At 42.3% G+C, this 71,762-nt stretch overlaps 4 protein-coding genes across 8 annotated transcripts in view; 1 reads left to right on the top strand and 3 right to left on the bottom strand.

Moving 5' to 3' along the window:
• LOC117465244 (alpha-N-acetylgalactosaminide alpha-2,6-sialyltransferase 1-like) overlaps positions 1–10,286 on the bottom strand; it is a 20,515-nt gene extending 10,229 nt beyond the window's left edge. The window contains exon 1 of the mRNA XM_034108179.1: positions 10,132–10,286. Within this exon, the coding sequence (XP_033964070.1) occupies positions 10,132–10,286 (155 nt within the window). The remainder of the gene's footprint in view (positions 1–10,131) is intronic.
• A 12,858-nt stretch (positions 10,287–23,144) lies between these two features.
• mxra7 (matrix-remodelling associated 7) lies at positions 23,145–31,505 on the bottom strand. The gene is made up of 4 exons (XM_034106689.2): positions 31,056–31,505; positions 29,498–29,735; positions 29,305–29,407; positions 23,145–23,670 (listed from the first exon to the last, which is right to left on the bottom strand). Exons 1-4 carry the CDS (start codon positions 31,311–31,313, stop codon positions 23,556–23,558), a joined length of 714 nt encoding a protein of 237 aa, XP_033962580.1. The 5' UTR covers positions 31,314–31,505; the 3' UTR covers positions 23,145–23,555.
• A 1,159-nt stretch (positions 31,506–32,664) lies between these two features.
• On the bottom strand, positions 32,665–35,671 carry srsf2a (serine and arginine rich splicing factor 2a). The gene is made up of 3 exons (XM_034108052.2): positions 35,150–35,671; positions 34,237–34,552; positions 32,665–33,291 (listed from the first exon to the last, which is right to left on the bottom strand). The coding sequence occupies exons 1-2, from the start codon at positions 35,503–35,505 to the stop codon at positions 34,261–34,263; spliced, it is 648 nt and encodes a 215-aa protein (XP_033963943.1). The 5' UTR covers positions 35,506–35,671; the 3' UTR covers positions 32,665–33,291; positions 34,237–34,260.
• Positions 35,672–36,113: 442 nt separating this feature from the next.
• Positions 36,114–66,055, top strand: rnf157 (ring finger protein 157). 5 transcript variants are annotated; one of them, XM_034108050.2, is made up of 20 exons: positions 36,115–36,747; positions 40,928–41,046; positions 44,964–45,052; positions 45,501–45,650; positions 47,228–47,345; positions 47,436–47,502; positions 47,600–47,643; positions 48,318–48,365; positions 48,501–48,572; positions 48,685–48,844; positions 49,335–49,447; positions 49,526–49,755; positions 50,602–50,704; positions 50,827–50,935; positions 54,336–54,550; positions 55,056–55,118; positions 56,159–56,207; positions 62,089–62,199; positions 63,149–63,183; positions 64,175–64,262. In XM_034108050.2, the coding sequence occupies exons 1-19, from the start codon at positions 36,660–36,662 to the stop codon at positions 63,181–63,183; spliced, it is 1,983 nt and encodes a 660-aa protein (XP_033963941.1). In that variant the 5' UTR covers positions 36,115–36,659; the 3' UTR covers positions 64,175–64,262. The 5 variants fall into 5 exon arrangements, with proteins under 5 accessions (XP_033963939.1, XP_033963941.1, XP_033963942.1 ...); XM_034108048.2 differs by lacking the exon at positions 63,149–63,183 and having other exon boundaries at positions 36,114–36,747; positions 54,435–54,550; positions 64,175–66,055; XM_034108051.2 differs by lacking the exon at positions 62,089–62,199 and having other exon boundaries at positions 36,118–36,747.
• Positions 66,056–71,762: the final 5,707 nt, after the last annotated feature.

Below are 71,762 nucleotides of genomic sequence, written 5' to 3'. Positions count from 1 at the left end.
AGTGGGAGAGCCGTTGCTTAGTAACAGGCTTGCCCTTGTGAGGGTTAGCCCAGGACACAAAGAGTTGGTCATTAAGATGACGCTCCTTTGATCTGTCCATATATGTGCGTGAAGCACGGACTGGACACAACAGATCCTGCTGCTGTTCCCCGGAGGAAACCAGCGGCGGAGGAAATGCCTCAATGTCAATTGGGGTACACGAACCAACCACCTTTGGTGTAAAGGCAGGGTTGGGCTTCAACAACACTCTTGTTTGCCCTAGGGCGAACTGAGTGCATGAAGGATGTACAGACAGCGCATGAATATCACTGACCCGCTTGGCGGATGCCAGGGCCAGTATCAGCACTGTCTTGAGTGACAGATGTTTCATGTCAGCTCCTTCCAGGGGTTCAAATGGGGTCATTCTGAGCCCATTTAAAACCACTGCCAGGTCCCATAAGGGCACCAGTGACCTGGAAACAGGGAGGAGCCTGCGAGCTCCCTTCATAAAACGGCAGACCAAAGAATGTTGGCTAGCCATCTTACCCTCAAAGCCCACATGGCATGCAGCAATAGCAGCCAGGTACACCTTGATCGTGGAGAAAGCTCTGTGTTTATCGATCAAGTCCTGTAGAAATGATAAAATCACCCCGACAGGACATTGAAAAGAGATGTGTCCTTCTTGAAGGCACCACTCCTCAAACACCCTCCACTTACAGTCATAAAGAGACCTGGTGGAGGAAGCTCTCGCACTCTGAATAGTGTTTATCACCTTCTGAACTCACGGGTCAGGCCCATAGTGCCCCGCGCTCTGGGCGTGGGAGAAGGATCGCCCCCCCCCCCCGTCTGAGACAATCTGTCTCTGCGTGGTGGGGGCTGCTATGGCTGCCCGCACAACAGCTGATATATCTCGCCAGCCCGTACGTTGCGGGCTAGGGCGGAGCCATCAGGATAAGTGTGTGGCATTGCTCCCTCACTCTGGCCAGAGTTGGGGGTATCAGAGCCGGGGGTGGGAACGCGTACAGAAGACCCGGAGGTCAATCGTGTACGAGTGCGTCCCCGCCTAACAGTGCGTTTAAATCGTGCATTAAAGAGAACAGCTGTCATTGAGCATTTTCTCTTTATGCGAACAGATTTAACGCGGCTCTGCCGTAACGCACCCACAGCGGACTCACGATCCTTGGATGTGGAGTCCAGTCTGCATAGAGTGGTGTACAGTAGTACACCACAGTAGTTCTGTCCCGAGGTACATCACTCCTGGTACATGCGTCGCTCTCAGAGAGAGGAGACGTCTGCCGCTCCAAGGGATCAGTTTGTGTGCCAGTGTGTGTGACTGGAGACAACGCAACCTCCCTTGGCGGTTCATACACGATACTGTGGTCGTGTTGTCTGTCCTCACGAGGACATGGTGTCCTCTGAGAGAAGGCAGAAAGCGTTTTAGGGTGGGGAACACCGCTAAAAGCTCCGGGTGATTTACGTGCGCCCGCTGGAGGTCTCTGCTCCAGAGACCCCTCACCGGGCGACCTTCGTAAATACCCTATCAGCCTGTCAGACATGCGTCCGTGGTGACCACCTTCCGTGAAAGGACAGCACCCGTAGGCGCGCCCCGTACTAGAAAAGTCGGGTGCGGCCAGTGGCGTAGTGCCACCAGGGCCGTATCCAGGATTTCCTAAATACCGAAGTCCAAACATGCTAGGGGGGTTCGGGGGATACCCCCCGAGATTTTTGGGATTTTAATGATTTAGGTGCTTTTTAAGTCCTGTGGGGGGTCACAAATTGGATAATATATTGATTTCAACCCATGTCAGTGGGCTGACAATGTCAGCATAAATAATTTTTAAAGTGTAATACATAATAATCAGTTGAGTGTTACTATTAATGATCTGGACATGCAGAAGAGGCTAAAATGATCACAACACATTGTAACATTCATTTTCCATGTCTCTCTCCTTTCCATAACCTGCAGCCTCTCTTCCATCGTCTTTAGTCTCTCTGTCTTCTTCCTGTTCATTACTCTCTCTGTCCTCTACTCTTTCTTTTTGTTCAATCTCTCCCTCGTTGTTCACTGTTTGCTCCTCCTCACTTGTCGCTCCTGCCAGTGAATTAAAAGCAATTCAGCTATTTAGTTCATTTCACTTGTTTGTTTGCATTCTTTTTTAATTTAAATCTGTTTTGTTTGATTCTCAAAAGAGAACAAAGATGTAAGCAAATTGTGTTTTATACTATTGTATGTTATTATGACATCATAAAGATGTATGTTTTAAAATTATGCCTATTGTAAATGAAGACTATTGTTATAGATACATAGATAGATAAATAGATGGGCTTATTAAGCCTACATTATTTTTGTGTGACTCCAGTTCCTCCCTGACTTCCATCTCTCTCTCTCTCTCTCTCTCTCTCTCTCTCTCTCTCTCTCTCTCTCTCTCTCTCTCTCTCTCTCTCTCTCTCTCTCTCTCTCTCTCTCTCTCTCTCTCTCTCTCTCTCTCTCCTCTTCCTTACCAAAGCTGAGCTTCGACTGACGTAGTCTTTTCATTATATCTGAGTCAGTGTAAAAAGAAAACAATACAATGTTATATCTTCAATGTTTTACTCAAATTGAAATGAAAGAAAAGCATTACAACGTTTGTTAAAAGGTAATCCTTCTGACATTGGATGAACGTAATTAAATGTAGCTCTCTAGCTAGTTTATTCACGCAATTTAAACCAAAGTATAGCCTATAGCTGCAATATAAGTTAGTGTGTGCATGTTGTCGGACGTCCACTGACTAACGTACAGCGTTCACACAGGATCTGCTGGTCATATGATGTCCTGATGAACAGAAACACAAGCAGCCCGCTGGACTCAGATCTCTAGATACCTCATCACTCCTTCGCTGCTCCGATACAAGTCCGGGCTGCGGTGGTTTGTTGATACATGTCGTCTTCTTCTGTTTGCTTTCACAGAGGCTACGTAGTTATGCAGCGCCCCCATCGTCAGTAAATGGAAGTACTACAAAGAACCCCGTTTAGTGCAATTATTTCACAAGTTTTGTTATACACAGCTCGGAAAATATTACCGAGGTCCGGACCTCGGTGACCTCAATGGTAGATACGGCCATGAGTGCCACTACGCATTTCATAATAACCAATATTTAGTTTTATTATGAGACCCATGTTGAGCAGGTGCTTTACGAGGACATGTGTCTGCGTAATCTGACTCGGCGGGCATTATAGATAAAACCCTCCTTTCTAGGAGAGAGAGAATCTCTCTCTCCAGAATATGGGTTGACTCTCTCCGGGCTTGTGAATACAGATAGCCCGAGAAGCGAGGGGGGGTGATGGTGACTTGGAGTCTGTAGCTCCGTGTAACTGTCTTGAGAAACCCAAGCAGATGTCGTGAGCATCTCCCGCTGTATGCTCCTTAGAGCCAGCTGAGATGTCACGTCTCTTCCCCTCTGAGTCTCTATTTGTTGTGTTATGGGGCCCTCCAGTGTCTGAGCACTGTGGTGCCCCATTTCGAAAATCCCCACCGACACAGCGCATGCGTGTGGCGGTGGTGCCCCTACGGCTCCAGCCGGCACTGCGCATGCGCGTGACGGTGGTGCCTTCACGACCCCAGCCGGCACTGCGCATGCGCGTCAGCCACAGCCGGCACTGCGCATGCGCGTGACGGTGGTACCTTCACAGACCGTCAATTGTCCGCCCTTTGAGAGAGGCCGTAGCTGCTCTCAGAAGGGGAACAGTTGACGGACTGTTTATTATTTTTATTGTTTTTCTTTTCATTTTTCCGAGCTGCGCCCTTGGCTCGAAGCCTGGATGCGTCAGCGGAAAATGTTTTATGACAGAAAAATCAATAAGTGTGTGACATGTGTTTATGCGGACTTGAGGATGGTGTTGAGGCATCTCTCGAGGCGGCGGGAACACATTTAGAGCTGGGGAACCGTAGACTTCCAGCTCTGTCACAGAGGGGAGAAGGAGGGGCTGTCACGCCGCTCGCTTCTTCTTCCTCGACTGCTGGCCGAAATTCTGGGTCGGCTGTGCCTGGGCTGCAGCCGGAACCGGAGATTTTCTAGGCCAGCTCGCCCTCGACCCCTGCCTGGGCTGGGGACTCGGGGCGGACTGCGACCTCTGCGTTTTCGGTATTTTGAACCGAGCAGGGTTCGGGGCAGCTTGGTCGAAGGGCTGCCGCTGCGAAGGCAGCGGCTGGGCCCTTCGAGGGAGGCAGAGGTGGAGGGCCTCGTCCTCCTTCTTTTTCGACTCGCATCTCCTCTGCATGGAGGCAAGAGCGGAGCCGAAAATCCCCTCGGGAACGATGGGCATGTCAAGCACATCCTCCTTTTCCCGGTCTGGGAGGTTGGTGAGGTTGAGCCATCTAGCTCTTTCCTGCACCACCATGATCCCCATTGTTTTGCCCGTGGCCTGGACGGCGCAGCGTTGGACACGGAGACAAATGTCTGTGACCACGGCCAACTCGTCCAGAACGGCCGGTCCAGGATTACTCGACATATCCTCACAGAGCTCCGCTTCGTATGCGGTTAGCAGTGAGGAAACGTTCAGAGCCCTGGCGGACAACGCTGCGGCTCTGTAGGACCGTTCAGTCATGCAGTGTGAGAAAAAGTTTTTAGAGAGTACTTGTCCATGGACAAGTACTCTACTCTCTACTTGTCCGAATACATTTTTCACTTTTCCAGAATGGACAAGAATTGGGGCCACTGGAATCTTCTTCTTCGTCATCGTATTTTACATTTTCCCACGGTTTTTATGACACCGCTAAAGTAAGTGAGCGGTAAGATTTTACTGCATCACACAAAGGGTTGGGTATCGTTTGGATTTTAACGATTCCGGTTCTGCTTTTCGATTCCGGTTATTTTCGGTTCTCGGTTCCAGTTCTTTGAGAGGGTCAAAATAAGTCCCATGACAAACTGGGAGAAAAATATATTTATGAAAACATTAAGTCCAATCTGTATTCCTATTTACAAATCACTTCATACTGTTGAATTTCTTACGGTTATTGAATACAATTATATAAAAATAATCTCTGCATTGTTTAGTTAGTTCTAAGTGGTGCAGTTTGAGAATGTACAATTGGCCCAGTGTCCTCTGATGTTACACTGCAACCTGCCTGTGAGACACAGTCCAACCACACATGTCCAACACATAGGACATACATAACCTAATAATAATAATAATAATAATAATAATAATACATTATATTTATAGCCTATAGGCCTAGCGCTTTTCTACAACTCAAAGACGCTTGCACGCATTTATTTAGCAGCTGGGCAGCTGCTCACTGTTTGTAAAAGTAAATAAATAGAATTTTCATTTCAATAATGTACTTTCTATACCCTGCTTCATAAACAATACTGACATCCCTGTGCTCCTCCGAGTCTGTGGGTCCGGGGATGTGAGGACAGCGCGAGGACACAGACAGGGAGGCTGCTTCACTTCATAAAGGAAATGGCGGTCAATATTAACAACACAGGAGCTAAAACGCTTAATAACCTTCATTACGTGTTAGAGAAAGAACATAAGAAAGTTTGACAAAGATGCGGCTGTTAAACGGGCAGCGGATCCGCTGTGTGTAGAAAGAGAGAGAGACGCTGAGCTGCACCGTGCAACGATCAGCTGATACGGAGCATATGAGAGAGCTGCAGTCCGCGGGGCTCGGCTCGCTTCCTGTCCTCACAACTCTTATTAATCCCGGTACCGGACAATTGTTATTTGTTCCTACTCGGAACCGAGTTTTGCTTTCCAACCCTGCCACTGTGCTACACTTCCTGCCCCGCCCCGCCCCCGTCTGTACAGAAAGTGGCGAGATGCATTTCCTTAGGAATCGATAAGCAGAACCGAAACTACATTTCTAAACGAACAATGGCGGACACGTACAATTTGCGAATGAGTTCTGCCTTTTGTCAACTGAATTTATCAATAATTTGTCAATAAATCAGGGCGAAAAACGTCACTTGTCCGCCGGACAAGTCAATTGAAAGATCTACTTGTCCGATATTGTAAATAACACGTCCCGGACGGTGGGACGTGTACTTTTTCGCACACTGGTCATGGTCGACTGGAAACGGTCCACCTTCGCTGGCAGCGTGGGGTTCCTGCTTGGTGACGGGCCGATCCTCGGTAGGAGGTGGGCTGCCACCAGCAGTTCCATCGGCGGTATGCGGAGCAGGCCGAGCCTCTCCATACCGTCGCAGGGAGGAGGCACCCTGGATTGGGGCCTTGTTGCTAAAGGGTCGGTCCCTCCACGAGACCGACACCTCATACAACATCTCCGGGAAGACCGGGAGGAGTTGCCTCCTTGTCCTTGTTGCTTGGGGAGAATGTTTCCCCTCGTAACGGGACCTGGCGATCTCCTTGGCCATTTCGGGCCACGGGATGTCTAGCCTGGACGCAGTGCGCTGCCACGCGGCCTGCAGGTCCATGCTCAGACAGGGCGAAGCTGGTGTGCTATCGCCCGGGAGAGCAGCCATCGCTCCCGGCTTTGCCGTTTGAGCCGATGACATGAAGATATCTTCTTCTTGCTCATTCGAATCAGACAGGAGGGACTCAGAGGTGTCCTCTTCGTCCTCCATATAGTCTAATTCCAGGACATCCTCCGTGGGTGAGACCATGGTGAGGTCTCGCCGGGAGCTCCCGCCTGGTGAGGCGTGGGGCTCCGTTCCCGCGTCTCTTGCCGCCACCGGGTCCCGGCCTGACACGGCGTGGGATCCCGGTTCCGCAGCTGCCGCTGTTAGTGAGCCCCAGACCGACACAGTGAGGGGCTCAGTCTCTGCGACGCCCCCGTGTCTTGATTGCCAAACGGCGAATCAGTGGACATGAGGGAATCCTGTTCCAACAAGCTAGCTTGGTGTGCTAGCCGTCGGTGGAGGCTCTTTCGGGTGAAACGGGCACAATGCCCGCACGAGCCGGGGTTGTCGATAGCCTCCTGGGCGTGTTCCAGCCCGAGGCAGGACGAGCAGACCTGGTGTGAGTCTGTGCCTGCTATCTTCAACCCGCAGCCGCATGACCGAGCCTCCGAGTCCCTGACTCCTCTGGTGTGAGGGGGAGAGGCGTCCATCTTGTTCGCCTCGTGGCGTGGAGAGGACCCGCTCGTAACAGGTACGTCGTTGAGAGAAAAGTGTTACCAACCCGTCCTTAATCCGGAGAAAAAGGGACGGTGTGGGTCCTTTGTTCTCAAAGAATATTGACTGGTGTGTCAATATACTTCTAATCCTTTTCTCCTCCGTGAGAGAGAAAAAGAAAAGCGTCCTCGCTACCGTGGTGTCGGTAGTAAGGGGAAGCTAGAAAAAATCAGACCTACCTTACTTTCCGGGGAAGAGAAGGGCCGGAGGTTCCCCACCCCTGGTGTAAATGCACAAACAATATTGTGATAACTGCACAGTAATCCAAGGGTTGTGCCACCACCCTAACACAGCTGAGGTAATAGTGTGTCGAAGGCCTATGGAAGGGGTTCATTTATCTCATAATCACCTACCTGTACTGCCTGCTAGGCCAGATAAGTCTAGTTCTTTAAAATGTGGTGTGTCTGGGCTAGGGCTGTGCAATTAATCGTATTTTAATCGCGATTACGATTATGGCTTGCGACAATTATGAAAACAGCATAATTGACAAAATACGATTATTTTGCTGGGTGCGCTTTCGCCCCTCCCTAAAAGCCCACTCGGCCACGTGGGAGTGACATGTGTTGTAAGTGTTCAGCGTGAGCGAAGATGTCAGAACAAGAGCAGCAACTCGTTAAAAAGAAGGGTAAAACTATTTCCACTATTTGCAAGTACTTTGCCATTACATTTCACATCGCTAAAGATATGTGCCCAGTTAGCACTGTTAGCAACCAGGGCTTCAAGCAACTTGTCAACACGTTGGACAAGCGTTACGCGATGCCGTCTCGGTATTATTTCAGCAGGTCTGCGCTGCCTGCACTATATGACAAATGCCATGGGGAAGTTGAGAGAGATGTGGCGTCAGCTGACTACTTTGCCACCACAACAGACCTATGGTCTAGCCCAGGGGTGCACAACCAGTCGATCGCGAGATGTGTCTAAAAATATAACAACAATATTCTGCTTTATCGTTAATGTCCTGTAACATAATCTTCCTGTGACAGAATAATGCACTTGAACGCATCAAAGCTTTGTGATTGGCCGGCGTCACCCATGTGTCGGGGCGTGGCTTTGGGTCTTCAGTACAGGTGGCAATATTGTCACCTGCCTGCGCTCATCTCTGAAACCAGACCATGTCAACAGGCTGGTGTTTCTTGCAAAACATCTTTAAGAGATGACATGAGCAGCCCTCTCAGCATTTGCCATGATGGCCTAAACATTTTTATTTGATCTTAAATTGTAGTTCAACATTTATTTCCTATTACTTCTGGACCATGACGGTTGGCCAGCCTTCAACGTTTAACTGAGTGGAATATGTTGAATATGTTATACCAAAATGTTGGCTATATGTTAAGGAGTTTTCAGTAGGTTGTGACAGTGCACTGCAACATATTTGATTTAATTTATTTTTATTTATCATATTAATAATATATGTTTAGTATGGTTTTGGAAGTGCGCTCCAACATATTTGTTGATCTTGTTTATTGGTAAAATATTATTTGTTTTAAAGTTCAATAAATGGTCAATGAATAATCGTCAAAATAATCGTGATCTCAATTATTGACCCAAATAATCGTGATTATGATTTTAGCCATAATCGCACAGCCCCTAGTCTGGGCCTTATGGGAAACTCCTACGCTTACAAACCAGTGGTGCAACAATCCGACTTAATTTTAGGCGTATAACATGTCCTTACAGCCTTTAATCATGCAGAAACTTCCCTCAAAGGTCTCCTTGTAACTGGAATCTATGTTGCTTTGCAATTCATGTGTTTTGCAGCTGAACTGTTTTAACATTTACAGTCTGGCTGTGTCTACTTGCAACAACAATGTATTTACAGTACAAACAGACAATTTGAGGTTAAGTTATTACACTTGACCCTTTTTTGGGTTGAAGTCAAAGTTAAGGGAAACTTAAAGGGAATATATAATGCTCAATACAGAGACAGAACCAACTTTTTCGCGGAAAAGCACTGCTGTTCAATTATCAAATATGGTTAGTTGGTTATGTTTGCTTAGAATCACACCGGGTGCAACCTGACTGTACCCTTCATTTCATTTCATTTCAAACCTTTATTTAACCAGATTGGTCCCATTGAGATCATAGATCTCTTTTTCAAGGGAGACCTGCAGCATATAGGTTCCACATGAAACATAAAACAATAAAGGACATTATACATTATATTTACAGGATAGGACCCTTGAAAGTCGGCACAACAGAAAGCACCGTGCAGCGTACTGGCACACCTTGCCTAATTGTCATACAAATGAAAGCACTACAATGGAGTATGTTTGTCATGTTATTTTACAATGACTTACTTTCTATCCTTTCTGTCTGTGGTCAAATAAAAAAGATTAAGCAGTATAATAAAGACAAACAGGGGCTTTTCCCAACAAGTGGGAAATGCAGCAACCAGGCTGCAGTAGGAACTCCCTTCATGCAATGCATCTTGTTTAGTGGTCCGTGCACCATAATGGGATGTGCGTAGTGAAGCAGGACAAAAACTGCTGAAATGTGTCTTGTACTATATATGTCCTGGCCACCTTTCAAAGAGAGCCTGCCCAGGTAAGTCAATATGGTACAGTCAACATAATCATCAAGAAATCGTTCACCAAGACTGTTGACACACGCCGAACAAACTCAACACTGCCATCCATCCACATTCGTGACTGATATCGTTTTTTGCTTCTTGAGAGTTTCTGTCTGAAGATTAAAGCCAATAATAGTATGACATTCACTTTGCTTTCCAGTTTTGTAAATAACTAACTTTTTTTTTTTTTTTAAAGATAACTAAAAATATTTGGCTTCATTACAGTTTAGACGGTCTACAAATATTCCTGTGATCCCCGCTTTAACTAAATATTGCCAAACACAGTCTCATATTGTTAATAAATTGTGATCCTGTTGTCTGGTAAAAAGGGAACGTTTAAAGAAAGAACATTGTTGTTGACCCAGGGATGTACGATCTTCTTCATGAATGAACTGCCAACATTTTTCTAATACGTCATTTGCCACCATTTTGGGCCTGACAACAACATCCACATGTTTTCTTCCTTACCGGAAAACGTAATCGTGAGCATCGATCTCTTTTCCATTTTTTGAGCCATTGAGTATTCCCGCACCAGCAACCACAGCACAGGTCACACACCCACCGCCTGGCTTTGGAAGGAGAAGTGGCTCCTTGGGCTTTGGGATTAACTTCACTGAAGTCATTACATCTAAAAAAACACATGAAATAAATAATGTGAGATCAGATCAGTGGAGGAATGTACTGTACCTAAGTACCACGTTCTACTTCTACTGCATTTCTCTTAAGAGGGACATCTTGAACTTTTTACTCCACTATACTTATTTAACGTCTTTTGTCACTAGTTACTTTGCAGATTCAGATTTGTGTACACAAAACATATGGATACAGCTGTAAAAACATGCATACTTGTAAATTAATTGACAGAATTAACTAGCAACTATTTTGATAATAGTGGTTCCAGCTTCTAAAATATGAGTATTTGGTGCTTTTCCCTTTTAATTATACATAATCTGCTTAATAAAATTAATCATCAGTCAAATAGTTCAAAATGAGCTTCCCCTCAACCAACTGAAACTGCAAAATCCTGCTTTTGAATGAATTGGTAATAATAATCTAATGATATAGTTATATTGCTCCTTATCACTGGATGTGCTTTATACCAGGGTGGAAAATGTATTGTACTTATATACTGCGGTGTCACAGTTAATAAAGTGAGGTCAGCCTATAGCAACATAATTATTTTTTCAATTATTTTACTCAATTCTCACTTTTGGGACTTCTTAATAGCATTTAATTAGGAGGAGACACCAGGTATTTGCCTTATTTACTCCACTGTTCATATCAGAAGATTCATATTATTATAATATTTATCACCCTTAGCCAACCCTGTCTCCTAAAAATTACGTTCCCACAGAACTAAACTGCATTCTCAATTACGTTTAGCTAGAAACGTATTTTCTCCCACGTTACGTTTGTTATGAACGTATCTCAAATACGTTTATTTTCTACATATCTTCTAGAAGCATATTTTCTTCCACGTTACGTTAGTTATGAATGTAACTTAAATACGTTTATTTTCTACATATCTTTGCCATTTATTGTCTTGCTTATAATAATGATAATTAGTTATTTATAAATATCATTTTAGAGCACACCTTTGAAATCGACAATCGGGCTCGATATAATTATGGTTAAATTAAAATCAGTAGGCGAGGCTGTAATTTCGCCAGCTGTTACTCTCATGAGCGAGGCAGAACATAATAGTTTTAACATGCCAAAAAGCTGCTGTGTCGTTTATTGCACCTCAAACATTAAATAAAATCCAGAGTTACGTGTTTCTGTACTTCCTCTAAGAAGAAAGGACAGTATCAGAAGAGCTCTGTGACTTCAGGCTTGATCGCCGTTCAAATGACAGCGCTGGTTTCCCCAAAAGTGGGCGGGGCTGTAAAGTGAAGTAGATTTACTCTCATCTATTATTCAAAACCATTATATTTATTCTAACGTAAATTACATGTGTTTTATCTTTTATTTATTTGTTTTTATTTTAAATCGTATAATGTCGGACTTTTTTTCCGTCTGTGAGGAAAAGAAATGGGGCTCAGAGCCTCAAAATACTGAAATCTGTATTTTTTAAAATCTTTTCCTTCTAATTTATTATTCTTTTCTAAATAACACACTGTTATTTACTCAACAATAACACACAATTATCCTTGTTTTTATTTATTCATTTAATTCTATAATCTTGGGCTTTTTAGCCGTAAATAAAGTCACCGGAAACAGACGGGACATTTTGAGCGATACACACCACAAACCCACTAAACTGATTACCCAAGATCCTCAGCTTGAAGCTTGTTGATTGGATGTTTTAGCCGCAATGCACGCTGGGATATGGTGTTGATATGATAAGGAGATATGATATCCGACAACGAAAAATAAAATAATACCTAATTCAGAGTGTGCTTGCTTTTCTCTTTGGAAGTCATCACATAACGGCATTGTAATACACGGTTCGGCTGCATTAAATATTACACATCTGTCGTAATTCTTTATTTATAGAGAGAGACAAACAGGAGAACTGCTGCCAAAACTGAATACTTGACGTGGATCATAAATATATCAACAATTAAACAACATCTTCAATTTCTTTTCACAAAATACGTCTCCTTGCAGTATCAATAGTAATTCGGCTGACTTTTATATTTGATCCAATTGGTATATAGGTTATATTTACACCATAACGGTGCACAGCTGATAAAAAAGGACTTGTAGTTTTTAAAGATATTACTGATTTTCTTTGAATATAAGAATCTAAATACTGAGTTGAGAGAATAGTCAGGGGATTTGGGTGATGGGAGACACATCTATGGAATCACAATTTCAATAGCTTACTATTAAATGAAGGATAGCCTATGCCTTTCTGTCTGTGATGTTTTACAAATCAGATATTAATGTGTAGAAGTAAAACAAGAGAAATAGTATAGCAATATCCTGTAAAATTATGTAAAAACATGAATAAAATTACACATCTTCAGATGTTATACATAAGTGTCTACACTAATAATACAAAGTTATTATTAGTATGCTGTGTACCTTGTGTGCACCGCCTAGTGGTTAAAGCATGTTATTGAATTATTTTTGTTGAATAATCTTATTTGATCAAAACAATATTAAGAGTACATACTTTCATAGGGGGAAAGTAGAAGGTCAATGATAGAAATATAGAATATAAAAAGTCAAGAAGATACTAAGTGATCTCTACAATAAAACAGTTTAGTGCTGGATGTTCAAAGATATTAATAGGAGGATGTGCAAAACAGAAAAACGAATTAACCTTTATTAACACATTAAAAAATACTTTAGGTTAAGGTCTTCTTTTAAACAAGAAAAAAGCTCTGGGGGTATCTATCTACAGATGAATATTAAGCCTGACAAAGTACTTAACGTCTAAAATATTGCTTTCCTGCAATGTTAACTATGTTGAAACACTTATTTTAAATGATATTATACACATTAATTATACTCTTATGTATGTAGATAGAATAAGAAATGTGCAGAATATGACAGTTTAATGGTGGAGGTATACAGTACACACATATTGATAGATGTCTGTTGAGGAACCTGCGACCCAAGTTGTGTATAAGATCAATACACCTTAGAAAACCTTGAAATCTTGAAAGGGATATGCAAAATAGCCATTATACAGTTTTTAATTAACTATTAGTAGAGAATAACGAGTAATGAATATACTTTATAAAGATCTGCAGATAAATGTTTAGTCTTCTCAAGCACCAACTATCAAATATCTCTCCTGATTGTTGGCACTTGACAATCACCTTCCCTGAATTGTATTCAGGTGTAACTAAAGTCTGCTTTAAGGGTTGTTTATTCCACATCATTAATCAGAATCTGCAAAGTAGCTAAACTAAATGTAGTGGAGTAAAAATACCAGGTTAACCTCTGAATTGTAGTGGAGTAGAATAACAAAGTAACAATGAGCTGTCGTGTGGGTATATATTAATGCTGCCCATTATGGATACAAGCGATTTTCACCCATTTAGTAATTAGATGTTTTAAATGTGTACACACCAATGTGTTTCCTATCGCCTAAACCTCCAGGGCTGTACACAGTTTAATACTGTCAACAGGGGCGGACTGGCCATCGGGACGTTCGGGAATCCCGATGGGCCGGTACTGAAGTGGGCCGGTCGGACGATGTGGGCCGGCCGGTAACCGGCAGGGCTCGACATTAAATGGCCCGCTGGCCCGGAAGCACTATTTAGACACCCCGGGCCAGCATAACGTACTTTCCACTTGCCCGCTCAGGCCACTAAAAATATAAAAATTGTCCTGTGGTATTGGTATTTTGACTAGCAATTTAGTTAAATTGTTTCGTTTATCAACGCTACAACATAGCGTTCCGTGAGTCGGTTGTCGTTGTTGTTGGGTGAAAACTAAGCAAACAGCTGTTTGCTCCGGAGCGCAGCGGGAGCAGGCTCCGGTGAGCGGGAGCGCGCTGCTTCACTACAGACTATCGCGCCACCTAACCATTCGCCAAATGTTTTTAATACCAGCGGTAACCGGCCAAGCGTCGGGCAAAAAACAATCTTCAAATAAAAGAAAGTCACCGGAGGAGTTAAAGGAGAGTGACAGGGAGTATGAGAAGAAGAGGGAGAGAAAGTTTCAGCCAGCTTGATCGATGGAGTTGGCTGCAGTGACGCGTCCTAAAACCCTTTTATAATCTATCGATTAGATTTATGATTCGAAAATTATAAAAGTAGGGTAGACATGTGGAAATTATCCGGCTGAACAAAACGTGCATTTATCAAACGGGTTTGTTTTCCACAGACCTTATTTCCAGCTATTTTCCAAAACCCTTGTCGAGGGAACCAGCAGCTTACTTCCTGGTTTCAGGACGCGTCACTGCACCTCTCAATATGATGCCAATATAGAGAACCGCAGTGACGCGTCCTGAAACCCGGATGTAAACTTCTTCCGGTTCCTTCATCAAAAACGCAATGCAATTTCTCCATAGGATTTTGGAAAATAGCTCGAAATAAGGTCTGTGGTTGACACACATTTAAGAGAAGGATCACGTTTTGTTCAGCCGGATAATCTCCACATGTCTCTCCTACTTTTATAATTTTTGAATCATAAATCTAGTCGCCAAAAGCGAAATGCTAACGTTATGCTATAAACGAACTACAAGCCAGTACAGCAGCGTCGCACGACTTCAACGTCACGCCAACTTAAGATCGTTTCAACTGACTTGCACTGAAACTGCACTTTGAACACTTTAAATATATTAACATTTTAAACTGTATACCCCGTTTATCTAGGCCCTTTTTGTTTTATGTATAGGCTACATGTCACACTGTGGGAAACGATATTTCTGGATGTATAACACATGTAGAATTTGTTTACAATAAAGCTGACTTTGACTTCCGCGTGCTTGCATATTTTAACAAAGCTTTTCATTTTAGCCACACTGAATTTAACTAGATGTCATGGCTGTGTCAATTACCAGTCTGATATCGTTTTACAAAGATGACAAGAAGAATGGAGATAGAGGAGAGAACCACTACAAGTCAGGACACGGGCAGCCTAGATGAAGGTGTGCTTACCGGTGTTGTCAGGGCTAGCATGAGGGACAAGGTTTATAGAGTGTCGGTGAGTAGTTATAGCAAGAGTACCGTTAACCTAGAGTTAATTTATTCACATTAATTCCCATCAACAAATCCATTTTATGTGTCACATGAAATCTTTATTAGGCAAGGCAAGTTTATTTATATAGCACTTTTCAACACATGGCAATTCAAAGTGCTTTACAAAAAATGAAAGACATTAAGAAATGGCATTTAAAATCAGTCATTAAAAAGCAAAGCTAATAAAATAAACATTAAAAGAAAAAATACATGGATAAAAGTTACAGTGCAGTTTAAGATGTGAATAGTTCAATTAAAAGCAGCGGCAAAAAGAAAAGTCTTCTTGCTGGATTTAAAAGTAGTCAGCGTTGCAGCGGACCTGCAGGTTTCTGGGAGTTTGTTCCAGATGTTTGGAGCATAATAACTGAATGCTGCTTTACCATGTTTAGTTCTGACTCTGGGGACAGAAAGCTGACCAGTCCCTGAAGACCTGAGAGATCGGGATGGTTAATCATTTAGCAGGAGGTCAGAAATGTATTTTGGGCCTAAACCATTCAGTGCTTTATAAACCAGCAGCAGTATTTTGAAATCTATTCTTTGACACACAGGAAGCCAGTGTAAAGACTTCAGAACAGGAGTGATGTGATCCACTTTCTTAGTGTTAGTGAGGACTGCAGCTTCCTAATATATGTTTTAGTGAGACCTGTGAAGACACCATTGCAGTAGTCCAGTCTACTGAAGATAACGGGACAAGTTTTTCCAAATCCTGCTGTGACATTAGTCTTTTAATCCTAGATATGTTCTTTAGGTGATAGTAGGCTGATTTAGTAACTGTTTTAATGTGACTGTTGAAACTCAGGTCAGAGTCCATGACTACACCTAGATTTATGGCTTTATCTGTTGGTTTGAACATTGCAGACTGAGGCTCAGCGCTAACTTTTATACGTTCCACCTTGGCTCCAAACACCATTACCTCAGTTTTATCTTTGTTTAATTGGAGAAAGTTCTGACACATCCAGTCATTGATTTGTTCAATGCACTTACTCAGTGTTTGAAATGGAGCATAGTCTCCTGGTGAAATGGTTAGGTAAATGTGTGTGTCATCTGCATAGCTATGCTAACCTATTTTGTTGTTCTTCATTATCTGAGCCAGTGGTAGCATGTAGACGTTAAAGAGAAGAGGCCCCAAGATTACACATTTTACACACCAGAAAACACAGAAATATCCATGAAATAAACATACAGTAGGCTATAATTGGGAAGGCATTATAAATGTAAATATATTTTAAATAATAAAACAATCCCACCACCACAGGTATCTACAGGAGAAGAGGGAATTCTCTCCACAAAATGTGAATGCCCATGTGGAGAATGGAAATGCAGTCATGCGGCTGCATTAGCCATCTTTGCCATCCACACTTTCAGCTGCACTGACACCCCCTGTCAGTGGAAGAAGCCAAAGGCAGCTAAACGTACGCATTCAGTGGAGGAGCTATTTCCTCCAACCAATAACTCATTCAACCCGCTGACAAGAGAGCCCACCTCCGAAGATCGTGACTGGCTGAGGGACAGACTCGGGGGCAGGTTCTCAGGAATGTCTTGGCTTCTCTCCCCCGAGCCAGAAGAGGAACACTACAGCTTGGAAACACTTACTGTTCCTAAAATTCTCAAATCTGTTGGGCATCAGGGACCTGAGGCAATTGTGGCAAGCATGGCATTGTCTGAGGAGCAACAGAGGGCAATTCAGGTGGCTACACTGGTCAGCGAACCAACCCAAACTGGCATTTGTTCAGGAAAGGAAGGTTGACTGCCAGCAACGTTGGAGCTGTCCTGAGGTCAAAGCGTGTGACTGCTTCCCTTATTGCCAGGGTGCTAGGGCAACAACAGGCCCTTGGTGGTGTTTTGTCTGTACAGTGGGGGACTATGAATGAATGTGAGGGCGTCAGGGCATTCACCACTGCAACCCAGATGCAGGTCCATGAGTCAGGTTTGTGGCTCTCCCAATCAGGAGTGTTGGGGGCATCTCCAGATGGTCTGGAAGGGTCTCCCGCTGTGCTGGAGGTAAAGTGTCCCTACGGAGCCAGGGAAATGACAATTAGTGAAGCATTGCAAGTCAAGGGCTTCTGTGTCACTAAGGAAGAGAAACATTCAGCCTGCGTGAGGAGCATCCTTACTGGCACCAAGTGCAAGGTCAGCTTCACCTCACTGCAAGAAAGAAGAAGAAATTGTGAATCGTTTTTAATTTACATTTACTCGCCTTTGCAATGTTGTGGTTGTTAGAGTGTTACCCCCTAAACGCACCAGGAGCGTCTGCGCCGCGTTACGTTGCGGCTGCGCCACGCTGCGACCTCCTCCTGCGACCTAACACACCAGGCGCGTTTCAAAACGTTGCGGAAGCGGAGCGTCGTGTGTGCAGCCTCGCAGTTCTTAATTAACTTTAAAACATTAATATGTAGTTGTTACCTTCCACTCCACAAACTGCAGCGACTAAAAACCAGGCCTTGTCCTTTCTGATGTTGTCCTTGTAAAAAGCATTGGTTACATCGTATACAATGGTGTGTTTCTCCACTTCCATTATGAACTCCTCGTCGTCCATTGTGCGTATCGTAGTGGAGGTGTTGTGATGAAGGAGGGGGGTCTGCTAAATTAGTATATACGCGGGATGGGCCTGGCCCGGATGCTCACCTTTCCACTTCCTGCGAGGGGGGGGCTGCCTGTCCGACATTACGGCTGCGCCGCGGCAAAAATAGGATTCATCCTAATTTTAGAGAAGCGCTGCGCCGAGCCGCTGCGCCGAGCCGCTTCTGGGACGCGTCTGAGACGTAACGCGGCGCGTGTGGTGGAATAGCACCCATTGACTAGAGTGGCCGCGATCCTTACGACCGCCGCGGCGCAGCCGTAACGCGGCGCAGCCGTAACGCGGCGCAGCGCAGACGCTCCTGGTGCGTTTAGAGGGTTAGGCTTCCTGTCAGCTCGTCTGTTGGGAAGATATAAAATATTAGTTTCATGGAAGTCACATCGTCACAAATAAGAGCATTAAGACATACAGTACATAGGCTAAAACATAACATCTAAAGATATAACCTTGCACTTTGTCTCGTGAACATTTTCACTATTTTGACATTTTTATAGATCAAAATTGAACTAAAGAAATAAAGGTAGATTAATCCATATTGAAAATAGGTGTCAGCTGCTACACTAATTATAATAGTTATATTTCTTAATTAATTAAGATATTACTGTATTGATCCCAATTGGGGAAATGTTTGTGTTGCAGCAGCATAACAAGAAAAACAAAATATAAGTTATTATATATACAAAAGTATGTGAGGGATGGAATATTAAATTGAATATAAATGTAAAATGTACATGTGATGTTACGTCCAAGAGAAGCTATGGAGCAGAGAGTTCTCTGCCAGCCAGAGGTGATTTGTTATTAGTTCAATATGTCAAACTGATTTCCCTGACTACAATCTTTAGTTACATGGTGAAACGTTATGCTGCTTGTACTAATTAGACTTATCATATAAGCCACACAGGTTTTAATAGGATGTATTCATTATCTTTACTTATTTTGCGGTCTTTTCAGCAGTGCCATCTCTAAAACGGCGATACACTACCCATCATTTACATTTCACCGTGACATGGACAACAATGTAACGTCAGCTTACCTCATGGCACGAATCCAGACTCTCCTTTGGAAAACATTGGCCGGGAAACGATAGAACGAGCACGTTTCATGCGAAGACCTGTGGCTGCAACCCGGAGCAAAGCAACAAACCATTGCGTAGCTAACTAGTAGCGCTAGCTTTAGCTAACGTTAGCCAATGAAACGAACTGCCGAGTAAAATTGGAAAACACTGGCAATTAATTGTTCTATAATTTATAAAACTACGGTGTTAAAAATGACCATTTCAAAAATAGAGATTCTAATGGTAAGATATAGATATACAGATACTAAAGAGACTACAGATAGGCTACTAAAGATAGGCAGGTACTTGCTTTCAAGCAGAACACAGGGGAAAACAAATTTAGCGGGAGTGTTTACGTGTGTAGGCGTAATGACGTACAACGGACTCGACCATTTCTGTAGTCCTATTCAGCCACTCGGTAACAACCATCGTTTTTCAGACACGTAAACTCTTCACAAATCACCAGTGGGGTCACTGCTGATGTATCTACTGTCGTAGAACAAAACGTGATTTATCTCTTAAATTTGTGTCAACCACAGACCTTATTTCGAGCTATTTTCCAAAACCCTATGGAGAAAATACATTGCTTTTTTGACGAAGGAACCGGAAGTGCTAAAAATGCTAACTTACTTCCGGGTTTTAGGACGCGTCACTGCGGTTCTCTATAAACAAGGTCTTCTGTCGGCTCTGTACATCAATGCCGACCTATGCTGACATGTAAGTGAAGAGTAGACAATATAAAGGTATTGGCAAAATGTCCCAGCAGTTTAGGATAATGAAGGTTCTAATCAAATCTATTACATAGCCATTACATGTCTAACTCCTAATGACAGGAAGGCAGAAAGTGCATTATACAAATAATAATAATAATAGCAGACATTTTTTAACAATGACCACAATATCATTATTTTAATAAACCAAATATGAACAATTGAGGAAAATGAGGAAGAACTGATGATTAAAATGTTGTAGTACAAGTAGTAATGTAGTTAGTGCATACATTACTATTGCAAGAAATGTGTTAATTTTCTTCATTATTAGTCGATTATTTTTTTGGACGAATGCTCCGGGCCAGTGGTTACAATGGTGGGGCCAGTGATAATACAAGTCCACCGGCCCGGAGGTAGACATTATTTACCCTTAATGTCTACCGCTATTAAATTGTCTACCCCCCCCAGTCCCCCCGAAAATGTACTAGCGGTATTTACTAGCGGTATTTACTTGCGGTACCGCGGTGGGCCGGCGGTACCGAAGTGGGCCGGTCGAGAGTCCCGGGCTGATTTGTAGTCCCAGTCCGCCCCTGACTGTCAACGTCTACATTTGGGAAAAACGTCTTTTAAAACTACAATTCCCAGTAGAGACGTGCCATAGAGAACATGTTGCGAAACACAATAGCCAGCATGTGTAGTTCTGGTGGGGCGTTCGAGTCCAGTTTTGAATAGTCTGCCGTGGTTTCGTTCCATTTCAAAGAGCTTGACGCTCGGCGTAACCTTGGCGCAACATCACGGGGTTTGTCAACAGGACTGTAGTCCCAAACGATAGCTGGGGATTATGGGTAGTGTAGTGTCTTGGGCCATCCTAAATCTCGAAATGTCCCGTCTGTTTCTGGTGACTTTATTTACGGCTAAAAAGCATGCTAAAATGCCCAAGATTATAGAATTAAACAAATAAATAAAAACAAGGATAATTGTGTGCTATTGTTGAGTAAATAACAGTGTGTTATTTAGAAAAGAATAACAAATTAGAAGGAAGAGATTTTAAAAAATACAGATTTCAGTATTTTGAATCTCTAAACCCCATTTCTTTTCCTCAAAGACGACAAAAAAAGTCCGACATTATACGATTTAAAATAAAAACAAATAAATAAAAAGATAAAACACTGGCATGTAATACGTTAGAATAAATAGAATGTTTTTGAATAATAGATGACAGTAAAATCTACTTCACTTTACAGCCCCGCCCACTTTTGGGGAAACCAACGCTGTCATTTGAACGGCGATCAAGCCTGAAGCCACAGAGCTCTTCTGTTACTGTCCTTTCTTCTTAGAGGAAGTACAGAAACACGTAACTCTGGATTTGTTTTAATGTTTGAGGTGCAATGAACGACACAGCAGCTTTTTGGCATGTTAAAACTATTATGTTCTGCCTCGCACATGAGAGTAACAGCTGGCGAAATTACAGCCTCGCCTACTGATTTTAATTTAACCATATATCGAGCCCGATTGTCGATTTCAAAGGTGTGCTCTAAAATAATATTTATAAATGACTATTATCATTATTATAAGCAAGACAATAAATGGCAAAGATATGTAGAAAATAAACGTATTTCAGATACGTTCATAAGGAACGTAACCTGGGAGAAAACATGTTTCTAGAAGATATGTAGAAAATACACGTATTTGAGATACGTTCATAACAAACGTAACGTGGGAGTAAATACGTTTCTAGCTAAACGTAATTGAGAATGCAGTTTAGTTCTGTGGGAACGTAATTTTTAGGAGACAGGGTTGCCTTAGCACAGAAGTTTCCTTATACCCAGGAGAAATAGTAAGTATCCAACAGTCCCTTGCCTAGCAACATTACACCTTAGTAATTGAAACACATTGTTGACACTGAGTCTCCTATGGTCAGATAGAAAAACACCTACCATCATGCTTAAACCCCATAAAACCAAAGGGATTGTTAAAATGCGACAGCCGGTTCCACTCGCTCATGTTGACGTTGTCTTTGTGCATATACAGCCGTATGTTGGGAAGGAAATTTTTCTTAAAGCTCTCATCCTCAGAGTTTCGCAAAGAATTGGCACACGTCTGAGAATAAAGCATAATATACTCATTTTGATTGTTACAAAAACGTATTGTCTCTCTAAATGCCCCCTTACAGCTCAAGAAACAGCAGGCAAGAAGCCAAGCAGGTAGAAATATTATAAATAAAATGTAAGAAACTGCAGTAGTCCCTTCAAGAGAAAAGCCAACAGAAATCCGGATCACACAGGCAGACAGCTGAACACCCGGACGCGCAGTTTACCCTATCCCACAAATGTGATGATTTTATATTGTTTGTGTCTTCTCCTGACATGCTTACTGTCTGTCTGGGTGGAGCATCCTGGTTATAAATATCCTCAAAATCCCACTCAGGAAGCTTCTTGAAGGAGCTTTTGATGAGGACGGGCATGGGAGTCTCAGCCACAACGCCTCGTATCGGTCCATTTTGATCATTCTTTAGCTCCTTCCCTGGATTTGTTTGTATGTAATCAGGAAGTTTTGTTTTCTGTGCCAACACATCAGCTGAAGTGGAGTTTCCTTTTTCCATTCCCAAGTCGAAAAACAACTTGTGAGCTCTGTGTCTTACTTTTCCTGACAAAGATAGCCATCTGATGTCGAAATGTAACAAAAGGAGCCATTGACAGCATACATTATCAGAATACATTTTTGTAGTAACTTTAATTAAAATGTTGTACCTGGAAATCAGATGTTGGACATATATATGAATGATCAGGAACAAAATTGACCAGTCCATATAAATTCCTTCTTAATAATCTCAAAATAACTTACCTGATTCTGCTCAATGAATGTTCCCATGGTAAAAACAAAAGTACACTGCAAACTGAGAGCAGAAGCAGCACATAACAAATCTGAAAGTGTTTGTCTGCCATCCCTGACACTGAGAACTGGAGGGCTTAAGGCTCAATCAAACACTAACCGCTGAGATACCTGTCACCAACTATATTGGGAGGGGCTACATACAAGTTTACTTCGAGAGACACACAGGAATACAGCGCTCTCCCTCTCTCTTGCAGCACACACTCACGCGGGCTCTCACACCCACTTTTTCACAGTTTGATATGATCTTGTTTCTTACACAACAGAGGGGAAGTTATGCACTACTAACTTAATAGGATTGGTTACATATTTAAGGATAAAAAGATTATGTAAAAAATGTACCTATCATTAAAAATCATAATATAAAACTAATACAAACAATAGGATTTGATTTATCCAGCTAATTATATTTAGCATTTCTATCATGGGGCGTGTGGATGACAGGTGGTGGGACAGTATTCAAAGAACACAAAGTATGTCATATTAAAGCACAGAGAGAGGGGTTGTTCTGTGGATTGTACTGCTTGTGTTGAATACTGTGTGTAAGGGAAACTTCTATAGCAATGGAGAGTCAGGACTCAGAGAGACACGAGGAGAGTTGGAGCTTTGATGTCAAACACTGATGGTTTATTTGGAGCTTCGGCCGGAGAATTCACATCACAAATCCAAGAGCCAGAGGTTCTGACTTCACGGTAGAGTTGCCACGTCAATTCTGAAGAACTCTACCCCACACCCATGTATTTAGCTAGTTCAGAGAGAATAATCAACATTGTGCATAACAAGATATAATCATAACACCTCTATCAGCTGACGCCAACAGGCAGGAACAGGGAGACAGAACACTGAGAGCACAGCAGGTTACAGGTGCGTGTGCTCAGTCAGGACAGTATAAGTTATGGACCTTGGAAAATATTTCCCCAACACTGTGAACATGTTTATTAAAGTATGTGGTGCACTGCAGTAGTCCTGAAAGTAAAGAGGCAATCATATGGTGGATCCCAAAAGGTTAAGAAGTCTCAGATGGAGTAGAGTCTGATCTGCTCCTCCATGTCCACATCTGAAACCTCCCCAAACGTCTCCTGGTTGTCTTTCAGCAGCTTGAAGATGGCGGCTAGCTGCTCTCGTTGCACCCTGAAGTGTATCAGAGAATAATATATAGTTGGGAAAGAACCAAGAAAAAAAGTCTACAAACTGTGGAACTTTTATCAGGTGGAATTCATAATAACAAACAAAACCCATTCTGTAAATGTACATTAAGAAAGCAGCGAAAGAACACTGAAACCAGTTCTGCCAAGTGTCAATATTGATAAAAGTAAATACGCTCTTCTAGTAAGTAGTAAGCTGCAGGGATTTGTCATTTCTATAGTGGGTTAGAAGCCTGAAACAATGTCTGTGGTTTACCCACGATTTTCGGGCTTTTTCCCATGCCATAAAACATGTAAGCAAATACCGTACTCATGTTGTTTTTAGTGCTATTTCTTGCCATAAAGAATATGGTTGTGAGCAACTGAGTAAATGAGTCGTTGGGGACATTAAACGTCATCTGGCCGCACACCAGTCCCCAAACTCATTGCTATTGCATTAAAAAATTATTTGTGAAGATGACCTTTTTTAATAAAATATGTATCAAGTATCATTTACTTTTTATTTTCTGAAATAATGCAAAATCCAATGGCAAATGACCTTGGACTTTTTCAGAGGGAAGGGCAATCAATGCAAACTTTCGGGGTGACATATACAAATATTTCTTCCCTGCAGCACTCGGATGCTAATAAATACTGTAAAGACGAAAAATATGTTAAATGTCAAGAGATAAACTATAAAGACACATATACAAGGAAAAACCAAATAAATACATAACACAGTAGAGAATTTAAAGGATTATATTGCAGAGCAACGCAGCGTATTTGTTAACTGATGGACATTTTACAGACCAAAACATGTTTTATGAAATGAATCAAAAGAGTTGCATGAATCACCCTCTTTACTGTCACAATACTACGGAAAGACAAGGGAAACACAACAGGAACAGACATGCCAAAGGGTGAATACTGGTAGAAGTTGCATCAGAAACCCTGCTATCTGCTGTTTACCAAGTAGAGGAAGCCATCCTCATCCAATGTTTGTTAAAGTATTGAAACCTTGAGTTAGACATTAAATTGAGAGCTAGGGTCATTTTCTTCAGACAATCAGATTTCCTTTTGGCACCAGTGCGCCCCCCGCTGGCAGGTGGCCCGCTACAAGATCTAACACAGTAATAAGCATTGTCAACTTACTAGCCTGTCCTCCTACAAAAAACGACCATATAGGTCGATTGTTCAGCAGCTAAATACGACCCAGAGTCACGTTTTAAAGTGTAGCACCTCTAGTGGTCGTGGAAGAAACAACATGCTCCTGTCGATTGCAAACGCTCTGTGGAATAGTTTGGCCATTAAAATGTTTTTTATTAGATTTCTAGCGAGACGTGTATATTGTACTTTTATAATCTACGTCCAGTGGATGTGTAGGATCTACAGTTTGATAGATATACGAAGATGATTTGAGGTCTCGCCAGGAGAACGTGTACTGTATATGGGGCAGCTTCCATGTAAAGTTAGCGTGGGTGAACACAGTATTTCCGGTCTCGAAGTTTTCATAATAAAACCGGAAGTATTCCCCACACTGTCAAATGATTACACAGTGATATCTCCATTACTTACCCACTAAAAAACATCAGTTTATCCTTGTTAATTACACAATATTGATTGGCTTAAATTGTGTACAATGCTTTTGTCTTTTTAACCTTCGATTTGGAGAAACAAATTGTTTTTTCGGAGTTTGGACACTACAGAGTTTCCGAAGACACTACACTACCCAGAATCCCCAGCTATCGTTTGGGACTACAACATCCGCCTTGCTTTACAAACCCCGTGATTAGCCCTCAAGCTCTGTGATTGGATGTTGGAGTGGCAGTGCGACAAGGTTACGCTGAGCGTCAAACAGCTCTTTGAAATGGAATGGAACCACGCCAGACTATCCAAAACTGGACTTGGACGGGTCCAGCCCAGCCCTCCCCCCCAGAATTACACTTGCTGGCTATTGTGTGTTTCGCAACATGTTCTATGGCACGTCTCTACTGGGAATTGTAGTTTTAAAAGACGTTTTCGTATTTCCCACAATTAGAAGTTGCCAGTATTAAACTGTATACATCCCTGGAGGTTTAGGGGATACAAAACACATTGGTGTTATCAAATTTAAAACATATAATTAATACATGGGTGAAAATTGCTTGTGTCCATAATGGGCAGCATTAATATACCCACATGACAGCTAAGGTCAGAAGAGCTTTATTTAACAGCTGGTCTTATGTCTGTGACCCCTCCTGTTGTTAATTGATAAGCCTGAAACATGCACTTGTCAAGGTTCAGATGCACATTTAGAAAATATGGCAGTAGCCATCGATCATCTTAAGATAAGATATACTTTATTGATCCCAAGTTGGGAAATGTTTTTGTTACAGCAGCATGTACTACTTTGTTCTACTCCACTACAATTCAGAGGTTAACCTGGTATTTTTACTCTACTACATTTATTTTTGTTACTTTGCAGATTCTGATTAATGATGTGAAATATAAACAACCATTAAATCAGACTTTAGTTACACCTGAGTAAAATTCAGCCTTATCAGTTTGTCTGTTTTGCACATCCTCCTGTTAATATCTTTGGACATCCTGCACTAAACGGTTTTATTGTAGAGATCACTACAGTATCTTCTAGATATTTTCTATTCTATATTTCTATCATTGACCCCTATTTTGTATGTAGGCTACTCTTAATATTTAAATGTTTTCATCAAATATAACTTATTCAACAACTAAATTCAATAACGTGCTTTAACCACTAGGAGGTGCGGTTTAAAAAACCAGTGGTCTAGTTAATAAAACATAATAATATCAAACATAATATGACTATTCACTTTATTGTGAAATTAAAACAGAACGGTAAAGGAAAATACAGTTTCAGTCTCTCGATGTGAAGCTTATGCATTGAACCCACACATAACACACAATTGTATTATGCATTGTTTATATATACAGTCTATGATTGTACCATGAACTTGTATAGACCTGTAACAGTCAACTGCATGAGGAGTTGGAAAGGTAGTTCAGAAAATCAGAAATTGTACACAATTTAAACCAATTAATGTCGTATAATTAACTAGGATAAACTGATGTTTTTTAGTGGATGAGTAGTGCAGATATCACTGTTAAATCATTTGATCATTGGTTTTATTATGAAAACGTCGAGACCGGAAATACTGTTTTCAACCCGTAACTTTACATGGAAGCTTGCCACGTTCTCCTGACGAAACCTCAAATCATCTTCGTAATATCTATCAAACTATAGATCCTACATATCGACTGGACGTGGATTCTAAAAGTACAATATATACTTCTCGCTAGAAATCTAATCATAAAGCGTTTTAATGGCCAAACTATCCTACAATTTAGGATTTTACAGAGAGGGTTATTTGTGAATAAACAACCCTCTGTAACGTTTGAAGATGGACGGTGTGGCGCAGTGTGCTGTGCAATGATCTTCAGATCAAGGGGTGAAACCCGCCGCTGCTGCGTCTGTAAAGCCGTTGTGTCCTTGGGCAAGACACTTCACCTGAACTTGCTCCTGTGGGTATTGTCCACAGTACATGACCATTGCATGTATGTGTAATGTGTATTTGTGAAGCGCTTTGAGCATCTGGAAAAGCGCTATAATAAATATAAGGAATTATTATTATTATTACAATTTAGGATTTTACAGAGAGGGTTATTTGTGAATAAACAACCCTCTGTAACGTTTGCATTCAACGGGAGCACTAGAGGCCGACAATTTTAAAACGTAATTATAGGTCGTATTAAGCGCTTGAACAAACGACATATTTGGTCGTAATAAGGGCTTAAACAATCGACCCATTTGGTCGTATGAGTTGGAGCACTTGTTGCAATTTACCGGATTGTAGTCATTACATTTGACCAACTGTCGAGCTGAATATGCAAAATATTTATTATATTATAACATGCAATTTCTATATCCTGTTTTATAGAAAAGAATAGTTATAACGGTGTTACTGTTTTATTACATGATATACTAAGTTATGTTTCTATGAATTTACATATTTACACAGCTGAACGCAAATCATATTATAGGTAATCACTCATATCAAACAAATGCAACTTATTTTATATGCTCTTGTATATTTTACATTTTAAATTCAATTTACAGTACTGCTGCTACAACAGAATTCCCCCAGCTGTCTGTTATCTTGACGTCACATTTTCGAAATATACTGTATGACTCATAAGCGTCAAATGAAATGTCCTTTTATCTTTTCTTTATCAGAAGTTATCATTTATCAGAAGTTATCATTCTATCATTTTATTGTCACTTACTCAACATGATGAAGCACATTGCATTAAATAGGAGCCTTTACATTGAACTCTTGTAATAAAGTTAGATGTAGAAAGTACATGTAATGGGATAACAGGTGGAAACTAGGTGTTAGCTACATCTAGAAAAAAGCTTTTTTTCTCTTTTTGTGAGATATTTTGTGGTCTTTAACATTTAATAAACCAACTTTATCAAAGCCTATCCCTCAAATGTCCCCCTCACCCTCACTATTCCAGTGTGACACAATCACTTTAGAGGCGGTTTCCGTGTCAGCCCGAGTCCCAGTGCTGCGTTACACCGAGTCCTCCTTGTGGCAGAACAGAGGAGAGTCCTGAGAGGATTAACTAACACTTCTCTGTGAGTGGACGACTGGAGACACAATCAACACCTGCTGTCACAGCTGAGAATCACATGTCTAATGTGGCACAACGGTACAGTGGGGGTAGGGGTGTGTATCGGTCGCTTCATGGCCATCTGAAGTAAAGAGCTGATGAGGCCAAAATCACTTCTGAGGTTAAGAAATGCAAAATGGTTTTGGAGTAGTTTTCAAATAATGGCCAGAAAGTGACTCCTCTGAGATAAACGGGTGAAAATAATAATACTTTACCACATAACTGCTCCTTTTTCAGGCCTACAGACAGTTACAGACTGTGGTGGAGTGTATCCTGTAATGATAAGAGCAACATCTTGTATCCTATGTGTCCTTGTTTTGTTGTGCTTTCTTCACAGTCTTGTGTCATTCATCCTTCAGCTAATGCCTGGCAGAGACTCAATCTCGCCTTACTCAGTCTAGCCTGAACAGGAAAACTGACACAGCAGCTAAACAGGGAGTGAACAGCAACAACACAGACAGCGTAGGGAGATTAGAGGGAGAAAGAAAAGGAGTCAACACTGAACAGGATGGGCAATTTATATGGCTCTGTTTGTCCTTAAACTGCAATTAATGTTTATTCCTGGTTAATACATTGCTAACTGCGCCAATAGGTTTAGGTTTTGAATTAAAAAGCTGGATTTTTTTTTTGGTATTTTACTGTGTTATAACAAGGCCAAGTAGGATATGTTTTCTGTCTGATAGTAGAATTAGGGAAAAATTAGTGAACCCATTTTCATGAAATTTCTAAGAGGGTTTTAACAGGGGCAATTCGTAAAAAAAATGTAAACATAGCGAGGCAGGGCATTATATCTGTTACAAGCCATAAGTAAGAAGAAGTTTTGGGTTGCCAGGTTGTGGAAAATCCTGCTTTAATTCATCAGGGATGCTCCCCAATTAATTGTTCTTAAACTCATATAAAGAGAACCATTACCGGAAAACCGGTACTCATATTGTTCCTTTTCACTGACCTCTGCTCCTCTTCCAGCTCCTCTGACGACATCATCTTCTCCAAGTGATGGGATCGTGCCTTTCCAGGGACGTACTTCAAGGAATCGTTTATCTCCTCTTTATCTGATGAAGCAGATCATCCTTGATAAGAAATCTTACACCAAACATTTATTTAAAAATAAATAGTTGCATATATTTGAAAATGTATCTCACCATCTATCCCTGGGCTCTCTGTGGCTCCTTCAGTCTGAGGGATTGAGAAAGCACACTTTAGGAGTTGCTTTTCAGAGAGCCCAATGTATGACCTACGACACGACGAGGCCTCGGACGACCAGTCCACCTTTAAGCTCTCGTGTCTACACCCAGAACTGGGCACGGACAGGCTGGTTGTCGAGTGGTGCTTAACTGGTGTTGCCACTTCTTTTGTGAGAGGGTGAGGATGTGCCTCCTCCTGTCAAAGAATTAAGGGGTAAAAAGAGGGGCATTTTTTTCTCCCTTAAACTTTATCAATTCATGTTTTCTTAGGTAGCCCCGGATTAGAAACTGGTTTACAGATATTGAACTCCAAACAAATACCCCCTTGTGTTACCTGTATTTCTCACCTCTCCTGAATGCTGATCTGGCCTACACATGGCGCAGGTGTCAGGTTAGCTTTTCACACCTTTCTCCCTTGGGTGCTGATTTGACCTCTTTACATGCAGACATCCAGTTTAAAAAAAACAGGCCAGTGAGGGTCTTGAACATTGCTGATATGTGTGGAGGAGGCTCTATTGCCATATTTCTATTAGTGAAACCAACATATATCAAAAGAAGACTAAAGTTGTGTTGCCCTTTTCTTATTATTGATACCAATGTATGCTAAAAGACAGAAAAATACTGTCATGGTCAGTCCGTGTTGCCCTCACCCACGTTTATTTTGTGGGATGTTTTCTACTAGAAATATCCCAATAGTTGGAAATCAACTACTTTTAAAGTACTTTGCTTTGGTACAATTTTTAATATTTACTTGAGTTTTCCATTATATTTTAATTAACATTGTTATGCTTTCATTTACAAGCCCATTTGTTCTATTATTGAATAATAAGTTGATTATTTCCCTGATTGATAAAACAATATTTAGTCTAAATTATAATTAAATTACAGTTTCTCTTAACGAAATATGACCTCTTCAAATGTCTTCTTTATTCAGTTAACTAACTTTATTTTTGCGGTAGAATTTCAGAAAAATATCATCGGCTAATAAAATGTAAAGAAAAGTTACATACTAAACTACCCACCAGTCTATATAAGAAATTAGCCTCATAGACTTGCTACAATGTTAAGATCTTTCTAACATATTAATGAATCAGTAATAATAATCCAATAATAATAAAGCAAACGTATCTCTATTCATTTTTCTACCCCACCTGAAGTAAAATTTCAAAGGAACAGCTACATATACATCACTTGTATATTTCCATACTTCCACCAGTGTACTTTTTACTCCACTAAATGCAACATATTTAAAAAAAATAATCCTTTAAACTACACGTATTTCATGTCTCCTATCTTGCCTTTTACTTTTATAGGCGATACATTATTACGTTACACTTTAGTGAATTCAATTTATAATGCAGCTAAGGAGTGTTTGGTAGCATTGCTGCTTCGTCCACCTCTGACTGGACATGCACACTGTACTTGAGTAGGAGGTGAAGTCAGTAAAACAGATGATGCAATATAAAACAAACAATCACAACTCTCTCATAACGGTATTGGACTACAGATTACTTACTGAAAGCACAGACTTCACTACATCCCAGTGATCATGCGAGCTTGCGCTGATCTCACACCAGTCGTCCGCCGCCTTCTTCTTCTTGTCCGGCAGATGGCCGTTCTGCCTCGGCCCCGCTTCATCTAATCCTCTGGCTGCACTGTGTCCGAAATAACTTGCAAATTCGGCGCTAGGCGATGAGCCGCTAAATAAAGACGTAGCGACCACAATAGCGAGCAGCGTGAAGATAACAGCGGATATTACAAAAGTTAGATCCATTTCTGTGGAGCCTGGTGGTGTTAACAGGCCTGTGTTGTGACCGTCGACCCCGCTTTCTGTTCACCTGAGTCGGCCGCATTCAATTACAGTCGGCCATCCCGCTGCTTGTATTAATCCTCCCCAGACATCAACGTTAACGAGCAGCGTTTACGGGATATGCTACAATCTCCTCTCGGAGCAGGACGTCACATCCTCCGGCCCCGCCCCCACGTCAGCAGAGTGCCCCAGCTTTATTACCCCGCTCCGCCCCCACCCACCACGTCCAGGTGCAACGTGCCCTGCTCCTCTTCTGCTGGTAATCGCCTCAGAGGTGAGAGTAGCGCACACCGGGAGATGGTGATGGTTTGTGACAGCACCAGGTTGATGGAGTCAGGCTCGGTTTACAGTCTGCACCAGGGATTAATCGACACCTTCAAAACTACATTACCCCCAGAGTAATCTACAGTCATAATGGTTGAACCCAATATAATATTGCATATTCCGATTTGTATTTTAAAACAATTTATTGTGCATGTTTCTTTAATTGAACTCATTAAATAACAGTAAACATATCCCACATTAACTTATCCTGGTGCTCAATTCTTGTTGAAATACACGGCTTCAACAATCAAGTTCAGTTTAAATATCTTTACATCCAAAATATTTGCTTGGAATAATTAGTTAATTATTAAATCTATATACTTTCTTCTTAAATAATTTATAAAATGTAATCTACTCCTACGAAAAATGTGTGATTAAAAACTACAAAAGCTTAGAACACTTTTTCCCAAACAGTAGTCACTGTGGCCGTATTAGAACTATGAGACAATGATAAATGTTATTATATAGTGTGACAGTGGCACGATTGGAAAAGTCACATTAATGCAAAGTTTAACAGAGAACAATCATTTCATTGTCAATGCAAACCATTCTGATAGTTGTGCGTATGACAAATAAATACTTGAAACTTGATTTGGAACGACAGATGTTTATTGACATTCACCTAAAGCAATTACAAGACGTTTGAGGTTCACAGAGGAATGAAATACACAAATAATTTCTTTAAGCAGCCTGGACTGCCCATTACACCCTTCACTAGGAGTCATACTGGATTCAATTAAAAAAAAAAAGCAAGCAAAACCAGTTATTAACAGTGGATAAACCACAGAGGAGGGGAGGAGAGGGGGAATAGAGAAAAGGAAGGAGAGAATCTGTACAGCACATGGGGAGGGGGGGGAGATCACAGGAGAGGAGAGGAGAGGAGAGGATAGATGATCTGCCACACTTCTGAGCTTACAAACCGGCAAACAGCAGCGGAGGGTCGAGCCCCGGAACAGCGCCGGGCACTCAGCACCGCAACACGCCACACCATGTCACCACCGCACTGCACCGCATCTTAACAGCTAACCAGCATTACTCAACTGCTACACAACTGCGCCTAGTGCACAAAGGATACACAAGAAAGAGGGTTAGAGTCATAGGAAAGCAACTTTAACCAGACAGAAAATAGAGATTTGACAGAAAATAAAAACATGTAGTCTGCAGAATAAGCAAATTAAAATATTAAGTGCCTTTTTCACTGTACAGAAAAGAAAAAAAATCTCCATAAGAGTGGTAAAACAGATGTAAAAGCTCTGAACATTCAACATTACACCCTGCAAATAAAACGTTCATATTCATTTAGAAAGAGTATTATACAAGGGGTTAAATTAAAGGAAATGTAAGTTCATAAAAAAGTGCAAGGGTAATCAAAATGCAATAAACCCAATTTAAATCAGCAAGAGAAGAACTTATTTTAAATCCCTTTCAAATTGCTCAACTTCGCAAACAATGATCACATCAATGTTACAAAATTGTTTTTGTAAATAAAGTCAAATCTAAACATTTTAGACCAAGCTCCAATAACCTTTCAGTCTGCTTTCAGTGGTAATAGTAGAGTCCACTTGCTCAATGTGAGACTCTTCCTGATGTCCTCAGCAAAGGCTCAGCCATCTGAGATCTGCAAAGAAAGACAAAACAGAATTAGGAAATGCCAAAAATATTTTATTTCTAAAAACTCCTGAAGCTGACCTAGACATTTAATCACAGTGCTTGTCTGATCTGCTCACAATAACATTAATGCATTAGTGCATTTTCCCTCTGGGCATCTTCATGTATACCCAACATTTCTAGTAACTTTCACATTTGTTTACACACCTTACCCGGCCCCCCTTTACAATAGTACTAGCTCTAACAAGTCTTACACCCGGGCGAATTGGAAAAACAAACCTCGGGGGTCCGTTCCCTTTGTGAGACAGAGGAGCCCACAGGAACAGGTGGGCACTGACTGCTCAGTGTATCTGCCTGTGATCCCCGCCAACGTACCTCACCACACCACCTCACACACCAACTGACAGCCCGAACCACTGCCATGACGACCTGCTCCATAGCAACCACCGTTGCCTTGGTGACCTGCTCCTTAGCAACTGCCATAGTTCTCAGCAATCAGGCAGGTCACAAGGGCGGGTCACACACTAACTGCTCTCACACTGCCACACCCCCATCTCCTCCTCCTCTCTTTGCAAACAGGACTCCGCAGCTTGGAGGAAAGAATTCCACATTTAGGTGAACGTTTTTGAGTGAAGCACCCCACGTCCCTCCCATACAGCCCATTTTGAAATATAGGTTACACTAGGTCCAATCAACCCAAATCTCCTGTTGTCTGTGGGTGCATAGATTGGCAATGCAAAGTACAGCACACACAGAACTAGGACTGTAGACAACATCAGTCCAAATCTTATTTTTACCATTTAAAAAAAAATGATTCTGCCGACTTTGTTGCTTTTGTGCAAATGCATGACATGTAGCACCAAGACTGCAGAATAATAACCCAACTGATGACAAATAGCCATTTTAGGAATACTATTTGAAGCAAATAATATATTACACCCTTCCCCCTTAATACCGTCATGCTGTGTCCAAGACTGGATTAAGTCTCTGCTCCGTTGTCCTCTGGAGATTTTGGCCTACTCTTGGATTTGGAGCGGGACCTTGATTTGGACCCTCTGTTTGAAGGCGGGGTTCGACTCCTTGACCTAGAAGACCGGAACTTTGAGGGAGATTTTGTCTTGCTTCGTCTTGGGGACTTGGACTTAGACTTTGACCTGGAGTCGGAGTGAGACCTGGAGCGGCTGTAGTGGTGGCGGCTCCTGGAGCGGGATCGGCTCCTGCTCCTGGAGCGGCTGCGGCTACGTCTGCGACGTCGAGGGCTGGCTGAACGACTGGGAATACAGAGAGAAGAACAAACCAAGATAAGATGGAAACTGACAAGACTTATTGTCAGAGAAAAAGAACACTCACAATCAGGATAATCGTGAATATCCTCACACCAAGTCTTAGACAATTTTGCTGTTTTAAAGTGTATTTTAGTTATGCAGGTGCTCCTATCTGTAATACAATGCTTAGTATTTGTATTCAATTTTTAGGTTTTAAAGTCTATTTTGAAGATAATCAGAATAATTTCGTCAATGGCAGAATCTTAGTCAGTATAATATTGTCCCATGCCTACAAAATCAAGGATTGATGATGAATGACTCCTAATACTTGCAGATTACTAGATATTAAAACAATGGTTAGATGCAGACTTACTATATTATATCCACAGCAACTATATGTAAGTAAAGCTACAACAAAGAATAGTAACTACATAATGATAAATGAACTGTCCTGTTAAACTGAAAGGGTTGCTTCAACTTGAGAAACACTAACAGACATGGAAAACAGAAGATGACAAGGTTAGTTATGTTTTGCACAATTTTGACCCCCTCCTATAGCAACAATACGCCACAGCTAAACCTAGTATCCACAACAGTATTTACCTCCTGCGTCCGCCGTACCCCCCTCCGGATCTGCGCGGCGGAGCCCCTCTCCGGCTGTACATGGAGTCCGGGGGTCTCCCGTAGCGGGCCATCTGCACCCGGAGCTCCCGCCCGTCCAGCAGCGCGCCGTCCATAGCATCCATTGCGTCCTCGGCGTCGCGCTTGTCAAGGAATCGCACGAAGGCGAACCCGCGGCTCTCCTTAGTGTACCTGTCCCGGGGGATGTAAACATCTCCCACACGGCCGTACTTCTCAAAAACTCGGCGCAGAGTCTCCGGTGAAGTACGGTACGTCAGGTTGTCCACTTTCAGGGAGGTCATCCCCTCAACGTCTGGCGGCGCCCTTCCGTAGCTCATTGTGTCCGTCTCCAGTCAACACAGCAGCCCAGTCCAACCCGTTAGGCCCAACCGTTATCCTTGTCTGTTAATCTCCAATTTGTGTAATTATTACAGATTTATGGGATATTATGACACTGGCTGTCGTCTCTGCCGCACTGGTTTCACCTGAAATGGCGGCAATAAAGCTTCCTTTTCCTCTTTCATTCTTGCGCCCGTGTTGGCCTCTTCTGATTGGCTGCTCGACTTCTGCCACCTCTGCCCCAGCACTGCCCTCTGTCGACAGGGAGTAGCTTTAAACGATAATATTGGACAAACTGCTGCCTTTGTTCTCTTTAGTTTCATTCATATAAGCTAGTTGTCATGAGTTAAGTGTTTTTTTTGTAGTTTATCAAGGCCGGACAGTGTTGCTGTGAATCCAGGGTCGCTTAGAGTTTGGTTCCTGTGGCACTACTTGTTGCGGTACAAAAAAAGCACAGCAACAACCTTTCCCGTTTTGTACGCTGAATTGAGTTTTCTACTGCCAATTTCCACCCATGTTTAGAGGGTAATGTGGTTTTTGCTCGGTGTGTATACCATAGTCCCGTCCTCTGCACTGCAGTCAGCACTACTCGCACATTTGGCGTAGGAAGGTCACGTTACAAAGTGGGTCGGCACTATCTGCTGCTGCTGGAGAGAGGAGGACTGCGCAAAAACCACGGCCCGGATTTGTGCCTGCCTTACGTCATAGGAAGCCTCGGACCTCTCTGACAGGATCCAACAATGAGAGGCTCCGGGGATGATGTGTGACCATAGACTTTATAGTGTGTGACCAATAAACAGCGGGCCGGGAGATGTCGACGAGCAGCACACGGCTGTTTTGAGCCACACACTCGCCCGTAGAGTAAAAAACAGTCATTGTTTGCCATGAGAGTGCCTCTCCGCTGTTAAAGGGACAACTACGGCTGTTTTCTGCCTCAAAAACGAGCTGGTGACCGGGGAAGGATAAGCAGCTGGATAACTAATCCCCCAGGACGGTCACATTCACGGCGGGGTTTGGACCCGATAGAAATGGACATGCATGCTGGGCAGCACGGACTGGATTAAACGATAGGGAATAAAAGAGACGCCGCGAACAAAGCGTACCCGAAGAAGTGTTATGCCAGTTAATCCGTGTGGTCTTTATTTGACTGGAAATGGGAGCTTTAATAAGCAGACAAAACATAGGCGTGGAAGAACTGGACATTCCGTCCAGTTCGGTGTACCGTTATCCACCGAAATCTGGTAAGTCACCGAGCAGGTCACACTGACTGCGGGTCACTGTAACATGCTTTAAAACTCAATTTCGTGTTTGAAACGCATGGAAGGGAGATGAAAGTAGGGATCAACATCAGAACCATCACCCTCTTACCTATAGCTGCAGGCCTGCAGAGCATTCAAGCCCGAGGAGCTACCTGTGGAGAGGAGAGAGGACCAATAACTAATTTTTCTGAGCTTTCTTTCAACTTAATTTCTCCCTTTACATATTCAAATTGCACACTGCCTTTGTCTCATGTTTATTTATAACGTTTTATCATGTAATTTAATGTATTTCTGGCACTGCAGCATTGCTAAATTGTCCATGGAGCAACTCATTTAAATAGCCATTGGCTCTTATTGTGGTGCATTTATGAGCTGGACCTCTGATCATGCCTATCTCAGTCTGTCTGTTAAAATAAATCATTAATGATGGACCCCAAGAGGAGGAACATGAAAATACCTACATCATCATTAACAGCAGAGCTTTTAGTTTACAAGAAAGAGCTACAACCAATGTTTTTCTTTCTGGTACTTTAATGTGCACATCATCCTTTTTACAAAATATAATGATGTCAAACTAGAGAAAACTGTTGTTGAGTTGAGTTTTCACAGTGGTCCAAAAGAGTAACAAAGGCCAAGATATGTAATGTTTATTTTTATGAAACCGAGAAAAAGCAAAAACAATTGAGGTTTGGAATTTTAGATTTATATATTTAATAATTAATAAAAAAGATTAGATTTTAAGTATGTAGATTGATAAATTGTTGTTTGACTTAAAGATTGACTACTGTAGCGAATTCAGTACTTATTTAAACCCACATTGTAGTAGATCCTTAAACCAGGTATCAACTGTCATCATTTTTGTTACATTTCAGCACATTCCTTGAATAAATAACTTAATTTTTAGTCAGTAAAACTTTAGAAAATAGTGGAAAAATTCGACCATGAAGACATACTCCAATTGTTTGTTTTGTCTATGTTCAGTTTGATCATTATAGGCTTCTCATTTGGAAATCAGAAAGGAAGCTGGACACGTTTTGAAATTTACATTTTCTGTCAGTTGATGATGAGCTCGACTCATCATCTCAACATCTACAAGAGTCTTTGTTACAATAACTGTTTTAGATGTTGAGATGAGACTTTTTAAAGTGCTTCAAAGGTTAATGTGGAAGCAACATTTTTAGGTTTTGGCACATGCATCAAAACATTTCAAACTATACCAAACATGACCCTTATCTACCCGGTTCATCTGACTCACAAGCTGTCCTCTCGACCCTAAACTGACCTCTTCTGTTTTCAATCTGTTTTGTTATTGTTCCTCGATGTGACATTTTCTGATTGCAGCGCCCTGTTCTGCTCCCCACCAGGGTTTAGCAGTAATCCAATATTACCTCCATAAAATCTCATTGTGAAGAAATAATGTTATTGCTTTCCCACTCTATTGTAAGCAAAGACATAAAGTAAATGAAAATCTCTCACACATTTCGACCTGGAACCAAATTAGGGAACAAAAATTGTGATGTGTTGGGCTTTGACATCACAATAATATCTTTCTATAGTGATATTATGTGCTGGAGAAAGGAGGGAAGGGAAGGAAAACCGTTGTCTTGTGGCTACCATTAAAGCCTCTTTTGTCACATAATTTAGCTGATTTGTCACAGGCTCTTTGATTGTGTGATGTAACAATCCTAGTTGCAGCCGTGTGGTGGTAATGATGGTGGAAGGGAAGGAAAGAAGCTGGTGGCGATAGCTGTTGGTGAAACCGATCTGTCAGCCACAGTTCCTGTTTCTGGGATCTGGTGACAAATCCTCAGCCAAGCTCGCTTCTCCCACCTACTGTTAATAATAATAATAAGGTGATGAAGAGTGGGAGCCAGAGCCCATTGTGGCTTTTTTTAGTTGATGAGTTGTCGTGTTATGGATTTTTTTTCTACAGTGTGAATGGTTTCAATGTCCGAGCATCCAAACCCACCCTCCTCATAGCATTAAAGAGACAGTTCAACATAAAATCCAAATGTCATATGTAGTATATCGCTATTTTATCAGACTAGATTGTTTTGGTGTGAGCTGCCTATAGTGTTAAAGTTAATATCAACAGACCTTGTTGTTATCAGAGTCATGTAGGAACTATGTAGGTCTGTGGATAATCTTGAGTTACTGGTTCATCATTTATGGAAATAGACAATGATTGTACAGTTTTTCAAATGTAATTTTGGCGCTTTGAGCGGATCAGCCAGTTCCATTATATTCCAGGGAAGTAAGACATCTCTGAGACCAATATCTCCACTACTCACGCAAAAACAATCTTGATTCATAAATAGCTATACAGTTAAGGGGCAAATATATATTTTATTTTCGAGTTAATTGTCACCTTTAATAAGAGTGAAAGATGCCAGTATTTAGGTCCTCCCAGCAGCAGATACATGACTTGCCTGTCCAGCATGTATTTAAAGACTGCGAACCACCATTAAAGTCTTATGATATTAGCTCACCCTGTGATTAAAAGGTAAAACGTCTATTTAGTTTTGTTGTCCACGACCCAAAGTCTTGGTAAACAGGTGGAAAAGCTGCAATAGACCCAATAGCAATTCAGCTTCTGTGAGAATGCCCTCACAGATCATCAGTACGGAGCCCTGGAGGGTTCATAGAGAGAAAAATAAATAAAACAAGGCCACGTTTGATTAATTTGTGCGCACAATATACTTTCTCGTTCGCACAAGATTCGTGCGCACGAGATACGAGTTACCGGTGTGCCAAGTAGGAAGTGGAGCGCACAGGAGACAACCGTTTCATTGCAGACTGTTATGTTTAAGTGGGGGAAATGGCAGTGCATACGTTATTTGAGATACATTTCAATCTCGGACTTCATTTTAGGGACATTTCGGCCAGAGGTGTAGAGCTATTTGTTTAAGCACCGGATTCGCAAAACAGGAGAGTCTGTGAACCAGTCTGCCTTGATCTATGAATTCATGTCCGTGACTCTCACAGTATCTGCTATCTGCACGCAGAGAGTTGTGTCTTTTACGCAGCGCCTTCACTGTGTTTACCTTCATTAGAAAAGCTGAATAGAGATCGAGGCTGCTAGGTGTTAGCCACACATACACACACACATCGAACTGCCTGATTATTCCCCATATTACTTGTTTTATGAAGGAGATGTCCGGTCACCAGGGCGCATGATGTGTAAATAATCCAATTTGTGTTCTGTAAAACTGAAAAGGATATGACATTGTTTTTGTTACTTTCATTGCAGTTGTATATGTCTTAAATGTTCTGTTTTATTTAGATGCTTTTATTTTGAAGGCAAGTTTACACTGTTGTCAGGAAGTTGTTGTTGCTATGGAAACGTGAAATGCTACAAGGTGTGTGTGTGTGTGTGTGTGTGTGTGTGTGTGTGTGTGTGTGTGTGTGTGTGTGTGTGTGTGTGTGTGTTGTGTGTGTGTGTGTGTGTGTGTGTGTGTGTGTGTGTGTGTGTGTGTGTGTGTGTGTGTGTGTGTGTGTGTGTGTGTGTGTGTGTGTGTGTGTGTGTGTGTGTGTGTGTGTGTGTGTGTGTGTGTTTTGAGCTCAGCTCAGTGTGGGTGTGTGTGTGTGTTCGGTGTATGTGTGTCCCCGACACCGGCATTTGTTTTCAAATGACCACGAACAGTAATTTACACATGGCTAAATCCATATGTGTATTCCAAAGTGAAAGAAGTTCGTTTAATCTTAATCTCGATGTAGGCTAGTGCTAAGTGCTGTCGGAGTGCACCGGAACGAACACCACTATCATAATATCTTCTGAAAACAAATGCCCACACACACAGACACATACACAAACAAACACGCCCTGGCGACCAGACATCTTCTTCATAAAACTAATAATATGGCGTAATAATCGGGCAGTTCGATGTGTCTAACCCATAGGGTCTAACCATAAGAAAGTATCTTGTGGCCTCGTTTTATTTAAATTAAGTCCACAAATTACATCTTGTGCGCACGAATTAATAAAACGTGGCCTCGTTTTATTTATTTTTCTCTCTATGAACCCTCCGGGGCTCCGTAGATCAGCAACTTGGTTGAAAAACAAAAGTAAATGCATGAGAATTCAAAGACACAGCCACATGGCACTCACCCTGTCACATGGCGCTCACTCTGTCATTAATATGTTGTACTTCTCTGTGTGCAGGAAGTTACTTCGCCAGCCATTTCATCATGGGGGGAGAGAAGTTTGACTCCACCCATCCGGAGGGTTACCTGTTTGGGGAAAACACTGACCTTAACTTCCTGGGGACGAGACCTGTGGCGGTAGGTGTTCTCACACTAATCAAATCAAGTTTTATTTATATAGCACATTTATAAACGATTTTTGGTCGAGCCAAAGTGCTGTACATAAAATAAAAATAGCCTACTGTAGAGACACTTTACAGCAAATACAACAGCACAGATTGTTCAGAATATCAGTATGAGAAAAACGACACCCTCTATCCTTAGACCCTCACATCGTACAAGGAAAAACTTCCAGAGAAGACCCACAGTTTAAAGGGAACATGGGAGAAACCTCAGGGAGAGCAACAGAGGAGAGATCCCTCTCCCAGGACGGACAGACGTGCAATAGATGCCGTGTGTAACTAACAGCTGTTTTAAAGGGAAACTCAAGTTTTCAGTGCTTCATTTGTGTGCCGTGAGTGCCTACCAAACCACAAACTGATATAATAAGACTGTTAGGGGTTTTCTTGTTTCGAAAACACAAGATTCAAGCTATTCATATAGTATTTGTCTCCACTTCCTATGACACATGCAGATTAGAATATACAGCCCGACATTTGAGTATCCACCCCCACGGGGTGAGAACTGCTTTTCTAGCATGCCAATCATAGCAGACTTGGCTTTTTCAGTAAGGATCAAGGAGACCGGTGCTAAAATGGAGTGTTTCAGACAGAAATGTTCAAACACAATGTGTTATTTGAGCATTAAATCAGGGTAACATGTTCTCTTAGAAACCCAAAATACAAGTAAAAAATAAATATAATATGTCCCCTTTAAATGTTTAAAACTCAAACAATCTCACCAAAATTCTGACCCTGATAGAGATGTCAAGGAGCTGTAGCATTTTCCAAAAATAATTTTGCCACATCCGACTTATAAATTGAAATTGAGTAGTGTGGGGGAAACTTCTGTATCAATGGAGAGTTAGGACTCAGAGAGACACGAGGAGAGCTGGAGCTTTGATGGCAAACACTGAGGGTTTATTTGGAGCTTCGGCTGGAGAATTCATAAAACAAGTCACGGGCCACGGTTTGACCACACGGTTGAGATGCCACAATCAATTCTAAAGAACCCTCCTGTAGTTCCAGGTTTTAACTAGTTCAGAGTGTAATAATCAACATTCTTCAATAGGTAGACTAAACAGCTGAGGACACTGAATCACATTTGTTGTTGCTTATGGCTCTGGGTCATCTACACCCCGAGAAGGATGTGTTCCAGGTGTCCCACAACAATAACTATCACTGACCGAAAGTTGCCCGGTCATAAACTTGTAACAACAACAACATGCTTGGGCAGCCCCTCCTTAAGGGAGATAGCGGCTGCTCAATGTTGAGCATCTGCGTCAGAGGGCAAAAGGTAAACATGTATACAGAATTATTCCCTGACAAGTAGAAGTTTTTGTCAACATTCAGGCCGAAAATGAACATTAAATCCCCAAATTAAACATTTGATGAAAATGCTTTAAGTATTTAAACACAGCAAGGAATTCAAATAAAGAGATCTCAAGTATCTTCATTATCCATTCATCATTTTTGTGTCAGAAAATGTTATAAAAAAACAGCTCAGCATGATGTCTTAGAAGTGAAAAAAAGACAGCGAAATGGCAATTTTTGCCACTTCGCCTTGAAAGATGATTTAAAGTCAATAATCTTGCGTCAAACGGCTCCTTCAACAATCAGCTAAGATGTGAAGGCGTCTCTTGTCATTGAACAGCTGGTACATTTCACCAGCCGCATTGGCAATTAACAAGCTTCCAGACTGTCACTGATTGAAATGTATTTCAACGTCTCATCCTCAACCTAATTAAAAGTGAAATGTCTGTCTGCCGTCTCCCTCGTTCAGAGAGCCCAAAGAGCCACGGTTCCTCCGGAGGGTTCCTTCAACCAAATAATGAACGTGAAGGTTAAACAATTGAGAGCCGCGGATCAAAAAGAGCTCACATCTAGAGAGAAGATAGAGAATTTGTCACAGACGAGTAACGCTCACAGGCTTGAGCTAATATGGAGAGCTCTATCACAGTGTGTGCCAATCTCAGTTGCTCTGCTGTTTGAGTCTAGACTGGGCTCCTAAAATTAGGAGTGCAGTTTTTCTCCCAATTTATGTGGGTGTTCATAATCCTACTGTTGGCACAGGATGCAGCTGGTGATTTTCTTTCATTATATAATGTTTGGTTGTTTCTCAGCAGATGGTGCCGTGGAATAAAACCAACCACAGTTGTTGTGTTCCCGATATCCTCCTGCACCGCTCTACAAATATGATAATGGTTAGGGCAGGCTATATTTAGGGTTTTCAGAAACGCCTGCTCGAAGCACACAGATTTACAAAATGGACGTTTACCCTTTCTAGAATCAATAAGAGTCGCTCACCACTGTGTTTGAGACTCAAATATCTAATCAACTCTTGGATGGATTCGATGTATACTTTTTTTAAGATAGCGCTCTACAAAACTACAAAAAAAGTCTTAAAGCATAGAAATGCTTCACAACTTAAAAAAAGAGAAAAAGAAGATTGCTAATAATAAAACAGTCCCACAGAGCTGCTACCATGGCACTCGACCTGTAGTACAACATTATTTAAAAATGACCTTTTAATTCTTAAGGAAACAATCACCTGTATTTGAAAATAAATGTGTTTTATTTTAATTTCGTCTGAGCATGTATGAGAAGTGTGTTGCTGTGAAGTTTCCTGTGAGTTTCCTAATGAATGCTTATTTTCAGCATCTGTTACCCCGTGTGTTTGTTTGTGTAGTTTACAGGCGTGACTCCCGCTGAGCCCAGATGTGTAAAAGTACTGAATATGGTGCCATTCACAGACACTCAAAGTAATATATATGTGTATATATATATATATATATATACACATATATACACACGGACAGATGAGGGTGTGTAGTGTGGAGGTATCTGACCACATCCTGCATGTTTCTCCTCAAACCAACTCTCCTTCGGTTCTCCAAAAAAAATACGGAGTGTGGAGAGGAGCAAGTTCACCTCCTGGGCCACTGCCGAAGTGCCCTTGAGCAAGGCACCTAACCCCCAACTGCTCACTGGCGCCGGCTAGACTGGCTGCCTCCGCTCTGACCTCTCAACTGCATGTACATGTGTGCATATAACTGTGTATTTGTATATGTATGTTCATGTTGTAAAAAGTGTGTACTGTGTGTACTGTATTACCTGTATAAAAACGTGTTTGTGTGTAGGACAGAGTGGAAACTGAATTTCCCCCACAGGGGATTAATAAAGGTGGCTCTTCTTCTTCTTCTTCTTCTTCTTCTTCTTCTTCTTCTTCTTCTTCTTCTTCTTCTTCTTCTTCTTCTTCTTCTTCTTCTTCTTCTTCTTCTTCTTCTTCTTCTTCTTCTTCTTCTTCTTCTTCTTCTTCTTCTTCGCTCAGTCAGCAACTTCTGGCTTCAAACACACAACAAAAGAGTGCTGAGAAGTGAACCACAGAGTGGGTTAAATTCAAAGGGTGTGTGTGACAATTTTACACCAGGGTTTTATCGGTAGCAGTCACTAGAGAAAATAATGCAAGGAAGGTATTTCACATCTTTGTCTTTGACCTAATGCTATTAAATGTTGCCTGATGCCGTTATCTTCACCTCATCTGGTCTTTGAAATGTTAACAAGCACCGCTTGACCCCGGACTGTTTCACACTCCTGTGGTCCTGCGTTTGCAGAAATGTGCCTATACACTGTCTGAAGTGTCAGCCTCGTCCCTGGAAAGACCCAATCTGAGCAGATTTTTTCGCTGTGGCTCAGCACTTGTCAGCACGGATCTGGCGGGTGCTGACCAACCGAAACGCTCGTGTTAAGGTTAAACCAGAAGCAGCCGGGGCCATTGTGTAACCCTGACTTTCCTGTGGTCAAGAGAGGAATGTCGGGCGGACTGAGGGGAGATGAATGCTGCTACTCTTCTCTCTCATAACAAGTATTTTACATCTATAATTTGTTTCCTTTCAGTTCCCCTACGCAGCCCCTCCGCCTCAGGAACCAGTTAAGACGTTACGAAGCCTTATAAACATCCGTAAGGACACTCTGCGGCTCGTACGGTATGCACCTTTCTTGTCTTGTCAAATATTCTTCAGCAGTACTCAGTAAAGTAAAAAAAACACATAAGTGTAACAATATAACATCAAATAACAATATTTAAGGCTATCCTAAAAGCTAAACATTTCCCGTATCCCAATAAAATAAGCATAATACTTATGAAAAGAGATTATAGAAACGTATATCTAAATGATTTCCTTTAAATATGATAATTGAATGTCATCAAACTATAACCGAATCCACCTTTGACAGATTTTTTTTTTTTGACTTTCTGTATGATTGACTATTAAGGCTCAAAGCACTCTTTAGCTGGGATAATGCCTGTGTGATAAATATACACTCCATGAATCATTTACTCAAACATTAAATGGAGTTTGAGCCTGCTCATATTCCTGTTCTCTACTTGAAAACATTCCCCTTTGTCCTTATCTCCTCCTCCCCCACCCGTAGGTGCAGCGAGGACCTGAAGCTGCCGGGTGATGAGGCGGAGGGGAAGAACAGGGCCTGCTACAACGTAGAGTTCACCTTCGACGCTGACACACAGGTGGCCATAACCATCTACTACCAGGCCATGGAGGAGTTTCACAATGGAGTGCCAGTGTAAGTGCAAACAGATTTTGCGATCAATATTTGGTTTTGGTTTGGCAAAACTCATAGATTTTTGTATTATCAAGTCTTCCTTTTAATATTATATTACATTAATATTATATTAATATTATATTTTTCAAATGTACAAAGTTATTCAAATTAGAAAAAAAATATTCTCAGCTTTGTTGCATCATTTACATTGCTCTCCGTATATAAAAAAAAGACAGGCTAGTATAGAACAGAGAAATGTTTGAATGAATATTCATGCAGACATTATCAAGTTATGACAGCTAGGGCTATACGATTTTGGGGGAAAAAAATCGAATTGCGATTTTTCTGACAAGTATTGCTATTCCATTTGCGATATTTGTTTTTAAGCGACCCAACGGAGGTTTATTGTAAAATGCGGCCATATCTCCGGCTAGGAAGGTCGCATCATCGTGCTCCCGTCTCTAGCACCCCCGCAGCCGAGCTACGAGTGAAAGAACTAAACTTACATGAAACTTATGTTGGGTTGCTTTAAAGGGCCTATCATGCAAAATGCACTTTGTGATGTCTTTTATACATACATATGTGTCCCCGGTGTGTTAGGAAACTCACGCAGCGTCAGAAAATAAAACCCTCTCTCTTTTCCTCCGTACCCAAATCTCTAAAAACGGAGCTACAACGAAGCTGATCCAGATTTCCATCCGCTGTGACGTGTCCATCCGATCTGACGTCAAATCGACGGCAGACCCACAGAAAATTGCTATCAGAAACAATGCCTGACGTGTTTTGGACGTCTTTGTTTACATTTGCAAGCCTCGCTAACACTCAGAGCTAACCTGTACTGTAGAGCACATGTGTTTTTAAAAAGCAGGAAATAAAAAAAGGGACTCACCTTGTGGTAAATCCGCAAGAGCATTTGAGCTCCATACTGTTTCAGAAATAATCCTTGACATGGTTTAGAACAGGATGGCGTTTTATCACAGCAGAATTTAACTTTATCTCCGGTACAATTCTGATCAGGCATAAGCTCCGCCTCCTCTACTTTCTTTTTTTTTAAAAATCTGCATTTTTCTAACAGGGCTTCAAAAGAGGGGTTTGAGCAGTATGAGGCATGGCTACAATGGGTGATCTGTTTGGTATTTTGAAAAAAAAACTGTTTTATATAGGTATAGCCCTATATATTTTTCAAATATAGCATGATAGGTCCACTTTAAAGTCAAGCTTCAGTTTAAGATTCATCCTGTAATAGATGTAAAACATGTGATGGAGCATTACTAACCTGACTCAGATGGTTTGCTTCAACGGAATTTGATTTAAAATCGATTAATCGTTCAGCCCTAATGACAGCGCAGTTTTACACATCTTATACAAATATATGCTTACTTATGTTGCAGAGCTGTCTTTGATTGTATTTCTGTTCAGACAAGATGAAGAAAATGCCTTCAACATGAGTGAATGCCACATTTATAAATACAACAACACCTGTTTTAGTTTAATCAGAATGCGCTTGAAATCAACTATTAAGTACTCCACATGTGAGGCTGCAGCAGGCATAAGGAATCATATATTTTGTGCTCTGACTGTGTGTGTGTTCCCTGCAGGTACCTGCCTCAGGACAGCTCTCTGCAGTCTGAGACGGTGCATTTTAAGAGGGGAGTGTGCCAGCAGTTCTGCCTGCCCTCACACACCGTCAACCTCAGCGAATGGGCCGACGAGGAGGTGAGCCACTGAAACACAGGCCTGTATGAGGCTGTACAAATCCACATATACATAAGGGCAGATACAAATGTACTGTCTTTCTCTCCTCAGCTGCTCTTTGACGTGGACAAAGAGGTTTTCCCCATGGTGGTGCAGGCGGTTGTAGACGAGGGGGATGGTGAGTGACTGTGTTTATCACACTGATGGTCTGATGTGAAAGTAGAACTGCAGCATTTTAAGCTAAGGCATCTGCACTGTTTTTTGAATCCTTGCAGAACATCTGGGCCACTCTCACATACTGCTGGCTACATTTGAAAAGGTAAGAAAGACACTTTTTTTTATCAGAGAAATTGCAGCAGAGCAAGAACCATTTATTGACAGGTCCCTTTTCAGTAACTTTTTTCATTATGGTTAATTGTTTGAGTCACATGTGATGTGATGGTAGGTATTTGTTGTTTTAAGTTTTTTATGACTGCTCGCTTCAGAAAAACCGGATAGCAGGACTTGATGCTGATAATAGCATCATGTCCTGATGTGTGGTGATGAAATAAGTTTATTTAAGAATCAATGAGAAACCATAAATATTATTTGAACTGTGTTGTCCGCAACTAAGGAGAGATGATTCAGCATTCAATTGAAATAGCTCAGAAATGACCTTTTAGAGACTTTTGACCCACAAAATTATAAAATGTATAATAATAACTGATATGATAACCATAACTATAGAATCTTCACACACTGACTGTACTCTTTTGTTTGAATCTTATGCATTTTTACATTTTGGGGAAATCATCCACAAATATGCTGAATTTGCTATTTGTGGTTACTGCTGGAAAAGCACTGCTGGATGTTTAGACATAATCACAATACCTTTACAATGAAGATTACTTTTGACGATTCTCTTGCAAGTTCTGAACGCAAGAATAGAAAAACTAGGGGATTCTTTTGACAGAATTTTACAAATGAATGAACATTTGTTGCTTTCTTTGGCAGCACATGGACGGGAGCTACTGTGTGAAGCCTCTAAAGCAGAAACAAGTGGTGAATACTTTTATTCTCTCCCCTTCCTGCTCCTTTTGTGTAACATTCTTTATGCTTTTCAAAGACAAAGATAAACCAAAGCTTTATTTCCCTCGTCGGAACCATCTTTTACTCTTCACTTTTTCCCTATCCCAGGTGGATGGAGTGAGTTATCTACTGCAGGAGATCTATGGGATCGAGAACAAATACAACAGCCAGGAATCAAAGGTAAATATCAGACAGCACTATCTTCTCTGAGTGCGTCAGGAGTGACATGATAGTTATTAGTTAAAATAAATCGTTCTGCAGCTCGACTTTACAATCCTTTTTTCCTCTCCAGGTTGCTGACGATGAGATCAGTGACAACAGTGCTGAGTGTGTGGTGTGTTTGTCGGATGTGCGAGACACACTGATCCTGCCGTGCAGACACCTGTGTCTCTGCAACGCCTGCGCAGACACTCTGCGTTACCAGGCCAACTGCTGCCCCATCTGCAGGCTGCGTGAGTTCCCATGAGCAATGGAAGAATTTCTTTTCAAATTAGAGGAAAAGGGCCTAAAAAGGGAATTCATTTTGATAAAAGCTGCTTCCCAACGTAAATGCTATCTTAACTTGTTTTTATTACAATAATTCCTTCTATGAAACCATCCATAATGTTTTATAAACTACTTATACTGTGTTATAGCCTGCTGAATAACTCTAGGTATAAGCCCTAATTCACATTATACATCATTTAATGATGATTTTTAAGGGACAATATTAAAATACTTCATAATTGAAATAGTTCAATTACTTCTAAAACTTTCTTCACTTAAATCTCAGATTTGATTATATATATTTTTCACTTTACTTGAAGCAAACAATGAACACACATAGTGACTTCTAACCAGCTTGTAATGTGTTGTACTGCCTATACCTCAGGACAAGCAATGGATCATAATTAATACTTGAAAAAATATTGAAAATGTTTTGTCATCTTCATTTTTATGCAGCATTCAGAGCTCTGCTGCAGATCCGAGCCATGAGGAAGAAACTGAGTCCTCTGTCACCCTCCAGCTTTAACCCCGTCATCACTTCACAGACCTCTGACTCTGAGGAACACTCGGTGAGAAGTCGTTGACACAGAAAACCTGATAAAATTCCCAGTCCCAGTGAACTCACCAGTGTCCCCTCCTGGTTTCAGGCGTCGGAGCACATCCCTCCAGGCTACGAGGTGGTGTCTCTCCTGGAGGCGTTGAACGGCCCCCTCAGCAGCACCGTGGTGAACCCTCCTCTCAACTCCGGTCCCATCAATGTTGCCGGGACGCTGCCTCCGTACAGCAGTGAGCCTCACCCGGCGCCGGCCCGCTCCCTCTCCCCGCTCGACCACTCCAACTCCAGTCAGGGACTCAAACTCAAGAAGAGTGGTTCAAAGTGAGTATAAGCGACAGCTAATGCTAGCACATAAGCATTAAATCACAATAATTTATTAAAAATGGTATTGACTGTATTTTTCTTTGCATTCAGACAAAAATGGGTACCACTTTACAATAAGACTACCCTTATACAGGGTTTACGAATAGTTTGTAATTCATTTATTAATTAGTTTGTGAACACTTTATAAATCATTAATGAGCTTTTATAAGACATGAGATAAACAGGGCGACTGTGACCGGTTGCTTGCCAAATAGTGAGCCCACATTTATCTGTACTGCTAAGCCTTATATTGGCTCCCTAGCTTACTTCGTCTTCTTCATCAGCCAGCATCCTTGGTATCTGTTGCTCACTTAGTTGATTCTCGCTAAGTAGCCAATATAAGGCTTAGTCATCTTGCCAAATAGTGAGCCTGTGTTGATGTATGAAAACATGTTAGAACTGGTTTATAAATGGTTCTTAATGATTAATAAAGTGTTTACAAGCTAATTCATAACCTAATTATAAACCCTTTATGAATCCTTTATAAGGGTAATCTTATTGTAAAGTGGTACCCAAAAATGTGTACTACGAATATATGTGTTTGTTTTATTATTTATTCCCAGAAAGATATATATCCTGCTGCTCATGTTGAGTATGATTAACAAATATATGCCTATGTTTGCACTCCAATTTGTATTAGTTTGATTTAATCTGAGTGGTTTGTATTATTATTTTAATATCCTATTATGAACATTAAAACAATAATCTAGTTAACAATAGATGTATGTTTTGTTCAATGATTTTATGGAAACAATCCCTGTCATTATGTTAAAATCCACTCACTTTTATTTCTGTCTATTTCAGGTCACTTTCCCAGAATTCATCTGTGCTTCCTGAGGAGGAGGACGAGAAGTCTTGCAGTGTATCCGAGGCCTGTCGCCACAAACTTGCCGTAGACCAGCAGGAGGTGTGTGTGTTTGTATGAGTGTGTGAAACCGAGACAAATAGAAAACACATTGGTCAGATACTTCTAAAAGCTTTATGTTGTTGTTGTGAGCTCCTCTCTAACATCTCCTCCCGTTGTTACAGAACGGAGTGACTCCAGACAGCGAGAATCTGACCCTCTCGTCCTCTGGAGCCATCGACCAGTCGTCCTGCACCGGAACCCCCCTGTCCTCCACCATCACCTCCCCTGAAGGTACACACACACACACACACACACACACACACACACACACACACACACACACACACACACACACACACACACACACACACACACACACACACACACACACACACACACACACACACACACACACACACACACACACACACACACACACACACACACACACACACACACACACACACACACACACACACACACACACACACACACACACACACACACTCTGTATATTTTCCCTACCTAACATAACCATAGACCAGCAGACCAGGGCCCAGGGATATTGCTAAAAGACAAACAACAGCATTAGTTTGATGCATTCATGTAATATAACAATATAAATCAAATTTTTGTCACACAATGCAGACCCAGAATTAGATCATTTAGATCAGGGATGGGCACATGGCGGTAATCCTAGTTACGTAGCGAGCTGCGTACATGATTTCGTTCGGCAGCCAAATACCGCAAAATAATCTGTGACGCGTTTGTGGGTATTGTGTTTGTTTCCCGGGGAAACACTCACAAGAAACACCGGCTGTTGTTATGCCTGCTGTGACGTTAAGTCACCGCTTGTAATTATGCCTTTACAAGCTTCAAAGTTGTATTTATCATCTGAATTTGACAACTAATGTCTGGGGTTAGTGTCCATGACTTCATGTTTATGTTATCTTAATGGTTCATCTTAATGCACACACACTTTACGTGCTTTTCCAAATAGTTTTATTCCACTGTTAAATAACCTGTTCAATACAAACATGACACTTAACATGCCAATAACATTTCTGTGAACTGATATTTGTTTAGTGAGCTTATTAGAGGATGTTCCCTGAAAGATTGTAAAATGTCAATGAAGATGTCAGACTTGGAATTTGTGTGTGTTCCAAGTGACTCTGTGGCCCCCTGGTGGCCAGTACATAAATGATGTGGCCCCCACCACCATCCAAGTTGCCCATCCCTGATTTAGATAATGACACCAACATTAAAACTGATATAGGCTTGGTGGCGTCATGAACATAAACCAACTGGCCTTTTAAACATGCAGCAATATAATAATGCTGTAGTATGTGGAATTGCTTTATGCTCCTTGTAAACATTAAAATCAAATAAATAATCCTTCTTAATGTTAAACAATAATGAGTCTGATATAGTAGTCTTACCAAAAAATCACAGCAATGTTTAAATACAAAGACACACGCTGATAAAAAGAAAAGAAAATCATCAGATATTCAGTGAGACAAACAGAAACAACAAAAAAAAAAGTCTCTCGGGGCTCATGAGCTCATTCTGTATTTAAGCCTCTTTCAAACATTCATCATATTACATAAATGTGATTTTACATGTAAGACTCATGTCTTCACGTTTGTGTAAAAGCCTTAACTGCAATCACTTGCTTGGACCTAGTAACATTATTGTGTCAACATCAACAAGGCATTTAATGCTGCATCAGAGTAGTCTATAAACATTTCCCCCTTCATGTTGTGACTGAGGCTGAGGAGGAAAAAACCAACCCTCCAGGTGCTGCATCAAGCATTTTAACATAAATAAATAATAAGCTTGTACCACCTCAGCACTTAACGTCTGTGCCACTGGATCAGCTTTTATGGGAATTCTGCTAAATGGCTTTTTGGCACAAAACAGGAAGAGGAGTGTTATTCCAGCTGGAACAAAAGGTTCCATAAAGTGACCAACATGGTGAATCCCTGTGTAGTCCATCCCGTGTCTCTGACAGAGCTGTCGAATTGATTCAAAATAAATTGGAATACTCTGGTTTCAAATATTCACTACTTCATCGGGATGTAACGATATACCGAATATCGCGGTAAATAAACGTCCCAATACCGTCGTGAGACTGACAAAATGTATCGCGATTACATTTTTTTTTTATTTAAACACTTTTTTTTGTTTTAAACCTTTATTTAACCAGGTGGTCCCATTGAGATCATCGATCTCTTTTTCAAGAGAGACCTGTCCAACATGGCAGCAAGAAGGTTACAACATGAACATAAAACAACAGAACACAAAAGGACATCGTATTTACAGGGCTACATTTACACACCTAGAGACATTGACAAGTACCAACAGTATATCTCGCCCTGTCAATAAGCCTCACCTTCTTGGCAAAAACTGTATTGTTTTTGAAGTGGTGGAGAGACAATGCACAGTTTGACCCACTGCTGTCACCCATGGCCAAATCATATCTCTCCGTCCCACTGAGGTGGCGTTAGACTTTTTCGCTGTCCATCATTTTGACAGACAGGATCGTAAAATGTCCGTCATAATCCCTTATTACCCGTCGGGTCTGAACAGTTCACGAGAGAGCACGCTCGTGAACTGTCAGCGGGGGGGGGGCGGTGTTATGCCGTGTGTGCATGCACCTCGCGGGAGCGCGCACAGCGTAAAGCAAAACCTCCCAGACATGTGTTGATCTGTACGGCAAAGTACGGTTTGGAAACTATATCATTTCCTTTTGGAGGGCATGCATACCACGGCATAACACCAGAGCCTCGCTGCGGGGAAACGTTGGCGCTGTTCCGAGTTGGTTCTAATCTGTCAAAATGACAGACTGCTTTCAGATTTTTCCGTCATTGTTAAATAAAATATTCGGTTAACACGACCACTGCTGTCCCAGCAACATCAGTACCAAGCGAGAGAGTTTTTTCCAGAGCAGGGGATATTGTAAATGCCCAAACATCCCAGCTTATAAATACCTGGAAATGTGGACATTCTCATATTCCTAAAAACCTGTCTGATGATGCTGAGTGAGTGACTAGTGAGTTTGAGTTGAGTTACTTGAAAAACTAAAGTGACACTTGATTTATTTGATTGCATGGTCTGATTATTAAATGTCCTTGTTTATTTGTGAGATGCAGTGGCACAAAGAAAATGCCTACTTTGTTTGGTAGTACTAGTAGGTACAAAAACACTGGTTTTCTTGTTCCAGTCGGTTACTGTCACTTTGTTTTTGACACTTTAAAATACTGCTAACCTACTAAAATGCTGTAGAAATCCGATTTATTATTTAATAAAGAAACATTTTTCGGGTAAAAAAATGTGTAATTGAAAAAAAAATGTGTACATTCCCCCCCCCCCCTTTATTATTCAATATCGCGATAAATACCGTACCGTGGACTTGTTATCGCGATATTATCGTACCGTGAGTTTTTGGTATCGTTACATCCCTACTACTTCATGAAAAATTTAATGAAACAAAATACAGAGGGAAGCACAATAAGATGGTTGTTCAAGGTGCTCACTTAAAAAAACAGATGGCCAGAACATCCAATAGGGTCTGAAGGTAAGATTATTACTTTTTTTTATTTTTATGTTGGGAATGTTACCCGGCAACCAGAGGAAACAAGTCCTCGGAGCCGGAGCCCGACCGTGATGTGTGTGTCCATCTGTCTGTCAGACCCAGTGAGCACCAGCCTGGTCCAGTCAGTGATGTCCATGGCCTCGTCCCACTCGCAGCACTCCCACATCAGCACTGACACCATGTCCTCCATGTCAGGGTCCTACCTGGCGGGGGCAGAAGGCGAGCCCGGGGGGGACGAGGGCGGAGACGCTGAGGGGGACGAGAACCAGGACGCCCCCATGGAGAGCCGAGGACCGTCGCAGCAGGACGGGGTGAGAATCCAGGGAGGGAAGAGAATACGCTGCTCCATCCTGACATCTATTGAAAGGGGATCTATTATGCAAAATCCATTTTTCATGTATTTTATACATAAACATGTGTCCCCTCTGTGTGAAGAGATTCTGAAAGTTTCAGGAAAAAAGATTCGCTCACTTTTTGTCCTGATCCATTTATATAAAAACCTGTCTGAAAATGAGCTGATCAGATTTTGGCCACTTTATGATGTCATTACGATGTTTTGGCTTGGGTAACCATTAGCCAATCACCAACCAAGGAAACCCCCCCACCTTATCACCCGAATCTCCTCCTAGAGCACCATTGTGTTCTTTTTAACCAAATATCTAAGTAAGTACTTTTGAAACAGAGGGGATTATGGGATGCTACAATGATCTGTTTGGTATTTCGAGCCAAACATATCTGAGACCTATAATATATTGATGAAAAACGGTATAATAAGGGATCTATAACACTTTAGTTTCCTTTGTGTCTTTCATTCAGGAGTTTTCCCAGGAGCCAAAGGAACAAAACTACTCAGTGGCTGTGGAGGAGCAGGACTCAGAGGTGAGTGAGACACTGGTGGGCCATTGTGCTTGTTTTTTTAACATGTTATGAATAATATAATTAGTTCTGAAAGTAGTTAAATAATTTGTGTTTTGAAATAACAGCTCTTTAGTTAAGGGATATTCAGATTTGGAGCTCTTGGATGAAGAGAGAGATGATGATGTTACACCTGGTATAGAAGAGGGTGAAGAAGAGGATAAACAGATGCAGGAGGTTCAGATACAGACTCTGAGACAGATAGGGATGTGCAGGAAAGATGTGGCTCTCTGTGAGCCAAGAGTAGCACGTATGTTTATTGCTTTTTATTTTATTTTAAGTGGTGCCATGAAAAATACGAATTGCCTTAGGAATGCAAACTTTGTTCCTATGAGTATGGTCAACTGGAGATTCCATAAAACTAGTCAGATGACCCAACAACCCATGCAGACTGGAGTCCCATTCAGTACTTTTCCCAGTATATTGACTACAAAGTCTTTGAAGATGTGGCAGCTTTCATAAAAAAAAACAACGAGTTCTTTAGTGGCTACATTTAAAGCAATGTTCAGATCAATTACTTATTTATTTTTGAAATGAAGCTGAATTTATTATTGTATTTATATCACTCTATAAGCATAATATGTTACATAGTTCATCGGTTAATTCTGTCTTTTCACACTAAAATGGTCTTGACGTCCTCTACAGTGCACTTACTGTTACGTTTGATTAGACATTTTTTTTGTTTTTAAAATCTTTAACACCAACAAATATGGATTGAAGCGCAATATTTTGTTTTATAAAAAACATGTTTTGAATTTTGGAAATTATAACATTTATCTTTTTTCAATAAATCTTGACATTTGCACTTTGTATATATCAGAAGAGTCAGAAACAATCAAATGCAATTACTGCTAAAACCCAATTTTACAAAAAGTATATTACCAAAAATATTCATGTAGCCTAATTTATAAAAAAAGAAAGACCTGAAGCGTATAATGTTGATTTATATTTTGAATATCAACATTAAATATATACTAATACTGAGCTCTCTCTGTTTTCTCCAGGGGAACGATGTCACTGAAGAGGACTGCTCCTCCCCGTCCAATGGGAAAGGTAACGAGACCATCCCTCACCTTTCACCCCTGCCCTCTCACTTCCCTTTGCATTGTGTTGCTCTCATGCGAAGTAAATAAGAAACTTTTCATGCAAACTACATATAAGGAACTGAGTGGTTCAACTTATATATTGTTGCTGTCTCTGAATAATTATGAATCATGGCTGAGAAATGAAAACAACTTCAAAACAAAGGAATCCAATGTCAGATTGTGTCCTCTAGATGGGGCACTGGGGAAGTCCATTTTTATAATGCACATTGGCTGAAAACACCAAAACATGCATTATCTGAGCTGAGGTGAATGGCTTCTCATACAGTTTGTGTGCAATAGAACCTCGGTCTACTTCACAGTGAAGGCGGCAAGAACGAAAGCTTTTCCATCCACAAAAAAATCCTGTTTAAATTGGAAAAGTACTTTGAAATGAGTGGCAGAGATCAGGAAACAGAAATTAGTCCTTTTCATGCCATTTATTTAATCTTAACCTCACCCCTAGATTCCACCGGGTCCGTCTGCGTCGCGTTACGGCCGCGTTACGGCTGCGCCGCGGCCTTCGCAAACATCGCGGCCACTCTTGTCAATCGGTGCTATTCCACCAGACGCGCCGCGTTACGGCTCAGAAGCGTCCCAGAAGCGTCTCGGCGCTGGGCTCCGCTCAAAATAGGATGCAAGTCTATTTTCGACGCCGGGCAGGAAGTGGAACGGTCAGAGCATCCGGCCCATCCCCAAAATAAACTAATTTTGCAGACCCTATCCCTCCGTAGTCTTTCGAGTAGGAGGAGAAATGCCAGTGTTCTCCTCCGGTTTACAGGCACTGTGTAAATTATATATATATAGTGTAGTGCCGAGAGATAAGGAGTCGGAGGCGGTGCACTGGAGGTGCAAAAGTGAACTTTATTGTGGAGCAAAAAAGGACATGTTGCTGGCTTGCAGTCCGAGTAGACAAGAGGAAGAAAAGCAAGGAGGGCACACAATATATACAGTAAGCAACACATATGTCCGTGCGGAAACAATACCCTTAACTGTAGTTCCATGAGTGAATTATGTTATGTTATACAGTGGTCACCACACAAGCCCCCCCAGAATTCAAACATGGCACAATCCTCGCGTCCGGCAGGAAGCACCACAGGGGCCGAGGAGGGCGGGGTTGCAGGTGAGGGCCGGGCTATGGAACGGGCCGTCGGAAAGGAGCCGCAGGAGAGGGTAGGGGCCCTAACGAGGGCGAGGGCATCCCCACCGTCGTGGCGAGCGAAGAACTCACCCGCCAGTCTGAGCCGCGATGGGCGTGAATAACCCGGTGGTCCCCAGCCGTCCCCAGCAGGAAGGAGCGGTGGCGGGCACGAAGTCCTCGGGAGGAAAGAATCGGGTCCCCGGGGGGCAGGAGCAGCACCCTCGGGAGGAAGGAGCCGTGGACAGGAGAGAGGCCAGACGGGTGTCGTCCGAAGCTGCCGTCGAGGCGAAGGAAGAGGCCAGGCAGGGTCCCGGAGCGCGCCACCCACGGGCCGACGAAGGCATGGGCGACGTCCGAAACTGTCGAGGCGAGACGGGGTCCAGATACGCGCCTCCCAGGTGCCGATGAGAGTGTGGGTGGCGTCCGAAGCCGCCGTTGAGGTGATGAAAAGGCGAGAGGGTCCACACGAGGCCGACCAGCCATGGTCGAACCTCCTCTCAGGCACCAGAAAAAGCTCAAAAAGGGCCGTACTGTCCACGGTCCAAAAAAGGTAGGTGAAATTGTGAGAGGATCCACACGAGGCCGACCAGACATGGTCGAACCTCCTCTCAGGCACCAGGGAAAAAGCTCAAAATGTCGATAGCCGTTAGCTGTGGCCGTTAGCCGTTAGCTGACAGCCATCGGTAGCTGCTAGCCGTAGCCGTTAGCCAACGAGGTTAGCTGCTAGTCGTCGATAGCCAGCGCAGCCTGGACAAACAGCCCCACGAGGTAGCAATCGGGTTCATCCCTACCCAGCAGGTCATGCATGGCCTCCCTGTAGTCGGAAGGCCGATGCGGGAATGGCGAGCAACGTCCCCAGCCATTCCGCGGGGCGCACACCGAGCCTCAGTCCGCATGCCGGTGGCAGCCACAGACGTCTCCAATCATCCCCGGCATTTCGAGAAGAAAAACCGAGTTTTTCTGCCGTGTACGGGTCCGTCCCGGAAACTTCACGAGACGTTGTCAGGGTCACCAATGTAGTGCCGAGAGATAGGGAGTCGGAGGCGGTGCAAAAGTGAACTTTATTGCGGAGCAGAAAAGGACATGTTGCTGGCTTGCAGTCCGAGTAGACAAGAGGAAGAAAAGCAAGGAGGGCACACAATATATACAGTAAGCAACACATATGTCCGTGCGGAAACAATACCCTTAACTGTAGTTCCATGAGTGAATTATGTTATGTTATACAGTGGTTACCACAATAGAATAATTCTGATGATGAATGCATTTTTTTTTACCACTAAAATACAGAACAAATCTTTGATTCATGTCGTTTATAACTGGAATATTACAATTATTATTAACTTTGTCTGTACAAAGTAGCCTGTCCAGGAAATATGCCCAAATCAACAAAAACTGCGAGCCGGCAAGACGCTCCGCTTCTGAAATGCTTCTGAAACGCGCCCGGTAGGGCATGACGTCGGAGGACGCCGGACCAAAACCGCGACGCAGACGGACCCGGTGGAATTGAGGGGTCAGCATCTGTGAGCCTCCATCTCTGAGTTGTTTCACAGCTGACAGATCAGACAGTAAAAAGTCTGTTTGAGTGCCTTTTATTCATACGCTTCCGCTTATTTACAATCATTGTTTTCTTACTGCTGCATTTAATGACCGGTAATCAGGTTATTGGCAATAAATATCGACTGATTCCCATCGATCGGAGCATTCTTTCATTCATAAAAGGAAATGAGCACCTACAGGCCTCCTGTGTACCATAGATGAGGTTCTGCTGCACACTAGGCTACTGGCTTGCTATTGCATGGTTTGTACCTCTTTATTATCCAGTATAAAAAGCTTACATGTGTGCTTGAAGATTTACTGTATAAAGGCCATCATTTACGTGTTTGCCCTTCAAAAGCTCTGCATCGTTTGCTTTTTTTAAGCCGCTGCATCATGATGTCAAAGCTTCTTCTTGCTCCATCTGTGTATGGGTGTCTGTGTGTAAGAAATAGAGCTTGATGGAGTGCTACAGTCAGTGTTGTGGTGTACAGAGTGTGAAACCCTAACCTGTAAGACTTGAAGAGAAACGACGTCGTCACCTTCGGTCTGATTTGTCTGCGCCATCTTGAGTAGCGTCCCAATGGCCTTATTTTTGCCGGAGGACCGATAATGGAGGAGCTATAATCGAGGAACCACCAGACCATCCTCCGATGAAATCCTCAGACACTTGCGACGCCCCCTTACTGTGTATCGCTCACTGATTGGACGATGCAGCGCATGCACTGATCTGATGCTTCTTGACATGACAGCAGTTTCCCAGCGGAGTGAAGAAAATACATGAACCTCACGGGACTCACTCCTCAGTTTATACCGTGTCTTGTTTCAATTCATGTATCATTTAGTTACAAATATGTGATATATCTGAACAACAAAGTGGTCAAAAATCCTTTTTATTAATTTTTTGGAAACATTTTCATGATCGCTTTTTTCATTTTACATTTTCATTTATTGTCATTTCCATTCAGTCAATCATTAAGTACTATTTAACATTTTAATTTGCTACATATCCACACAAACAAACAAAGTGTGCAATCCAATGAATGTTAATCTAACTGGGTTTTGATAGATAACATATCTCTTTTTCTTCTCTCAATTATTGTATTTCTATTGTGCACTCTAATCAATATTAATCAAACTATTGTTCGTTTATACATTTTAAGAATGGCGTTTATCTTTTTTGAGAATGAGTTCTTATTTTATTTATTTGGGTCTACAACAGCTGATACAAATGTTTGTGTCAGTAAATGTGTACTAACAGAGGCGGGTGTGTGTGTGGAAATAACGGGGACAGAGCTGCTGTCAGACGATCAGCTGTGCAGCGTCATCACAAACGGACGTCGCTTCACGTGACGCTCCGGAGGAAAGGACGTCCCATTGCTCTTAAAACTCATTTCCCTGCTTCTCGTGGTTTCCTTGCGTCTCTCCATGCTTCCCTGGTGAGAGGGACTAGTCACAGGGAAACGACGCAAGTGAGGGACGCAAGGATTCCATTTAACCGAAGTGAGAAGGGCCCAGAGACTCCTGGGGCCAGCGTGAAACACTCTTCCTGTAAAATACAGAATGACCTTTGAGTTCTTTAGGAGGCGAGCGGACCTGAGCTGCCTGACAGACTGTGAATGTGCACACGCGCTGTAGGGTGTATGTTTGCATCTCGCACCAGCGCTGCCAGACAGCCTCTGTATGCCCTGCCTGTGTCTCTGTGCTGAGCTGCCAATCATCCAGTTCATCTTCTTCCTCATTAGCGCGCACACATAAACACGCACATGCACACGCACACACACTGGCTTGCTGCAGGCATGACGCACTTGATGAAACATGTCAGTATCTGTTATCTGGCCATGCTGGGAACGGCAGTAACATGCTAATCTTAAAAATGCTAATCTAACTAATATGGATATTTCTAGCTCATTTTGTCGGCTTACCTCATTCATCAGAAAATCAAAAGAAGTTGAGAATATGACCACATGTTGGGGGCTTTCAATCAAAATGGTAAACTATTTTAAATTATAACGAGACATGGAATATATACCAAAATGTCTGTTCATTTCTTTAAATGATTCCCCTTCACTTCACCATCAGTGTGGCTAGTTTTTAGTTCAAACAAAGTGAACATTGTGGGCGATCAAAGTTACATTTGAGTGCAGTAAATTAAAGTGGATATCAGTATAAATCAAAATCTCTTTACAAAAAGTGAGCAATTCGGATGAAAACTTCAATCGTGATATATATTTCTTTATTATGAAGTTCCATTTAAACAATACTTCATTTCATGGTACTATGCAAATGTTTTCAAACATCCTGCCACACCGAAAAAAACGAGTAATTAACCAATAAATTACTGTACAACCAACCGGAGAACAGCCCTGAACACATTTAGACAAAACTGACACAAGTCTCTTCTACTAAATGAGTTCTTTTGTTTCAACAACCTCTCCATTTTGTATGTGTCTTTCTGTCCAAAAACCACCCTTTGCAAGTATCTGATCACACACATACGGTGTTTCTCAATGTCGAGTACGCTTGCTTGGTAGCACATGTCTTCCGAGCGTCTTGCTTCAGAAGCGAGGCAAGAATACTTCCTAACCTCGGAAAACAAAGAGTGGAACAGGCGAGCAAGTGTGCAGGTGTGCGTCATATGAGAGGCCCCGCCTTACATTTTCCGCCACAGATTTGGGGAAATTGGTCCGTGCGCAAAGCATTGTGGGGATTTTAAGACCGGAGTCTACACATGTGCAGCCTCGAAATTTCTCCCAACGAAGTACGCCGGGCTCGGTAGAATTCCAAGTATACTGGACATTGGAACAGTACGGCGGCCCTCGATGACGTAGTATGCTTGAAATAGTGGCTCTGGAGCAGCTTTACTCGCCATTGAGAAACACCCGTAGAATTTATGAAGCAGAAATTCTTCAAAATGATTCTAAAGACACTGAGGATCAGAGCCAATGCGATTTGAAACCACCAAAAGCTTGACCTCACCTTTAGGTCAGATAACTGGTGGTAAAATGCAGAGATATTCTATAATTTATTATTTTCTTCATGCCGTTCCAGCATGGCCAAACTCACCCCTCCACCCCTCCAACTCTTGACACCCTCCCCCCCCTCCCTCACCCTGCCTGCCCCACTCCCCCCCTGCTGTGCCTGGCTGCTCTTGTTTGACCTTTGCCCTCGCTTGCAGGTGGGCGGAGCAGGTGTCCAGAGTTGGCCAATAACAATCAGGGCGTCGCCCTCTGTGACACGCCCTCTTTGGGATTGGATAATGAGCAGGCTCCCGACAGCCGATTCGCCGGTGAGTGGCAACCTCTCGAACATGGACCAATGAGAGCTGAGGACTAGGCATGGGAGTGAGGAAGATGAGGGGGGGGGTGTAATAAGAGAAAAGAGTGCATGAGTAAAAAGCAATGCTTTTTGACACATTAGCTTGCTTTGCTAACATGCTAATGCTTTAAAAAACTACATAGAAACAAGAAAATTGTGTTTTAATTAGCAGCAGTTAGCGACCAAGACTAGCATCTCGGCTTAGCATGAAGATCTGGAGCCTTCCTTCTTCTCTTCATACCTACCCTATTTGGTGTTGTGTTGCTTCATTGCTTCTTCAGCACCGGTTAGCTGAGCACTCTTCCCCTGCTTTAGCCAGAGCCCTTGTGTTTGTGTGTGTGCGTGTATCTTATTATGTGTCTGAACAAAGCTTTCTGCATGCTGTGTTTACGGTCTGTTTGAGTGTGAGAGAGTTAAGAGTCTGGTCCATCCCAGAGTTTGAAGTTCATGTCAGCGTCTGCCAGCTTCTGAGCCGCTTCGCCAAACATCTGCAACTCATTCTCACAGTCCTCCATCTTCCCTCCATCCTCTCCTTATCCTCCACCCTGCTTTGTAACACTCGGCAGGTTACTGCGATGAGAGCTAAAGGTGCCAATTTTCTTGTTGATTTACTATTTTCTAAACAGTTGAGGTCAAACTTGCTTCTCAGCCTTTAGCTCTGCATCCTTCTGGTAGTGCTGAGTCTCCAAAACCCTGATTTACCTTCACCCCATTGAACCTAACACCCCCCTGTGGTCCTTTATGGTGGATGGTGTGACATGTTTTCTCTTTCTGTGTCGTAAAAGTGTGTTATCTCTTTGTTTCTCTTCCTTTTCCCTCTGTCATTCTTCACATCTTTTGCTGTCCTGGACATTTTCTTCCCCATCTCTCTCCTCTCCTTGTCTTTCTCTTCCTTCTTTCGCCTTCTTTTGGATGGACAGATGAGGAGTCGTGCCCAGTGCACATTGAGGACTAGGTATGGAGTTATGGCTAGATGCTAGAACAGACACCAGGGTGATACGTCGTAGATTGCATGCACCATAACAATCATCCTCTTGTTGTGTGTTTACCAGTTCATCACAATACCGTTTTAATCAGTAATCAAATATCTTCTGATGCAGTCTCTCTCTATTAGTCCAGCATGTATCTCTCCTCAATCACAGCCTAGACCTTATATGACATTTTCTCATACTTTCAATTTGCACAGTAATAGTTGAGCTGAGGCAGCTTTCATTGCCGATGCTATTCATTATTCATATCCTCCGTGGTCGAGACATACAACTATCAATAATTAATTTGATTCCCTGGCTGATATTCACTGTTATTCAGTTCTTGTTGGTCGGTGAGCCTTTGAGATGCCTCTAACTGCAGTTGCAGGCCAGGAGGACTGCAGTGTGACACGGTGGTGTTGAAAAGGGATTCATAGTTGAACATCATTTGTATATAATTTGTGTGTGTTTTAGTGCATTTTCTCTGTGTAGTAAGGCTTAGTCTACATCTACTTCAGTCAGATTAAGTTTGCTTGACTGCGTCACTATTTCTAAAAAAAGGAAGGTAGGTTTTTTAATTCAACCTGAAAATGCAGATGAAAGAAATTGGATGAAAATGTATTTGCATGATAATAAACCAAATTAGTAAACAATATAGTGAGACAGTACTCTGCTATGCAAGGCTGCATCAAACAATAATTTTGTTAACAATGAATCTGCCCATTATATTTAGGATCAACCAATCAATAGTGAAAGATGTCCTTCTTGTCCAAGGTTATATATTATGTTTAATATGATATAAAACATATAAAAGCAGGACATCTCCATATTTAAGAGGCTGAAAGCAGCATGTTATGCCAGTTTGGTATGGGACATTACTTTAAGTATTAATTGATCAATAAAGGTGGGGATTACATTCCTGTCAGTGTGTTTTAAATTTTGCAACATAACCCTCCTCTGTCTCTTCGTCTCCTTCAGGTCTGATGTACCTCGGAGGCTACAGGCCTGTTTTGGAGCCCCCTGCCCACCACACCTCCACCAGCAACATCAACATGGAAGAGCAGGGGGCTGAGAACCGGGACGGCCAGAGTCCCAAACATCCCCGCCGCGGACCACTCATTGTGTAACACACTCTAACACACACGGAAACACAGACTTCTCCGTCCAGTCTCAGCTTACCCTGCCATAGTGCTGCATTGCTGGATATTGTCCTGCAGGGAACCCCCCCCACCCCACTATACCAACTGTCTTGATTGTCGCTGCTGGCACTTAAACTCCTCCCGAGCAGAAAGAGGAGGAAAGAGGAACAGAAGGGCAAAACATGTCGTCTGTGCACTTTTAGCTCAACATTATTGTTTCGTTTTTGTTGTGTTTAGCCCATTGCTATGTTATTATTTATTACCTGTAGGTCTAACCAATGAGAGCTTTGTAATGTGACACTATCTCTAAAAAATACATGCTGCTCCTCTCCTCTCCTTTCCTCTCCTCTCTTACAGTCAGGGGCTACTGTGATCGGCAATCTGATTTATTACTGATGTACTTCTTCTTCTCTCTTATAAACTGTATGTTGAACAAGTGTTTGTACACTACTTTAAAATCAGCTCACACCGGACACCTTGGCAAACTAAAACGTGCTGACTCGTCTCTTCGGATCAGGGAGCGCCCGTCTCGGCTTCGCATGCAACCTCTGCAGATGTTTCTCTTTTCCCGCCATTATTTTCCAAAAGCCTTGGACTTGTAAGGCGGCAGAGGAGCCAGGAAATGGCGGCCAAAATGAACAGAAATGGACTGAAAATAAAGGGAAAAAACACAGAATGTAAGACGATGAACGTTGATCTCTTAGAAGGGGAAAGTACATGACATTTAAATTGTCATCTCAACTGAAATTCAACGTGAACTTTGAACCCCTGAGCTGGTTCTATTAACACAAACACACCAACCGCGCCAATCTCTTTCTTCAGCTCCCTCTAAGCATGTCAGTATTATCGTAGTGCAACTGGAATCCAACAAGAACCACCAAGCAATACTGATGCCGGAGCTGCATCTCATGTGCAGTTCAAACTGGCCCGTTGCATTCAAATCCAGACATTTCAATGTGTTTAATTCTGTTTAATCTTTTTTTTTGCCATTGGGAAGGGATTTATTGTGAGGAAACCATGATACGGTGAATTTGAGAACCTAAACGTGAGATTTAGGCCACACTGTTAGCTGGCATTTTGTTCATATTAACATAATCTCTACGAGCCCCTTTCTCCTCGTTTGTGAAGCCTTTAGTTGTTTGTTTTGTAAAACTTTAATGTATAGCTCACAATTTGTCGATGTTCTCCGTTCCCGTAATTTTAATTTGTTGCAAAACACTGTCGTTTACTAGAATGTGGATGAAAACATGTGAAAATGTGTTAAGGTTTACACACTCGCATAACAAATAACTGAAAAAGCGACAATATCAACATTTAATGCACTATTATCTGTTTCCTAAACAACACACTTTGCGGTGCATGAGGCGATAGTAGAGTAAGCATGTTAGTCTAGGTCTGCCTGCACCCATATAGAAAACTGGATGATGGATCACTGCACACACATAAAGCCGGACCATATCCCTCTGCAGTGTTATCGGTTTCAGGAGCCCTATTCCCTCGACCCGGACTGGTAGGTCAGGAGGACTGCATTAGTATATCCAAGCTGCAACCAGTCATGTGATCACAGATCGAATGTGTAGATGAAGCCGTTCTCTGGCACCAGTCACAGTATGATATCAAAGGAATGGGTCCAAATCTGCAAGACCCCCCACTTTTCTAGAACTATGGGTGAAAATGTCAAAGAAAACATCAAACGGACAATAAAGTTTTTGCAACTAAACAGTCATTGAGTCATTTCATTTTAAATGGTTGGAGATTCATGAATCTGTGCAGTTATTTGCTCTGGGATTTGTCCTGACATGGAACATTCCTTTCTGCCTCATACATTCATTTTTCAAACTCAGCTCTGCAGCATTTTCCATTGGGTGACTCGGGGTCATATTTGGCCCATATCAAGATTCATCTTTGACTTTAGGCACCCCACCCCCCCTCATCCACTGTAACAATAATTTTTTCGCAAAATGCACCTGGTCTCCCATCCCTCTGGCCCCCTCCCCCCACGGGAACTCAACCTTTCACAAAGAATATGTACACTAACACTTGAACCTGAACACACACATGCACGTGTGCAATATGTAGTGTAATGTGTTTTGGGGCCATACAATTAAATTACAACAGGATTGTACGGTTATGAATGCATAATAAGTTATGATGTAGTTAAAGCAATATTGGATGATAGTTATTATTTTGGAGTGTTTTGGACTGAGGTAAATCATGGGTCAACATTGACCCGCGAACACCATGAACGATAGCAGCTTTCGAACACAACACAAGGGTTAAATGTTCTTCAGATTTAGAGATAGACACTAGTCTCTCGTTTTAATTCACTATTCCTATACAGTGTGCCATTTTTTCAGTTTATTGCAACAATAAGGTTTGCTTGCAACATAACAAAAATATCATCAGAAATTAAAATATTTTCAGAACTCGTTTGCTACTCAGTTGACAGAAAATTCATCAAATAATTTAGCAATAATTATTCATTTAGGGAATACAAAAATAGGATGAGCATTGAATGGGATTTAAAACCCTTTTGATTTTGTATTATTGTTCAGAAATATTGAATAATGAAAAAGAAAATCATTAGTTGTTCATAAACTTCAGTAACTTCATAAACCTTTCTTTATTGATTTTCACTTATATCAAAACAACGCAGGGCACATGAAAATGCAGATGTGTACAATTGTGATACAATTGAATTGAATTACATTTGTACCACAAATACAAATGTCATTGCAGTACATATACTGTGCAAGCACATACACATAATATATATATATATATATATATACGCACATACACATATTCATACACACCCACAGATGCACTTAAATAAATAAAATAATAAATAAACAAAATAAATAATACAATCCACTAAAATAAACAGTAAATTAAAAAGGAAGGTTGGGGGGGGGGGGGCGCTTCATGCAGTCAGATTTGCACAGGGGAGTTTGTTAAAATAGTCAAGGAAAGGCTGCCAGAGCTTGTAGTATTTGTTAACACATCCCTGGCTACGATACCTCAGCTCCTCCAGCTGCAAATGTGCCATCACATCCCTCACCCGGTGGGCGTGAGATGGTGGAGTCCGGTCTTTCCATTTGAGGAGGATTAGACGGCGGGCAAGAAGGGTTGCAAACAAAAGTGAGTGTGACTGGCAATTAGAGAGGGAGACCCCCTCAGGGGCTACTCCAAACACAGCTATTATGGGATTTGGTTGTATGTTCTGGCCATACATCAATGAAAACGTTTCAAATATAGAAGACCAAAATAGGGCAATGGACTGACAGGAGAAAAACATGTGCAATAGGGTAGCCGTGGCACAATGACACCTCTGGCATGTGGGATCCACCTCAGGGTACAGCCTGGCAAGCCTGCTCCTGCACAGATGTAATCGATGGAACACTTTAAATTGAAGTACTCCATGTCTCACACAGATGGAGGATTTAGTTCTCAGTGGCAGACCGCCAGGTCTCATCGGTTAGTTCTATGCCCATTTCTTCTTCCCAGGCACCCTTAAGGTGTTTAAGGGAAGGGCTACAGATTTCTTGAATAATATTATATAGCTTTGAGATATAGCCTCCCTGACAAGGTTTGAGGCCAAGGCAGTCTTCCATCCATCCACCAGGTGGGGCGGCCTGGAAGGAGAAAAATTGTTTTCTTGTATAATCACGAATTTGTAAATATCTAAAATAATGATTCCTTGGGATGTCATATTCTTTGACTAAATGTTCAAAGGATGTGAATACCCCTTCGTAGAAAAGATCAGCAACACACTTAAGTTCCTTCCGGGATCACAGGTGGAAAGCGGAGTCTATCAGGGCTGGTTTGAAAGCCGGATTGCGAACTATGGGGATGGAGGAGATCGTTTGTCTATATCCAAAATGCCTTCTGAACTGTGACCATATCCTAAGAGAGCTATTGACCACAGGGTTGTTCGAGTGATATTTTCTACTAAGTGGTAAAGGAGCTAACATCAGGGAGGCAGGGGCCAGTGGTTCACATGAGTGTTGTTCCATGCTAGACCAAATAGGACCGCCCCCTTCCCGGAGATGACTCATCCAGAATGCCATTTTATGGATATTGGCAGCCCAGTAGTACTGTAAAAAATGTGGTAATGCAAGACCCCCCTCTGACTTTCTCTTCTCAAGAAATGCCTTACGCAGACGGGGAATTTTCTTATTCCAGATAAAAGTGGAAATATATTTGTCCAGGTCTTTAAAAAACTTTTTAGGGAGAAAAACAGGAATTGACTGAAAATAATACAGGCATACGTGGCATAATAACCATTTTAATGGTGTTCACCCCTGCCCGCCAACGAAATAGGGAGCGACGCCCAGCGCTTCAGGTTCTCCTTACCTTGTCCAGAGCTGGTTGCAGGTTCTTTTTAAACAGGGTTTTAAAGTCCTGTGTCACACACACTCCCAGGTAGGTGAAAGAGTCAATGACCACTTTAAAGGGGAGTTCGCTAAATGAAAGCTTGGCCGCAGCCTCATTGATGGGGAAGAGTATACTCTTGGTCATGTTGATCTTATACCCAGAAGCCTTGCCGAAAGAAGTGATTACATCGAGTGCAGCCGGAATGGATCTAAGCGGATCGGAGCAGTACAGTAAAACATCGTCTGCATACAAAGACAGCTTATGCGTATAGCCTCCCCGCTGAATGCCTGTAAAATTTGACCGATTCAAGAGGGGGGACAGGGGGCATCCCTGCCTTGTGCCCCATTGAAGCTGGAAAGTATTTCGAAATTATATTATTAGTGCGAACTGCTGCCTGAGGTGCAGAGTAGAGGACCTTTATCCAGGAGATAAAGCATGGGCCAAAGCCAAATTTAGCAAGAGTTGCAAATAGGTAGTCAAATCCAATGCGATCAAAGGCTTTGTGTGTGTCTAGAGAGATGAGGGCCTCTGGAGAGAGTCCTGGATTTGAGTAAATTATATTATATAGGCGCCGAAGATTCCCAAAAGATTGTCGGCCTTTTACAAACCCTGTTTGGTCCGGGTGGATGATTCTATGCAGAACAGTCTCAAGGCGCAGAGCTAAAGCTTTGGAGAGAATTTTGTTATCACAACAGACTAGACTTACTGGTCTGTAGGAGTCGAATTTCGCTGGATCTTTGCCCTTTTTAAGGATGACTGTTATCACCGCCTGGGCTAATGTGGGGGGCAGTGAACCCTGCTGGAGTGCCTCTGCATATACTTCGCGCAGCACAGGCGTCAGTTTGCCGGCACATTTTTTATAGAATTCAATAGGGAAGCCGTCCGGTCCGGGGGCTTTTCCACTTTTCATACTTTTAATAGCGCGATGTATCTCCTCATTAGAAATGTCCCCCTCTAAAGCAGAGACACCGTTAGGATCTAGTGTTGGAAGCTTAAGGTCCGTTAGAAAGTTAGTTGTCAGAGAGTCATCCGAGACTTCTGATGAATAAAGATCTTCATAGAAACTCTTAAATTGATCATTAATGCCCCTTTGATCTGAAATGGTGTCCCCATTTACCGTTCCAATTTCCGCAATGAAACTGTCTGCAGCCGACTGCCTTAGTTGATGGGAGAGTAGTTTACTGGCCCGCTCCCCATGTTCATAATGGGTCTGCCTAGATCTCAGATGAAGGTCCTCTATGTAGGTGGATGCCAGAGAGTCATATTCCACCTGCACTGTAATGCGTTCCTTATACAGTTCAGCAGAGGGCTTTGTTGAGTGTATTCTATCAATGTCTCTGATCCGATTAGCAAGTTCTGTCATTCGCTTTGTATTTTTCCTACTAATACTGATTGAATATGATATTATTTGCCCACGAAGATAAGCCTTCATGGCCTCCCATACAGTGCCTATACTCATCTCTGGTTGACGGTTTATTTCAAGAAAGGTATCGATGTGCGTGGAAGTATACTTAATAAAATCTTCATCTAATAATAATAATTTGATAAAATAAAACCCAAGTCATTGTTTGTTCAAAACTAATTTATTGGAAGTCTTTTGCAAGTAACCTGCTTACCCTCTCCTTCAAGGTTATGAAGGCCAAACAGAGCCACAGAAAGAAGCAGCCTTAAGTAGAGGCTCAATCAGTGGGAACACCTGTGCTCAATTGGAGCATACCATGTAGTGCATGGGCGCGGGTGGCACTTTTCTTGCAAGTATACAAATGTTATTGTTTGGGGCTTCTATTTCGTATGAGGCTTCGCCCTCTAAGGCTATCGCTATTGGGTAATCCCACTGCACGTGTGCAGCACTGACAGATTTAATCCACGCCCACCTGGGCCCCACCTCTGGCCTCACTTCCGTATAAATAGGAAGATGGCCCGTCCAACTGCTCCCATTTTTCTTCAGCACTCCGTTGCAGAAGCACTGTACAGGCACAAGCTCTTTTCAGAGCTGTTTACTAGAAAGCAAACATTTCCCCCTGGCCCTATTTCTCCCTCTCCTCCGGACAGGGGAGAGAGGGCGGGGCTCGGGGTTAGCCGACATATGAATTACGACCGGATGTGGCTGGCTCGCTCCAGGGAGGAAGCGGCTTACACAGACGATAGAGGTGAGTCCTGCCGGGGATTGGAGCAAGCAAACGCGGCTCTCAATCCCCAGGTGTCGCGCACTCATTGTGTCCGTCTTCCTCTGGCCCACAGACAGCAGAGAGCGAACGCTCTCGCGGCTGCGGCCAGGGATGATTGGCCAAGCCTTGATTATTGGATCCGAGTGGCGGGCAGCAGTCAGGCGACTCCTTCCCCTCCCTTCACGGATCACTATGTGGTTTCCCCGGCCCCATCCTCCCTCTCCTCCGGACGGGGGAGACAGGGCGGGGCCCGGTGTCAGCCCGGCGTCAGCCCGGCAGCCGAGCCTGTGGGTTCGGCTGCCGGGCGGGGCCCGGCGTCAGCCCGGCGGCCGAGCCTGTGGGTTCGGCTGCCGGGCTGACACTATCCGCCATCTAGGCTCTGCCGTATAGGCGGTATTCTCCAGGAACTCCCGGAGATCATCGGAAAGGCAGCCGCCTAAGGAGATCTCCCCGTTCCCCCCGGTTTCAGGAGAGCTCTCCTCCGGATGACATAAGCGGTTGCCTCATAGCCTGTCGGTTATTAGGCAACAGGGCTCGCGGCACAAACCGGCTGTCTTTAAAACCTGGCGGTTGATTAGACGGCACGGACTTGTTTCCTATGTCACAGATATGCCTCCACACACCTTTCATTCCTCAAGCGGGTTTGAGCGTGAACGCGCCTCAATGTCCGGTTTACGAGCCTTCTCCTAAACGGCGACATGATGAGAGCCGCTGTGCAATACAGCGTGTGGAGGTGCAAGAGCCGGCTGTAACCTGTCAGTCAGCAGGCAGCAGGGCTCGTGGCGGCAAGCCAGCTGTATTTAACCGGGCGGTTATTAGACAGCAAGGCTTGACGTTAAACCTGATGCTCCTAACCTGCTCGGTTAGCAGGCAGCACGGTTT

This window comes from Pseudochaenichthys georgianus, chromosome 19, assembly GCF_902827115.2.
Source record: "Pseudochaenichthys georgianus chromosome 19, fPseGeo1.2, whole genome shotgun sequence".
In the NCBI taxonomy this organism is placed as follows: Eukaryota; Metazoa; Chordata; class Actinopteri; order Perciformes; family Channichthyidae; genus Pseudochaenichthys; species Pseudochaenichthys georgianus.
This window is presented reverse-complemented; position numbering and strand designations above follow the sequence as displayed.

Bases quoted from the DNA above. Each gene is read 5' to 3' on its own strand.
- srsf2a (XM_034108052.2), bottom strand. From the start codon at position 35,505: ATGAGCTACGGAAGGGCGCCGCCAGACGTTGAGGGGATGACCTCCCTG. The intron at 34,553-35,149 runs GTAAATACTGTT...CTGTATTCCCAG, and splicing joins GGGTACGGCGGACGCAGGAG to TCGTTCAGCCAGCCCTCGAC.
- rnf157 (XM_034108047.2), top strand. From the start codon at position 36,660: ATGGGAGCTTTAATAAGCAGACAAAACATAGGCGTGGAAGAACTGGAC. The intron at 48,366-48,500 runs GTGAATACTTTT...TCCCTATCCCAG, and splicing joins CTCTAAAGCAGAAACAAGTG to GTGGATGGAGTGAGTTATCT. The intron at 62,200-64,174 runs GTGAGTGGCAAC...CGTCTCCTTCAG, and splicing joins TCCCGACAGCCGATTCGCCG to GTCTGATGTACCTCGGAGGC.
- mxra7 (XM_034106689.2), bottom strand. From the start codon at position 31,313: ATGGATCTAACTTTTGTAATATCCGCTGTTATCTTCACGCTGCTCGCT. The intron at 29,736-31,055 runs GTAAGTAATCTG...ATTCTTTGACAG, and splicing joins TAGTGAAGTCTGTGCTTTCA to GAGGAGGCACATCCTCACCC. The intron at 29,408-29,497 runs GTGAGATACATT...CTGCTTCATCAG, and splicing joins AGAGAGCCCAGGGATAGATG to ATAAAGAGGAGATAAACGAT.